At 35.1% G+C, this 63,125-nt stretch overlaps 3 protein-coding genes and 1 long non-coding RNA gene across 4 annotated transcripts; 2 read left to right on the top strand and 2 right to left on the bottom strand.

Annotated features, from left to right (window-relative positions):
- LOC108661774 lies at window positions 138-776 on the top strand. The gene is made up of 2 exons (XR_001927568.1): window positions 138-175; window positions 258-776. It is a non-coding gene; the product is annotated as an uncharacterized LOC108661774 (long non-coding RNA).
- Window positions 3,807-24,547, bottom strand: LOC18601215 (auxin response factor 8). Its single transcript, XM_018119588.1, has 14 exons — window positions 24,197-24,547; window positions 23,894-24,006; window positions 23,706-23,804; window positions 23,566-23,622; window positions 23,308-23,463; window positions 23,151-23,235; window positions 15,849-15,939; window positions 15,530-15,694; window positions 15,332-15,454; window positions 13,610-13,685; window positions 7,649-7,796; window positions 5,434-6,425; window positions 5,151-5,341; window positions 3,807-4,228 (listed from the first exon to the last, which is right to left on the bottom strand). The coding sequence occupies exons 1-14, from the start codon at window positions 24,237-24,239 to the stop codon at window positions 4,051-4,053; spliced, it is 2,517 nt and encodes an 838-aa protein (XP_017975077.1). The 5' UTR covers window positions 24,240-24,547; the 3' UTR covers window positions 3,807-4,050.
- On the bottom strand, window positions 26,265-29,764 carry LOC18601214 (protein DJ-1 homolog D). Its single transcript, XM_007032075.2, has 5 exons — window positions 29,612-29,764; window positions 29,404-29,520; window positions 28,671-29,111; window positions 27,400-27,762; window positions 26,265-26,679 (listed from the first exon to the last, which is right to left on the bottom strand). The coding sequence occupies exons 1-5, from the start codon at window positions 29,663-29,665 to the stop codon at window positions 26,491-26,493; spliced, it is 1,164 nt and encodes a 387-aa protein (XP_007032137.1). The 5' UTR covers window positions 29,666-29,764; the 3' UTR covers window positions 26,265-26,490.
- LOC18601211 (condensin complex subunit 3) lies at window positions 48,813-58,239 on the top strand. Its single transcript, XM_018119580.1, has 13 exons — window positions 48,813-49,226; window positions 49,313-49,516; window positions 49,652-49,797; window positions 49,896-50,170; window positions 51,110-51,207; window positions 52,962-53,109; window positions 53,191-53,603; window positions 54,423-54,937; window positions 55,046-55,106; window positions 55,226-55,504; window positions 56,847-57,108; window positions 57,434-57,779; window positions 57,907-58,239. Exons 1-12 carry the CDS (start codon window positions 48,855-48,857, stop codon window positions 57,766-57,768), a joined length of 3,108 nt encoding a protein of 1,035 aa, XP_017975069.1. The 5' UTR covers window positions 48,813-48,854; the 3' UTR covers window positions 57,769-57,779; window positions 57,907-58,239.

Genomic DNA, 63,125 nt, shown 5'->3' with positions numbered 1-63,125 from the left:
AATATTTTATTGAATATTTTTATTTTATTTAAATAGTTGCAATATCATTTTTAATAAATGTTTTAGACACCCAAATTTATTTTAAATCATGAAATATGTGTTTTCCACTCATCTACTACATCTTTAGTTAGGTTCAGAAAATTTTGAGGAAAAATGACGAAAACGCCCCTATGAGGTGAAAATTATTTTTTCACGGTTTTGAAAGGGAAAAAACTTAAAATTTTTTTAAAATGAGGTTTGGCGATGATTACTCACAGGTGAGATGAAAAAATGGTACTAAAGCCTTGCGGGGTTCCAGTTAGCACTCCGAATAACGAATGTCTACCGGGACGTCACGGCAGTTGTCACTAGCTCGATAGGAGTACTAGGTCGTGACACGATCTCATAGATTGAAGTATATGGGATACTTGAAGATAACATGTTGGTGTTTGTTAAAGAACAAGTTTACTGAACATGACCCACTATGAGAACTCCATTTGGTGTTTCATTCAAGTGCCAATAGAATATGTTCTCATGTGATAGTCGTGCAACTAGTACTCAGACTTGAGACACCAAGTCATTATGTATGAGGAATGACATACTTTAATTTCACCTCTATGGATCTAAAAGAGACCAAATGCCTAAACATGGTGTTTTTGGTGGATGAGTGCTTAGAAAAGGATTTATCACCTCAAGTGATATGAAAGGATGTATCTCTGTTGTTCTCAATTGTAGATTAACTTGTAAAGTCTCTGGCCAAAGTAAGATGAATTTGAGGAAAGTTAGTTTCTTAGTCATGAATTATGAGAATTAATATGGAATGTCATAAGTAGACACTAAGCCATGCTTAATGACATATCTAGCATATTTGATGAAATGATCATATTACACTAAGAGGCTTATCACTGAAAGACTTTGTCAAATTCTTTAATTTACTCTCTAATATTTTGGTGGTCATGATGTGTTGCTAGATACCATTCATGATCTATAAATATAAATCAATTATAAAATTGATATGTGTTATGATTTATACTTACTACCAATATGTTAGAAGCCTAATGGGTCACACACATTAAGTGACATGATTAAGATTAAATAAAGATAACCAATTAAGTTGGACTTAATTGAAATAAATCATTATAAAATTGAAAAATTAATTAAGTTCACAAGGACTTGATTGAATAAAGATACAAATGTTGGACCTAGGGTTACAACTTAGTTTGGCTATATAAATATGTTGTATTAACCAACTAAAACTCTAAGCCTTCAGCCATTTCTTAACCGTTTCATAAAAATAAGAAAAGAAAAATAGTTTTCTTTGTTTGATAGAAATAAGTCTTTTTGTTTAGAAATAAAACTTACTAGCACAAACAAAATCTTACCTTTAAGAAGGTCTTATTTAATCACTGTATGGATTACTATCAAAGGTCAAACACTTGGGTTGCTGAAGATTTGACAAATCATAAAGATGGAGAAGCAAAGATTTCATACTGTCTTATTCTCTTTTCAAGTTACTTGCTTCATCACAAGCATTTTTGGATTTAATTAGCTCTTGATTACGATATCTAAAGTAAGGTACATAATACTTAAACCTATGAGTGTTTATAATTTGTTTGAAAATTGCATGAAAAACACAAACATTAATCTTGAGGGTTTCAGTTGTTTCTTTGATTAAATACATTTTTTTTTCACTGCGTTATATTTTTAATTTCATGATTAATTTCATGTTTAAGCATAAGATTGAATCCCAGCAAAAGCAACCTCGAATAAGTGACAAGGTTCGCAGATTACTTTCATCTTGGGATGTTTTGGAGAGTTTGGCTTAGTGGTTCAGATATAGAGGTAGTTAAGAGGTATTCTCTTAACCTTTTCTTTAACTACAAATGTTTCTCCATCTTATATTCTTCTCTTATACCCATTCATGTACTCCCCTTGTCCCTTAAATTGTTCTTGCATAGTTTTTCCTGTATACCTCTTCCATTTAAACTTGACTCAAGAATAAATCTCATTATATTAGTAACGATCATAAAATTTATTATTTTAATAGTCAGATAATAGATTTCTAATCGTTACTCAACATTAAAAACTCAATAATAGTTATCCAATATTAAAGTCGCTATTCATTACGTGCATTAAAATCTATTCTTAAGTAACCGTCATTTCTAATACTATATATAAAGCCTTCACAATTCATTTGAGAGACTTTTTTCAAAACAACTTTATTTTCACTCAGAGCTTCTCTCTCCAACTTCTTTATCTAATTCTCTTAAATTTTTATATGATATCATCTATTAAAAAAAATTTTAATCTCATATATTTTATTTTCATTTTTTATTACAATCTAATATATTTTTTTTCATTTCTTATTATAATCTCAAAATATTATAATCTCATATATTTTATTTTATTTATTATAGCACAAATTTAGTTTAGATATGGCATAAGCAAAAAAGAAACATATAGAAATTTGACTATCAAACTTCATAAAATAAATTATTCCTATGAAATAGAGCCAACATTCTCCCAACCCATAACCAACCATCGGACAAGGCAAGTCCACATTAGTATTAACTAGAAAATAATTTTTTATTTGTTAGTAATTTTGAGAATTTTTAAATATATTATTATTATTATTATTATAAAATTCTTCTAAAAAATTAAAAATGGAAAGAATTCTTTTTTTGAAAAAAAAAAACTCAAAAGGAGATTTTTTGAAAAAAATTATTTTTATTTTTAAAAGTTTATTAAAATTTATAGAGGAAATCATTTTTATAATTTTAAAAATTATAAGCATAAAAAAGNAATGGAAAGAATTTTTTTTGAAAAAAAAAACTCAAAAGGAGATTTTTTGAAAAAAAATTATTTTTATTTTTAAAAGTTTATTAAAATTATAGAGGAAATCATTTTTATAATTTTAAAAATTATAAGCATAAAAAAGAGTATTTTCTATTTTTTCAAAAATTCTAAATATATTTTTTATTTAATGAATTTTCTAATCTTTTATAATTTCTTAAAAATAAAAATTATTTCCATATTTTATTGTTCTAGAATTTTTTAAACAATTAAAAATTATTTTTAAGTTTTTTAAAAAAATTAGAATTTCTAATAATGAAAAATCGTTTTTATATTTTTCAAATTTAATTTATAGATTTATTTTAAAAATTTAAAATTATTTCTTATTTTTTAAAATTTTTAAAGTGATAAAAATTAAGTTTTGGAATTTTTTGATTGATTTGTCTATTTTCCTATATGTATTGTAAATGTTATACTTGATTATATTTATTTTTACTATATGTAAATTTATAAAAAATTAGTATATTGATCCACTATATAAGATTTCATCTATCTATTTGACAATACCCGAAAATGTCAAATCAAGAAGTATAAGTTATGTTGAAAAAGATTTTCAATCAATTTTTTAAATGAAGAGTAAAAATATCAAATCAAATATGATAATTGTGCAAAGTAAATTATGATACGAAATTGCGTTGATTTTTCCAAATAAACGTCATTACAACACGAAATTGCATTAATTTTTCAAAATAAACACCACAATGTATCTCTATTAAACACATTGTAAGGAATGTGAGTGTACAATCCTTATCCTGAAAGCACATGGAAGTTTTATTACTTCGAGAATGTAGTATACGTGGGATTTTTCATTTTGCTTTAGGCCAGTACACGTTTTGGAACTTGCAATGATCCCTTTAAAACACTCATTGCACTCCTAGGAAGTACTGCTTAATTTTCATTGGTAATAGCAAGAAAGCAATGTAAGAAAAACAAGTTTTTTATTGAGAAATAAGAAAGGAAAGGAGAAGCCGTAATTGCACAATAACAGTACCATATATTGCTTAAAGTCTACGGACATGTATTGATTTGCAACAAATGTTGGAGATAAATTAATTCCCTAACCTAGGGTGTGAACTTAGTTACACGTATTCTAAAGCCAAGGGGATAACTAGTCTCGGCAAAACAAGTCTCATGTAGCACTCAGACTACTAAAGGGAGAAACACAATAGCAGAAAATTCATTGGAATTTGTTGCACCTTCATACATGCAGATGCAGGCTCAGTATTCGAGTGAACCAACAGATGATAGTCCAGAGACACGGTCTCGAGCACCAGTGCCACTGCTATTCATCCTTTGACCTGGGGTTGGGCTAAACGGCTCCACCCGTTGCTCCCCCATCTTCTGCACATCCTCTGGTGAAAGTATCTTTATGTACCAAACATTATTCACAAATGCGCTGCATGGTTCGTTATACAAACAAAAATTAACCACACTTCATAGGCTTAAATGCCAAAATGACTATCAATTAAATATCATCAAAATGCGAAATGCCAAAAACAATCAATGAAAGTACTAATATACGGTGACTTGGTTAAGAAAGAAAAGGAAATTATTGTAACTGCTTAAACCTAAAGCTATGTTTCCGAAATGCAAAATTCTCACAGTTTGATCTCGATCATGTGATTCAACCTCGTGATCCAGTAACCTCTCTTCATTCACGTCTGTCAGGTTTTTTCGTTTTTCTAAAAGATTTTATTTCTTTTTCAGAGGGTCTTAAAGAAGAAAGAAGCCCATTGCTTATTTCCATAGTGTAAAAAATATATATAATGAAATAGTAGCTTGAGGAGTCACAAAGAGACAATAGTATTTTTCCAATCCAATAAGTTTACACCAAGAATCAGCTTTGAGATTTGGAGTGTAGAGTTTCTACTTGATCAATCTAAAACAAAGCTTTGAAATGCAACTTCACTACAAGCAACAATGAGAATGGAAGATCAATTAGAAGTGTGAAAATATAAAAAGGCGTACCAAAAAGAGAGTAATCTAAATCTATGGGAAAACTGATAAAGATGTCACTCAAAAGATTCAAGCAGAATGAAGGGAAGTGCATTGAGAGTCTTGTATAACAGCTAAATCCTACAAACTCTTACAAGATGAAAATAAGACCAATATTGTTGTACTGGGCAGCAATGCTTCAAAATATGTCAAAAATGAGCATAAGTCAGAAAAGAATGCTGTGCTGGATGGGTGGGCATTCGAGGAGGAAATAAATAAAAATGAATGCACAGGGGAAAAGGAGGTCAAAACTCATTAAGGACAATATAAAAAACACGTTTTAAGGGGTTTGGACACAGAAGAGAAGACTCTAAAGTACTTACTCCCAAGGGTCGTCTCCAAGGAGAAGTATATCATTCTCCCTGTCGACAAATACAAGCTGCCAGCCTGATCTAAGAGGGTCTTCCAACTTCCCCTCAATTCCAAACATCTGCGCCAGCTCCTCTCGCAGCTCATGGTAGCTGCTGAACCGGGAGATGTCTAATGAGCGTCCTACCGACCCTGATTTATAAACCTACAAAAACAAAAATAGAATCAACATCACTTTAATCTTTAGCAAGCTATGATGAAAACAAAATTAACCTTTATAAACAGCAGCACATATACCTTGACAAATGTTCGAGTTGGAGTCGGTGGGTCAACTTGCCCTGTGCTCTGCAGCTCTGAAGAGTCTTGCATGCAACCAAACAGAGGATTCTGGAATGACGGATCCCCTAATGGGATTGAGGGCACATCAGCTTCACTTGATGATGTAGCAAAACCAGGCATAGTGGTGGGGAGTAGAAGGCCATATGAATCATTGTTACCACCAAAAAGAGCAGAATTCTGGGCATCAGAGCTACCAATTTCTGGCTCTATTATAGCATCTTTGCCATGAAACACTGGTGGAAGTGATGTTGAGCTAGCAAAGGCATTTACCTGTGAATGAGTACTCTTTGGTGCCCAGGATTGCTGCGGTAACTGCTCAGCTAGTATCGACTGACCAGTTCTGGAGAAGTTCAAAAGATTTGCACTGCTTTCACCACACAATGAACCCAGCATATTCTGGGCAGCCGGAACAGATCCTGAGAACTTTGCTGACTCGATAAAATCTGTTTTCAGAAATGATGAAGGCACATTAACCGGCTGCCTCTGCTGGAGCTGATCACTTTGATTCATGTTATGCTGTTGCTGAGCCTGTTCCTCCAGTTGATTGCCTACTTGTTCCTGTCCAAGAACTGAGGGCAAATTCTCAGATAGAATTTGGGATTGTGCCTGCAGCATGTTATGTGGAACTGACTGTGAAACAGCTCGCTGTTGCTGTTGCTGCTGCTGCTGCTGCAGATGCAACAGTAAATTATGGCTGCCTGGCTGTTGAACATACTGCAAAGATTGCTGCAACTGCTGTCTCAGGGGATCCCCACTTCCTAGGTTCTGCAACCCAGGAGCCAGCATGGCTTGGTACTGCAGAGTATGATCATTTCCTGGGAAACTAAGATCTAGCCTCTGCTGCATCCACGGAAATGAGCCGAAAGATTGAAAATTAAGAGAGTGTAGTCCTTGGTCTCCAGATCCCCCCCTTAGCCACATTAAGCCATTAGCTACATCATCTCGGTTATCTGCATGAAGACGATTATCATGGTAAGATATCCAAAGAATCAGATACAAAAAGCAATAGTGATAAACATATTAACCCATGCATCATGATCAAACTGTCTACGGTTAAGGTAAGCAGTGAAAACCATATATGCCACAGTGCAGATACTACTTTTCTTTCATTTTGTCAATCACTTGTGTTTCCAAATAATCCAGCCAAATGAATTGCAATACTGGCTGAGCGTCGGAAAAACTCTCTAAATCCATTAGCACATCACCTTTTCTCAAAGGACAAATACTTCCTGATATGAGTTTAATCAAGAATTAAAACCTTGAAAACGTGAGGGTGTGTGTAGGTGTGGGTTTGGGTGTTTGTTTTCTTACTCTATAATCAATGTGACAATTAGAATGCCCAACAAAAGTAACTAGGCCCAGGCCTCGACCAAAGTCACTCAAGTCAAGTTGGTTCCTGTCAGGATCAGGTTTGGTTCTCTTCCTAATCCATCAGATCTAAAAATTAAGTTGTCTTATCCTATATTATAAGAATTTAGCATTTGTTTTAGGCTTCATATTCAAGTTAGACCTCTCAAGCTATTGCCAATTTGTTTTAACCTTTTAGGTTGGAAGCTCAACTGGTATCAGATCCCCTAGAAAGTCTTGGTCTTGTTAGATGTTTGTTGTCCTGTTTCAACAGGACATGTCAAAGGCCCATTTGTTCCAATTGTTAGCATTGAATTTTACATGTCAGGCGCAGCATTAGGTGGTGTCATTTTATATTGGTTAATTCTAAGAAATAATGTGGTCTTACAAGTTCTGCCTCTCCGCTTATTGCCAAAAGGATGCTTAACAATAAGGGAAGGTGGGATCTGGTCTGAAGACAACCAACTAACTATTAGCAGCACTATTATTAAAGCTTTGAGTGGGTTACTACAATAAATGTCATGCAATATGCCAAGGCACCCCTAGCTAAGCATGGCATAGCACAATCCCAAAGTTTCCTTTCAGATATAGCTTTTAAACTTAAAATTCTCTATACACATTAGAGATTCCTACCTCAGCTTCTTATCAAGGCACCTGTAAAACAAGAATCATTAAACACTCTTGCCTCAGGCAACAACACAGTCTTAACTTCACAACCCCAAAAGAAGACAGGTTAACCAATCTCAAATCCATAGAAATAAAATAAAATGTCCAGCCAGATTTCTTTAGAAAGGGGCTTAAGACTGAACTTCAGAAAGAACAATACCATGCAAAGATGAGGAACCAGGATGCCAAGGGCGTTTCAGTCTGAGGGGAAACAAAGATGGATACATTGGAAATGTAGTTAAAGGCTCAATCTCCCACAATGATACCCTTGGCTGCCTCTCACCTGCTGTTGACTCATCCCAGCCAACCTGCACACAGAAGTGGGTAAAAAATTGAAGTCCAATCAATTAAAAGTTTAGGGTAGAGAAAAATTTTCAGCATGATGATAACTTGTGCAAATAAAAACAATTCACAGGGAGATGGAAGACACGTGGAAATTTCCATGCATGCTAATGGGACTACATAGTAACTCTACGGGTCAGTGAACCCGAAGTTTAGCATTTTGCATAGGTATTCTCTTTTGAAATTGACAGAATAGATACCTACAAAGAATTGTAAGCCGGGAAGACAATTTTGAGCATATAGTTGAAATTGTTAGAAACATCGTACAAACAGATATAACAGATGCAGAGGTAAAAGTACTTCTGTGTTATGCTATCGGAGCTATAGATGATAGAGAACATACAATATCAACATGCTAACAACAAAAACATAATGCAACATAATGCATTGGGACCCTAATTATAAGGCCAACACAAAAGAAAGTGCACCTCTCAAATTGTTCCTTATGAGATGCACCAGACATTAATAATGCAGAGCGATGCCTTTAGACCTAATTTTGAGACCACCACAGAAGAAAGTGCATACCATTTTATGCATTCAGCCAACATTTCAACACAATTAAGCACATGTAACTTACATACAATTAAGCTTAGTAAGTGTGTTAAATGTATTCAGGCAGCTAAAAATGATAAGGATCTTTTTCCTCATTTTTCTCCACTGAACTCAGTCCATTGCACATAGAAATGGGATCCCCTACCTACTTATTCTTCTCTCTTATTTCTTTCTAATTTCTTTCTGATTTCTCTCCCCTGTTCCTTCTTTTTATCCCTAACTTCCATCAATGGCATCAACAGAGTGCCACCTTGAATCATTGTCGATGGAAAAATGAATATACTGAAAATTTTTCATTTCTAATACAGGCGCATCAAGAATTCTATTTTATTTAGTATTTTCATTAGCTTAGGAGTTTATTCTTTATTTTTTTTAGTTTGGCATTCTTTTTTTATCTTTATTCGGATTTTAGTATAATAAGTTTATTTATTAAGAGAAGAATTTGTATTAGGAATAGAATTCTAATCCTTCTATTTGATTAAGATTTATCTTAATTACTATAAATAGGTGATCCTAGAGCAAACAATCCCACTATTTTAGTTAGGAAACTATGGTTGGCTGAGGTAAAGGGTGAATTAGAGGCAACCAGCCCCAACAAACTGAGTTGGCTGAGATACGGAGAATATTGATGACTTGACCCGGGCTATGCAAGTTGAAGCCCAAATGGAGAATCCGGAAGGTGACCACAACCCCCTTAAGATTCAAAATCTTGAGGATGATGATGAATTTCAGATTGAGAACCCCTTTCGTAAAGAGGGAGCCGCAAATCAAGCGACAAGAGTGGGATTGGAGGGCCGATTATTACACATTCTTGATTTAAATGGTGAAGGAATCAAGATCAAAGTAACTGATTTTCATGGAAAGTTTCATGCGGAGGATTATCTAAATTGAGAAGAGAGTTTGGAAAATTACTTTGAATGGAAACCCATGGCTGAAAATCGAAAAGTGTTATTTGTATAGCTGAAATTGAAAAGTACCGCACTTCAATTGTGGAAGCGAGTTGAAAAGCAACATGCATGACAAGGGACGCTTAAAGTCAACACTTGGGAGCACAAGAAAAACAAATTACGAGAGCAATTTTTACCTGCTGATTATATTATGGAATTATATGAAAAGTTTCTTTGTTTGAAGCAAAATAACGACTGTTGAGTATACATCAAAGTTCAATAACCTATCAATTCGGGTTGGATTACCAGAGAGTAACGAACAAATTACTTCTCATTATCTTCCTGGTTTGAATCATTCTATTAGAGATGAGATGGGAGTAGTTCATTTGTACAACATTGAAGATGCTCGTCAATATGCTTTAGCATTAGAAAAACAAGTTTTATGCTATGGTGCTAAAAAGCCCTTATATGGCACCCAGTGGCAAGAAATTCCGAAGCAAGACGAGGTTATCAAACATCCCAACAAAATTATCGAGGGGTTGCCACAACCAATAAAACTAATAGAGGTGCAACCCATGTTGAAAGAATGATAAAGGCAAGGGTATAATGCCTTATGGTGACAAAACAGTTATGGTTCTTATACAAAAAAAGGGGACAACAATTCCCAGATTCGATGTTTTGCTTGTGGGTAAAAGGGGCACATTTCTTTTGCTTGCCCACAATGAAGGGTGAACTTAGCGAAATTAGGGGAAGAGTTAGAGCCTGTTTATGATGAGCATGATGAGGAGATAGAAGAAATCGATGTTTATCTTGCACAAGATGAGTCATTAGTGGTATGAAGAGTGATGACAACAATAGTAAATGAGGAAGCAAATGATTGCAAGAGGCGAAGTATTTTTCACACGAGTTGTTTGTAAAAGTAAAGTGGAGGAAGCATAGAAAATATTATTTCAAAAGAGGCAGTAGACAAATTGAAGCTTCCTACAAGCAAACATCCTCATCTTTACAAGATTGAGTAGCTAAAGAAAGGACATGGGGTACCAATAACTATTCAATGTTTGGAGAAATTCACTACGGGAGGTAACTTGGATGATGAGGCCTTATGTGATGTGCCAATGGATGTTGGCCATATTCTTGTTGGTAGACCTTGATTATATGATCACGATATGGATCATAAGACGAAGCCAACTACTTATTCCTTCTACAATGAGAACAAGAGGTATACTTTATATCTTCTTAAAAAAGAGACTAAAAAATCAGCAACTTCAAGCCCTACAAACAGCAAAATCACTGGGTATTTGTCCGCTGAAAATTTTAAAGCTGAAAGTAGTGAGATGAGAATTATGTATGCTTTGGTAACTAAGCTTTTGAAGAGTTATTAGAGGGGTAAATCACCTCAATATCCAACCAAAATTCAGCAGCTATTGAAGGAGTTTAGAAAATTGGTTAATGAGGATTTGCCAAAAAGTCGACCACCTCTACGGAGCATCCAACATGCAATTGATATGGTACCGGGAGCATCATTACCAAATCTGCCAGCATATAGAATGCCACCTATGCAGCGAGCCGAGGTACAAAGACAGGTTGAGGAGTTGTCGGAGAAAGATCTAGTGAGTGATAGTAAAAGTCCTTGTGCTTGCCCAGCTTTGTTAGCTCCTAAGAAAGATGGTTTATAGAGGATCTGTGCGGACAGCCATGCCATAAATAAAATTACAGTCAAGTATTGTTTTCCTATTCCTCGATTGGATGAGATGCTTGGCGAATTAGTTGGCTCCGGAGTGTTTTCAAAGATCGATTTGAAGAACGGATATCATCAAATTTGAATGAGGAGTGGAGATGAATGGAAAACAGCTTTCAAAACTCCGGATGGATTATTTGAATGGTTGGTGATGCCATTTGGCCTTTCAAATGCACCAAGCACATTCATGAGTCATGACAAAGGTGCTCAAGCCCTTCTTGAATTCATTTGTGGTGGTTTACTTTGATGATATTTTGATCTATAGCCACACTAAGGAAAAGCACTTAAAACATTTACGACAAGTTTTAGAAGTTCTTCAAAAGGAGCAGCTTTATATAAACTTGAAAAAGTGCAGTTTTATGCAACCAGAAGTGGTATTTCTTGGTTTCATTGTGTCAGCAGGAGGTTTGAAACCAGATCCAGAGAAGATTCGTGCAATTTCAGAGTGGCCAGCACCTACATCTATCAAAGAAGTAAGGAGTTTTCATGGTTTGGCATCTTTTTATAGGAGATTCATTCGAAATTTTAGTTCTATTATGAGTCCTATAACTGAATCTTTGAAGAAAGATGGATTTGAGTGGTCAGTCTGCAAAAAAAGCCCTGGTTCTTGCACTACCAGATTTTGAGAAGTTATTTGTTGTTGAGTGTGATGCTTCACATGTAAGAATTAGAGCAGTTTTTAGTCAAGATGGAAAGCCTATAGAGTTTTTTAGTGAAAAGTTGACGGACTCTAGATGACATTATTCAACTTAAGACTAGAGTTTTATGCTTTGGTAAGGGCCATTCGTCATTGGCAGCACTACTTGGCTTATCGTGAGTTTGCTGTGTATTCTGACCATCATCATTCTGATCTAGACCAAGGAACCCGTATTAGACAATTTTTAGTGAAGTGGCTTGGTAAACTTGCTAATGAAAGCACTTGGATTGCTGAAAAGGAATTGAAACGAGTGGATCCAAACATCTATGAGAAGTATGTTAAGGCCCACTCATCAAAGCCGAGTCTTTTCTGACCCAAGGGGACTGATGCAGGCACATCAAGAATTCTATTTTATTTAGTATTTTCGTTAGCTTAGGATTTTATTTTCTTTATTTGATTTAGTTTGGGATTCTTTTTTTATCTTTATTAGGATTTTAGTATAATAAGTTTATTTATTAAGAGGAGAATTTGTATTAGGAGTAGAATTCTAATCCTTCTATTTGATTAGAATTTATCTTAATTATCATCATCTTTGTTTATTCTGAATTTTGATTCAAGAGGTTTCCTTAAAAACCAATTATCTTTCTATTGTTCCAAACACAATCAAACCCATTCAAGCTTAATTGTTGAGTTCTAATTACCGTAAACCTTCCGGCTACACCAATTTCTCTTTCCCCTCCCTTGTCCTACACCACCCACTCTCATTAAGAATCTTCAAATTCACACAAATCCAAATTAATATACAAATACACATACATATGAACCTTAGTAGTATTATCAATACCAGTAGAGCACATTGAATCTCCCCTCGAGAATTCAGCTTCAACAACTAACCATTTAGATAGCCCATTATAGAATCAACCACCTATTTTCTACATATTTCACTCGTTCTATGAACCCATCATCTATACTTGCACATCTTAAGTCTTGAATAGATTGCGGCTAAGATTGAGTTTATTGTTTGATTTTCTGGTTGTTACGGCAGTTCTTTGGCAATAAATATGGTGAGTTGGGTTATGCTTGGTTGTGGTGGATAGGGTTTTGTGGAGAATGTTCACCCCTCATGAAACCAACTTATATACTCACACATCTCACAAATTTTGAACGGATTGATTACAAAAATTGGGCTTATTGTTTGATTTCCTAGTACATGTGGCAGTTATTTGGAAATGGGTATTGTGGGTTTAGGGCCACACTGAGTTGTGGTGGATGCTTTCTGCAGTGGAATAGGCTTTAGAGTGGCCAAGAACAACCACCTTCACAAAGGGTGGTTATTGGCTGTTAAACTGGGTTATTTGTGTGTCACTTTTCATTTGTCCCTGCTAACATCTACATGTGTTTCTCCTTCTAGATGATGAAATGGCTAGTTTTGGTACTTAAGATATTTAATATGATGAAGTTGATAAAGCTGAAAATTCAAACAAAACAAGATATAAAATATTCCTTTTTTTTAATACCAAGAAGCATGCTCCCACAAGAAACTTCAAGAATCCTAGCAGCTATACAAGCACATTATGATTACAAATGATATAAAGGATTTAAACTATAAACTACTATTAGATAATCCTACTACCTCCGTAACTCAGTATTACAGGTCTCACAATCTCCCTAACCTCTTTTTTCCAAGATTCTAAGTTCACATAATTATGCAACTTGTGTTCTATCCCCCAATTAGAAACAATTCATAAATCAACAATTAATGGAAGATATAGACATGAAGATAATTTCTAGAGTAAATTTCATCCTTTAAATTTTATACAAAAAATAATGGACATCAAATACAGAAGAATTTTTCTTCACATGGATAATATAAAAGAATATGACATCATAACATCACAAACAATAAACAAAAGGTGCCATGCACCATCTATTACAAGATGCACGTAAAAGTATGTTAATAATTACCTTCACAGACCGCCAATGAGAATTTGGCCAGCGAACAGAATCCAAATCACTTATGCCAGTTATCGTACCCATATACCTGGAGAATGAAAAAAGGCATCCAGAAATAAACATATATATGGTGCAACATAGAAACAGTGGCTCTTTGGTGCCACACTATCAAGAGGTACACCTTTAGGACTGCAATTTCAACATATGCTGAAGACAAACACCAACTGGCAGACAATATCAAATAGTGTCCATCAAAAACAGTATTTTCAATAAATTAAGAGTAGAGTCTTATATTGATGGTTCTCTAATCAATGGCTGTCATGACTAGGGAATTTCTTAAAAAGGCCGCACCTGATGCTCTCTGCTCTAGTATACAGACACTGCTTCCACATCACAAACTTCTTTTCTAATAATACTAGCATTCACATTCGCACTTAGTTGCATAATATCTGTAATCATTTTTACTGTTTTCCCCCTTTTCTTCTTCACTCATTGTCCCTTTCTTAATTATTCATTGCCTTATTTTTCTCCCCATCATTTTTTGTTTCTTCCATTTCCTTTTCCTTTTTCTTAAAATCAACCTTTGGTTTCTTTTGCATCATATTCGCTCATTTTTCCTCTGAAGCCTCAACAATATCTGAAAAACGTTTAGTTACTTTTTTAGCATCTAATCAATCTGCAACAATAGAATATTCTATTAGATACTCTATGCACCCGTGATGTTATAATTTACGTTGCCTAACATTAACCTCATCCTTGTCACTCCCTTTGTATTTATCATGTAATTTAATCTCTTCTCTGACAATATTATCCTGAAATATATAGCTTAAGTACATATTTATATTTACTAATTTAATATGTAGTTATTTTATCTACAATTTAACTCATTCCTAAAAGTTCAACTACCTGCACAACAAAGTTTTTTTTAACAAAAAAAAGGTTCAGTTATCAAATTTTCATACCAAAGTATATCCTGCATTATAAACAAAGTTATTATAAGTTCTCTCCCTCTAGAAAAGAGTAAAAAAAGAAAAAAGAAAAAGTGAGATTAGCTCTTCTTATCCAATCTCTCTATTACCACACAGCCTTGAAACTATAATTCAGTATTATTTAAATCACAACTTATCCTAATGTACATATTAAGAACTTGTAGAGAACCCATATAAACCCCAAACTTATGATTGTCGAGATTTTTAGGTTTGGATACAATCAGTTATGTGTTAGGATTTAAATTGACACAAAATTACTTGTATACGATATATAAACAGAAAGTTTAAAACTTAATCAATTATACTCCATTTCTCATGATCCTGAAGTTCAAAAAAATAACAAAATTAAGTGGTGTGGAAGAGTAAAGCATGGTGCAATATCCCAACTTTTACCGACTGTTACTAGTTCTACTAAAACTTAAAAATCCAAATATTTTAAGGAAAAAAAATTATATAAAATTTTCAAAAAGTACTATTTCAATATCTAATGCAAGGACACTGCTTTCACACCATGAACATTTTACCTAATATTTGACATGAGCACCAGCATGAGTGACTTACATGGCAGTCTTATTTCAATGTATACACAAGTTACCGTCCACAATATCAGAAACTCACTGAAAGATTTAAAAAAACATTGTAGATGGCTTTCAAGAACACAAATCAAATAAACAGAAGCAATTCATGGAATCATATGAGATAACCACTCAAATAATACTAAGTGAACCATCAAGAACTATAATACCTACGAACACTTGATTCTTCTGTCTCGAAAAGCATCCGAAAACGCATCCCAACTGAGACACGTGTGTGGAAAACAGCCTTGACATATTTTGAAAGGGGTATCACAAACTCAGATGGACTAGCCCTGGACATAAGAAAAGAATAATGTTAACAGATAAGACATAAACAGCAATGAAAGAGGTTAAGAAAATATCACCACCTTGGATTATAAAATATTGTAAAGCAGCTATTAGTTGCAGCAGCATGAGCTGCAGCAGCAAGGAGTCCAATGTGCATGCTATCACTAGATAAAACAGATGATGGCATTACAGTTTGTGGGCGAGTGGCACGGCGAATTCCCAAAAGAAGCTGATTCTTTTCATTCCTAATAACAGAATTTGACAAGATATGGTCAACAACTAATATTTACATACTCTCGCCCTCCACTCCAACTATGTAACCCAACAAACCACATGGACGAAATTTTTTAAAAAAAAATACAGATTGAGCAGCATTGGCAGGAAAAAGAAAATGAATACCAAATAAAAAGAACAGAATCCCCTGCAACAAGTCTCTTGGCACTAACAAACACACTCCAGCCTGTAGTAAGAAGGTGACGTTTAGGCTGTCCTGCAAGTTGATTGACATTATGTCAAATTAAATAGAAATCAATGGTTATACAATTAGATAAATCATTTTAGTGTGCAACAAAACACAATCTAATTAATCATTAAAATGGTTGTAGTTCCAAGAAGATGGTACAACCATGGTTCCCCCAATTACAGGCTCAAAAGAACCAGTAGAGAAAAATTAATACCAAGCCAATGCACTGAAGTAGTACCTCAAAGTATGTAGAATATCTAAGTCAATCAACTGAGAAGAATTTAAGGGAATCTCATATATATATGAACTTCATTTTATAAGTTTTTGAGTTTTGAGATTTATTTAGCAATTGTTAGTCCCACACCCTGCCAAGTTAAACCACTTAGTGAAGGTCTTTTCATTACATACAGTGAAACCTCATAGCTAGTTCTAATTACATGATGACTAAGCACGGTGGCAGTAACTTCCATAACCCTTTAAAGTATGCATCAACGCTGGTTCTAGCACTGAAACCTTAATTTGAAGCATATTTGACGATTTGAGGTTGCCAGTATTTGGCAATTTATCTCAGATCTGGCTTCTAAGTTCCTCTACGTTTGAAAGTAGTAGGGAATCATCCTCTTTCGATAGCTTACAGATTCTAGCAGCAAAAATACTGACAAGTTCATGTTTTCACAATATGGGCACAGAAAGCAATGCATCAGTCTTTATTTCTGTCACTGATTACCAGGATTTTACACAAGATCCAAATATGGTTTGCATGCCAAAGCTTCTAAATTTAGAGCCCAGTTGAACTACAATAAAAGCACTGAACCTTTAGAAAATGGACAACTGTTATTAAAGAACATTTTACAAAATTTCTTGAAAACTCTATGCATGAGGCACTGTGACAAACTCCAATACAATGTAAGTTGCATAAAAGACTAAGAATTGACCTTGTCAACTCTCTTTCTTGAACTATCAAAGTACTACTTATAAAAGCCCAATCCATTCAACTAATAACCGAAATCCAAGAAAGTGTCACTCAACGTGAACACATGCAAGTGATAGGCCCCACTAGCCCCAATCATTAGTTTATAATTACAAAAACAAGGAAATGGTCTCTATAACTACTAGAGATAAGATGACACTCTCTCATATAAAGAGGGTCAAGTTTATTGCATGATGTTATGACTTCTGACAAGTTCAACTAATTGATTTGACAAAAAAATCATCAAAGCTAGAAACATATCCAACCAAGTGCTACCATGAATTTGTATCAAAGAGCCATAACTAGGTGCTGATCACACTGCAGCCCCAATCATGCATTCTCTTCTGTTAAATGCCTCATCAAAATAATATTTTAACAGTCAAACTGACACCTAAGTTCTTCATCTCAAGCTGTGAAAGTAATAAATCAATTCAAAATATCTTAGAAATTTTGACCTTCTTTAGATCAACCATATTTAGATGATCTCTATTGCCCAAACTCAAACATTTTTGATCATGTACCCACATCAAAATGACTTGACGCCAGTAAGGATAAGCGGGATATCGGTCAGATTCAACAGACAAGTCTTAGGAGGTAACACCAAGAATTGGGCTAAATCAGCATCACTCGGACAACATGGTGTCACAGACGAAGAACATGGACAGATTAGGTGTGATAAAGATATCCCCTGGGGTAGAGAGAATTCCAAGAATAGAAAAAGGAAGCTGGGTTGGAAATGTAGAAGAACATTGCAGCTGAATATGGTGTCTGCTAACTGGTCAATCACCATCCTAAATGCAATCATGGCCACTTGAGAATTGATTCCTTAAGGTAACAGTGGATAAAATGGGCATAGAATAGCCAATCATAGTAGTGGAGAAAACAATGACAAAACAAGATATTATACAGATATTTAATAAAAATTAAAAAGAAAACTTGACTCTACTATCAGGACCCTGATTAATTGTATAGAACTAAGAAAGAATTTAGGCTGGTTTGGGATTCTTCCACATCTATTCAAAGAAAATACTAGCATTTAGGCCTTCTTTTATTTGTCTCCTAGCCAGTAGGTTGGTTTGCTTTTATTTGGCTTTTGACACCTACACATAAAACTTTTATAAAGCCATTTCACCATAAAACTGCAGGCAGAGAGGGAAACAAGTCCCTGCACCCATATTCTGCCTTTAGATCCTTTGTTGCCCATCTGCATATCACAAATTTAGACCAACGGACAGGTCAGACACTTAAACACATACACACGTACCTAACACCTACACTGGACGCAAAGGAGCATAAGAAATTACTAATAATGCAAGAGGGTGACCTGTGCATTAAGTATACCTGTTACCACTTTACCATAGTTTTTCTTCAAGTGTAATGGATTCATGGTAACATCAAGAGCATAACTTTGTGTAAGATAATTTTGTTCAAGAAACATAATTGAAATGAGAGTCCAAATTCAGCTTAAGGTAAGAATTTTTGGTATCAATCAAGGAGTTTAAAATACTATAGACCCAAGATAGTTTAAATTGGACACAACTCAAGTAATCATTCAATTGATTTCTAGCAATTATGAACAGTACGCACAATCTGTATCTTAAAGAATTATGTATTAATTGAAAGAATGGGCATTTAAAGATTTTGATCTATCTTTAATCAAGAGGTGAAATGTCTCTTTCCCTGATGAAACTTACATATTGACTTCTTTGGACGTAGATGTCTCCCACATGCACTACATTTATTTCCATTTAAATCACAACTCCTGAGAATTCTTTGCATACTTATTATAGTTCATTATTATCAATTCACTAGTCATTTTTTGTTAGTCAATACTAGGAATACTTTGGTCTCATCAAACAAACAAGGCCCAACCTTTCTCAGATTCAGCTATAAGTTTTCCATTCCTTTAGCATTCAAAGTATTTAAATCAAGGGTAGTATTTTACATTTACTTTCTTTTAATGCATATTTTGATTTTCAAGCTCTGCACAGCCTACTTTGATTTTGCAGCTTAGTTTAGCATTGTAGTTTGGTTGCAAAAAAGCATTTAGTAAATGTCTTGACAAGAAAATAATTAAAAATTGAATTGGAATCCCAGTAAATGTGATATTCAATAAAAAGAATTTAATTGATGTAGTGACTACATTAAGTCCAAGGCTCCTATATTATGATTACCACCCAGCCAGATAAACCAGGAGAGTTGCATTGGATAGTCAACAACCATCATAAAACTTGGTCAAAATCTTTATTGATAAGGATTGTTATGAAACCACGATGATGCTATAGCTATAGCAGAGCACATACATATGTAAGAGCTTTAGTCAAAATCACTGGGATGTTGAAACCAATCCATTAAGTACGGATTTTTTTGTACTTTAGGAATCATTATTTCTCTAAATTACTATATATCCTTAACTTGCTTTCAACCCAATAGAAAATATCTCCTCTCTAATTTAGTGGATATACACATAATGTGTCAATTTAAGCGACTAAAAAATTCCTATGTTTGTATAAGAAGATGAATCAAGACATTTTTTTGAACTCAAAATTCAAAATACATTTCTGAAGTACGGTACAATTACGACAAGAATTGAAACCCTTTTTTATAAAACGTGTACTATCGAATATCCAGTCCATGTCGTTTACAGGGTAGCTGGGCCCTGCGCGAATTTCCAACATAAAAAAAAAATATCCAGTCCGTGTGATAAATCATTTAAACCCAAAATCCTAACGATTAATACGACGCAAATTACATAAATCTTTGGAAATTGTGACCTCTAAAAATCATTTTACATGTTCCTTTATTCATTCAATTGATAAGCATCTTTATACATGTGCAGGTAAAGAAGATAGCCAAAAACTGTAATGTGGGTTTTTGGACTTGGACTACTAAGTCATTAACACGTAATTGGGGAGGCCGTTGAGGCTATTTAGAAGAATTAAGTGAATCCAAGAGACTAAGAAAAGCCAAGGAACTTGACTCTGAGCTTCAACCTTATATTTAGGTAAGAAGAGAACAAAAACTAATATGTTATCATCATGGTCAAGACCTTGAAGGATGATGTTGGGAATTTCCAAAGGATTTGATACAGAATCAAAGGTATCAAATCAGTGGTGGAGCAAAGACCTTTAATAAGGTGATTGTATATGCACCTCATGAGAATTGGATAAGTTAGTTCTGAGAAGATTTAATTGGTATGATCCAAAGGTCCCATCAAGAAAAGAAAAATTCACTGGGGAGATTTGAATGGGCATGTGAAAAAAGAGACCAAGGAAATCAGAAATTATTCATGGAGACTATGGTTTCAGAAAAGACAGATGATGAAGGAAAGGCTATCACAAACTTTGTTATAACATATGACCTCATGATAGCTAAACTTGTTTTAGAAATAAGATTAGCATGTCATCACATATCACTTATAAAGATAAAATACCAAACAAAGGACACAGATTGTACGGATTGTAAAGTCTCCCCAGGAAAACCTTGAGCCACCAATATATGTTATCATACATGACGTAGACATCAAACTTAGGTGTAACCAGGAAAACCTTGACCCACCAATATATGTTATTATACATGACATACACGCTAAACTTAGGTGTAAACAAATCAAGCTACTCATGAGCTACCCAAGCTCGACTTGTATTCACAAGCTCGACTTGTTCACTATCTGGTTGAGCTCGAGGCAAGTTCAAGCTTTATATTGCTCAATTCTTATAGATTTGAATTTCTTAATTTTTTAATATTTTATACATATATAAATAACATAAAATATGTATCAACACATTTTCAATATTATTTGAGTTTTAAATTTGAGCCTCAAGTCAAAAGAAGCGAGTTTCAAGCTCCTTACGTAAGTTGATCACAATGGAGCCCAGTCAAGTTGAGGTCAAGTAACTCAATTATTTTTCAACCTAAGCTTAAGCACAAAAAATAAAAGCTCAAGCAAGCTCAAGCCTTAGCCAGCTTCGCTTCGCTCAATTAGCCCCCTATGTCTCACTATGGAAGGAAAGAAGTAAATGGAGATATTTGAAAGGAGGAAACTTATGACTTCTAAGAACAAGTTGCTTAAACAAGGTTGGTGAGCAAATGAGAAAGCAAATTCTAAGTGGGATGATATGTGTAATCACATCCAAAATGTGGCTCAAACAATTTTACAAGAATCAAAAGGTGTCCACCTATAATACCTCTTGGTCGAAAAAGTAAGAGAAAAGACCATGATTAGAAAAAAAAAATAGTTTTTGTTCTTAAGGAAGCTTACGATATGTGAGGGAAACCATTGCAAAGTACAAGATGACAAAGAAAATGGCTAAGAAGACTAAAAGAGAAGTAAACACTTTCTTGTACCTAGTTGAATACCAAAGTAAGCGAGAGACATACAAACTTGCCACAACAAAAGAAAGGAGGGCAAGGAATTTAAAGCGAAGAAAGTGTATAAGGATGGTAACAAGAAAATACTTGTTACAACTAGAGTGTAAACGAGTCAAACTACTCATGAGCTATTCAGGCTTAGCTCAATGCATACTCAAATTTGACTCATTCACTGTCAAGTCGAGCTCAAGCTACTCAAGTAACCAATTGAGATGAGTTCAAGCTTTGTAATACTCAGCTCAAGTGGCTCACAAGTCTTATTGAGCTTTGATTTTTTTTTAAATATTTTTAGTATTATAGACATTTCTAAATGAAATATAATGTTTATTTGCATATTTTAAAGTGTCAATTGAGTTCTAATTTCGAACTCTAGCTCGAGCTTAAGTCAAGTTTCAAGCTCCTTACATAAGTAAAAACCTAATTGAAACGAGCTCAATTAACTTGATTATTTTTCGAATTGAGCTCAAGCACAAAAAGTAAATCTCAACCAAACTCGAGCCTGGCACCATGTCGACCCAACTCAACACATTACAGCCCTGGATACAACAAAGGCTATTAAGTACATTTTAAGGTTTTGAAAAAACAAAAAGGGGGGCTTGTACACAAAATGAATCTTGGTGGTAGAAAAAATAACTACAAAATAAAGTTCAAGTTAAAAGAGCTTTTTATAAAGCATTGTAGAGAAAATCTAGCAACATGCAAAGCAACAAAGAAAGGTCAAAAAGGTAGTAAGTGAAGAAAAAGTTTTAGCTCATGCTGATTTTTAGTAGTGGCTAGATGCCAAAGAGATACAAACTTGCCAAAATGAGAGAACCGGAATAAAAATTTGAATCAAGTGTATTAAGGATGGTGGAGAATATATGTTTGTTCTTGAGAAGGCTATGAAGGATAAACAAAGAAGTAATTTTCAGGATTCATTTTTATGAACTCAAACACAATTGGGAAGAAAAGAGCAATTCTGGTTCTACCAAATAATTCAGCAAATAGAAAGGACACTCTTAAAATGTTGAAAAGTAAAAACCAGTGGGATGGGATGGTGTCCCCATCAAAGCATGGAAGTAGAAAAGGAAAAAAGAAAAAGGAATATCTTATCTCACAAACTTATTTGATAAGATCCTCATAACAAAAAAAAAATGCCAACCAAGTGGACAAAGAGCACTTAGTGCACTATACAAAAACAAAGACGACATAGAGAATCCTGCTAAGTAAAGAGATATTAAGCTGATGAGCCATATTATGAAAATATGACAATGGGTGATTAAGAAATGAAACAGGTATTTAAAAAGTATCAATTTGATTTCTTGCTCAGGAGGTAAACCGCGAGACTATTTATGTTTTCAAGAGTTTCATGAAGACATTTTTCCAGGACAAACGATAAAAAATTAAGCACACAGAAATGAATATTCAGACCAGGAATGTACGAGCCCTAACACAAATCATGGATGTTTTACTTCCACATATAAACAAGGGGAACCAATATGGACAACTGATCAAAGGAAATAGTAAGATACAAGACAAGAAAAAATTACTATTCGAGGCAAAAAAGACTAGTTTTAAGTAACTTATACAACACAATAATCAAACATGTTTCTCAAAATTCATTGATCTCAAGCAGCTATAAGCCCATAACATTGTTGTGCTATTAGCAACTTCCAAAGCAGCAAGAAAGGAAAATATCAGCAAGTCCACTATAACACTATGAATTTTGCCTATGGAAAAGAGCTTATTCTTCGCCAGTTGAAATTTCAGTTTGGAGATCAGAGTTTTAATTGTATTTAAACCAACAGAGCCTTAAAATTAAGATAGCACGGCAAGCTCTAACAACTTACAAATCCAATGAACCTAAAATTATTATAGCCTGTGAGAATGCTTGACAGGAACAGAAGTCGAAACTAACCTCTAAAGATATGTCTAAATTTCCACTCAGCATCATGGAGATCCCTTGCAATAAGTTCCTGAGCTGGTGGCTGCTGCGAGAAGTCCTGCAAGAGAAAGAAGGATAGCATCAGCACTCAGATACCAGTTTTGAACTAAAGATATAAGAGAGATAGTACCAGTGGAGGGAAGACTTTCTCAGCAGCACGACGAGGAACAGAAAACCCTCCATGGGTACTAGTATCACTTGCTGTCAGTGTCTTGCAGAAATAATTCGTTGGCTGCTTGCTTGGAATTCCCAACTCCATAGGAAGAAATGTATCCTTCTGCTCTTCCTGTATGAATGTATAGATGAAAAAAGTAACAAAAAAAAAACAAAAAGAAAACATCAATATAAAAACCAAAAAGTATTGAACTAAAAAAGAAAGCAATCATACTGGTGTCAAAGGCTGCAGTGTCATTTGGGCATATACTTCATCTGTCTCAACATCTGCCTGAAATAACGCGCATAAACTGTTTTAACTCTGAGACCTTTATTTGTGTATGGGTGAAAATGAATAAAAACGAAGGAACTGACATGCATGGTAACGTTGTGGAGCTGACATATCAACTGAGGAGGCAAGTTGGGGTAATTGGGAATGTGGGCGTCAACCTCCTTGTTAGTTGTGGCTGCTACCTGCAAGTTGATTTCATTGTAAGTAACGTCCAAAAAGAAAAAAGAAAGAGATTTGGTTAAGCAGAGAGAAGAAAGTTAAAAAGGAGAACCTGCTCGCTATGACCCTGAGGAAAGTAGACCACACGGCTCCCCACAGTGGGTAGGCACACCAGTGGCCCAGCGCACGCGTGCCACAGCTCTGAGTTCAAGCACTTGTTTTCCCCTAATCATCATTCATATTATTGTAGAAATAATAATTGTAAAGAAATGAAACCTAATTTACATGCAAATGTATCGGGATTTATGCCAAAATGAGCAAGAACAAGCTACAAGAATGATGACAATTTAGTTGCTTTATATACTCAAGATGAACTGAAAAGGATTAAAATAAAAATAATAAGACTGAAGAATACCTTCATGGCCATGCTGACCCAGGCCTGACGCTGAAAGCTTCATATCAACCTTAGTTTTTGCTCGAAGGAAGAGAAAAATTGAATTGAATTGAACCCAACTGTTATGTGTTTAAAAAAGTCCAACAGAAATCCCAACCCTCACCCATACTGCAATTATTATACAGGAAATGGAAACCCTAAGACTCTAAAAAAGGAAAGAAAAGAAACCCATTTTTAGATCTTCACTTGAAAACGAGGAGAAGAAGAAGATTAAAGTGTTTCCTCTTCTTCTTCCAGAACAACACCATGGGTATTGGGTATTGGTACCTGCAAAGGAAAGAGTGAGTGAGTGAGAGAGAGAGAGAGAGAGAAAGACTCAAAAGAAAAGAAAAAGAGAGAAGAGAAGAAGAGTGGTTTTATAGGAGACCCGACCAAGCTGGACATGAAGCAGTAGAGAGAGAACTTGGAGGAGAGAGAATCTCAGCCGTTAGCTCATCCGTACGGGAGCATCCTGAGCGTCCATTGGAGTTCTGATATGACAGCAGGGCATGTGCCACCATCCTTCAGTGGTCGTTGTCAGAAGTACGGATGGTGTCCATAATACTAGTAAAAGTTGTATTTTTTTATTTTTTATTTTATTTTTTTATTATTGAGTTGAGAGAAGAGAGTAAGATTGTGTCATACTACTGCAAATAAAGGGCCAAAGATTTACTGCCAAAGGCAACCGTACTTCCGACTCCAGCCACCACTCGCCTTCTATATTTACACTACACACACCACATCCCTGCACTAAAGTTTAATTCAGTTTGATTAAGATTTTTTATTTTTTATTTTTTAATTTATATACTTAAATTTTTTGAAAACATAAATCAATTTAATTCAAATCAAATAAGTATGTGGAATTAAAATCAAATTGAATACAACAATATAAACAATACATCTCAAAATCGATTAAAATAATATAATAATATAGAAAACTTTTTGATATAATATTTAAAAAATTTTAAATTATTTAAAAAATTTAATATAAATTTTTATTTTTTATTATATTTAAGTAAATTTATGTATTTTTATTTTCAATCAAAAACTTCTTGATAAATATTTATTAGTAAAATATCACTTATTATTTTATTTTAAGACAATATCATAAAAACTAAAATCATATTATCATAACAAATCATCATATCACATTATTATCTATTATTTTATATCAATATGTCATGTTAATATCATATAATATAAAATAAAATTATAAATAATATTTTTAATTATTTAATTTAAAATAAAAATATAAAAATTTAATTAAATAATTTTAAACCTTTTTTAAAAGTATCATGCGAAAAGCTTTCTTATTTCCCTCCACAATGATAGAGGAAACCCTCCCAAATGAAGAGGGTCCGAAAACCAAGGACGATACTATTTGATAACCAATCAAATGACAAAATATATATATTCATCCACAACCAAAATGACACAATCTAAAATTAGAAACATCCATAATCATGTCTTAGTGTTTGTTTAATCCAATTTTTTTCAACTTATTCATCTTTTAAAAGCAAAAATAAAGCCAAACAAAAATTTTAAAAAAATTTTAAAAAATTAAATAATTTTAAAAAAAAAATTAAAAAAAAACTTTAAAAAAAGCTCCAGAAGAACTTTCTCTCCTCTTTTTTTAAAAACACGCCTCTTTTTTAGGAAGAATTTTTTTTTTGTTTCCAAAAAATCCTTGTCTATAAAAAATAATTTCAACATTATCTGTTTTCATTTTTATGTGATTTATTATTAATTATAAATTTTATGTTATATAAAAATATTTTTTATACTTTTTATAAATAAAAAAATAAAATTAACTTTTTTTCATTACGAACAAAAAAATTTATAATTAAAAGAAAATTATTTATTAAATACCTTTTATAATAATTTTAATTAAAATTCGAACTTATATACATTATTTTGTCAAACAACTTATTTATAAAAAAAACACTTATAAAAATAAATTTACCAAACAAATTTAGTTTAATTTTAAAAATTATTATTTTTCATAAAAATGTCATAATAACTTTTAAATTAAAAAAAAGCTAGACCTTAGTACACAAAGGAAGCCTGTTAAAAACAACAAAGAGGGAAATGTTAGGACAACGGGGGAACAGGGAATACCAGTTCGTGGCTTTTTGCAACCTTATTAGCATTGTGACCATGTTAGGCCTTACTGGTTGCATAACCAGTTGCGTGAATGAAGTCACATATTCACATGAGTTTTACAACATTTGCACCATACACCTATATAGACTCACAAAGCTGATATCGAGGATCAGCTAGAAGGTAACTTTAATACCGAGCAAAGCCATTAATTGAGAAATGAACTCTGGGTGCCCTGGCCAAGCTGCACCAGTTACCAAATTTCCATCAGTGAAGCATCGATGTATAGGATCAGGTTCTAACCAGGTTGCTCCTGCCAAGACCACGTTAAGTTTCACAGCCGGGTATGCAGTACATTTCATCCCCTGAATCGGAAGCCAGGTTATAAATTATGACATGGACAGAACAATAAGTTGAAACTAAACAATATTGTTAACAAATATAATAAACAACATAATGTGACAGCCATTTTATCATAAAATTTGCATAGATTTTAAGCTTTGTATGTTTCTTACTTCCGCTGCTTGTTTTTTGCTTCTATACGAAAAAGCAAAAGAGTTTGTTTGAATACAAAAGCAAATTTATGTTTTTGAACAATTAAATATTGAAAATGTAATTTAAGTCAATAAAAATGCATGATATTATCTTTATGTGTAACAATGTATTAATGTATGCAGTGATGTGTAGACCCACATATGTATGTGACCTTGCTAAGAAAGATCCCTATAATATGTAGTACAGTGGGGAAAACGATAATACCATATAAATGTTATTTATCTAGCATCAATACCATGGTTCAAATGTTCCCATTAAGAATAATCATATGTGCATGACATCATTATTTTTTTCTACAACAAAGTAAGTATGGTGAAAAGAAAAATCAAATAAAACCTCAAAAGCAGAGCAATTGCTAGAACACTGTTTGAGTTATAAAAAACATGTTTGGAAGGACATCTGACAGGGCTCACATACATTACATGTTAATCAAGATTGTTCCAAGTAATTGAAATCAACAATGCATGTGTATGTATTGGAGTTTTAATAATATGAAGTTCCTTCTTAACAATCAACATCAGAAATGCTACCTTGAGAACTCCAGCAGCGGCTAAAATTTGCTGTCCATGGCAAATGGATGCAACTGGTTTCCTGGACTCCATAAATTTCTTCACTAAAGCAATCACTGTCTCATCTAATGCTAAATATGATGGTGCTCGACCCCCAGGGATGACAAGAGCATCATAACTTGAGGCATCTATGCCCTCAAAGTTAGCTGTCAGAGTGAAATCATAGCCTGGCTTCTCACTATAAGTTTGGTCACCTTCAAAATCATGGACGGCAGTTGGGCAGGTATCACCAGCCTTCTTCTTTGGACAAACTGCATCTACATGGCACCCCAGAGCTTGAAGTGACTGGAAAGGAACAGTTACTTCATAATCTTCCATATAATCCTACAGATTAAGCAAGAGAAGCAAAGGTGTTAAGATATTGTGAGCAGGCATGTCTCTTCATCAAGTTTAATTTGACATAGGTTCTTACTTTTCAGCAGAAAATTTGTATATAACTTGGAAATCTCTTCTTAAATCCATAAAAATTCAGTCATAGGATAAATATTGCAGAAAAACAGAAAGGAGAAATTGACAAAATATAAAAATATGATTCAATAACTCAGTAGCAAACATGAAAAAAAATGGAACCCACCTTTATGTACAGCAGAAGAAGGAAAGCAAGCAGAACAGGAAGCAACAAGCGAGTTAGAGATAAATGATAAAGAACAGTGAATTTCTGATTTCATATTCCAATGATAGAGAACAATAAAAGCTGGATATTACACCTTTATAATATACATTAAATTTCTGATTTCATATTCCAAGATAGAGAACAATGAACTGGACATTACACCTTTACAACATACAGTAAATTTCTGATTTCATTTCCAATGATAGAGAACAATGAAAGCTGGATATTACACCTTTATAATATACTAATGCCATCAAGTCTCATTTTGCATTTATTTAAACTTCAAAACAATTATGAACAAACTCACACACCTAATGCATGCTTCCATGTGTTGCAGAAATCAATCTACAGGTAAGCACTTCCAGACCACATACATAAAGGGTATCAACAGCTAAAATAGATCAACCTAGTATGTATTTCAAACAGCCAAAGGAGAACGTTAACCAAAATGAGTTTTTAGTGCAAAGGCTACTAAAACTAAGCCCATCTCTAACTACTATCATATTTTTTTAATCACCGTGTTTGACTATTATCCATTCACTCAAAGCCATTTGATAAACAAAAAGTGTTCTACTAATGAGCCAAATTTAACTTGAATTCATTGAATGAGAACTTTTACCCCACAAAGAAATAGGATCCTTTTTTTTGGTGTGGTTATGATGCCTCCTAGTGCTTTCACAAAGAGCCTGATGAACTCAGGATGTCCCTTATATGTACACCCAGTAATGATATTGCCATCAACGACACAAGCCGCCAAGGTTTCAGGTTCTACCCACAGTGCACCAGCAGCAATGAGAGCAGGTCTCACAGCACGGTAACCAGTGCATTTGCGACCATTAACTGATCCAGCAGCAGCCAGTATCAATGGACCATGACAAATCGAGGCAACTGGCTTTCCAGAATTGACAAAGTTGCGCACTAGGTCCACTACAGATTCATTCACAGCAAGATATTCAGGAGCTCGCCCTCCCGGTAAAATCAAACCATGATATTGGGTGTGGTCAATTTCATCAAATGATGCATTCAGTGTAAAATTGTGACCACGGGACTGGCTGTAGGTCTGTTACCGGTAAAAATCATAATACAGACTAGTCAGAAACAAGAAATGATTATAAAAAGAAAAGAAAAGAAAAAAAAGGGTCAGAAATGCAACACTACTAATATTTGAGATAACCATGATATGTGGGACACACAGTACATGAAAAATGAGAGATATATAACAAAGATTCAGAAAACCCAACTTTCCCAATGTTAGTTTGAGTTTATAAGATAAAGAAAGGTTGAATTGAATGGAAATACTATCTTATCTTATCATTCATTCATTCATTCATCAATATCAAAGGAAAGGTGACCTGATGGACCGAAGACTGATGAATAGCGGTGCGGCAAAAGTCGCCAGCCTTCTTTCCGGGGCAAACAGCATCCACAGACACGCCGTATGCTTGCAGGGCTTGGAAAGGGACCATCACCTGCGCCATATATATATACATATATATAATTCAGTAAACAAATATAAAAAAAAAAAAAGCAAAAAACAAAGGAGAAGAAACAAGAACGAACCTCGGAGTCCTCGGCATAGTCACCGCAGATCAGCAGAACCCTTCTTTCCGACATTGCATTCGCCGTTTCTCACTTATTTGACAACGCAAATGCCCAAAGATAAGCCTGCCTTGTATTTATCCTTCCTCACCTTCTATTCAGCAAAATTCCTCTACTGGTATATTGCTTTGCTTTTTTCAAACTGGCCCATCCAGTTGACCCAGGATGGGCAGTTCCGTCATTTACTATACTATTTTTTTTTATAAAAAATAAAGATTGAAATCCGACACCGCGCCGGTCATTACGTGGCAATACTTGTCAACATGTGTCCACTTTCGACAATGACAACGGAAGCCTCGTTGTCCAGGAAATCCTCCCGTTTTCCTTACTTTCCCAGCATAATTTATTTTTATTTTAGGCGACCAAGGTTTTTTTTTTTTATCCATACCGACCCTCTTTGATTATACAATAAAAAATAATATAATGGAGCTTTTTTCCATTAGACGTGTCAAAATTTACCTAGTAATTCGCTCTTGTTTTCTCATTTTTTTAATGTAATCAACTCTAAGTTCATTGTTATTCAAAAATGACAACAACTTTTAAATGTTTTTACAAATTAAATTTCTTTAAATTTTTGCGTATTTTTTAAATAAAAGATTTGCTTTAAAGATTTTATATATACATATATATTTAGAAAATAAAATTTTACAATCTAATTATTTGAGGGAGACAAACTCTTATCACATTGTCAAAAAAAGTACATCCTTCATATGTAGAAAAACTTTTGTTTGTCATAAAGTCAGCTAATACATTTCTTTTCCTGAAAACATGACAAATATGACAATGAAGTAGATTTTGAATTTCTTGAATTAGGTCCAAATTGAAACATGGATGAAGTAATGTCTTGCATCACAAGTTTACTTTCAACTTGAAAATCAATCTTTGGATGGCCCAAGTCCTAGGCTAGGCTTAATCCTAGATATATTCTCCAAAGTTCTACTCGATAATGTGGTGCACTTAAGACCTGATAATTCGTGTTTTTGTGTCTTAAACGTATCAGACACGAAATACGTTAAGATTAAATACGAATATTATTCATATTTTAAATATGAAACACATACACATATACGTTTAATAATCGTGTAATATGACACGACAGGACACGTTTATTAAACGTGTCAATATATGACATGACACGATTAATAACACGATTAACTAAAAATATTTATAATTAAATATAATTTTATTATTTAAATTTAAAATCAATGATTATAAAAACAATTATAACAAAACAAAATAATAAGAACATCAAATATAACAAAACAAAATTTAAAATTATGATTTGGGTATGACATAATTACACTATTATCTTTATAAAATTTAAAAATCTTATTAAAATAATTGTTTAAAATTATTTAAGTAAGGCTAAAACAGTCTTTGACTATTAATTTTTAACAAATTGATAAGCGTGTCATGTATACACGTTTAAACACGATAACACGATTAAACACGTGTATATATTTAAACACGATAATATGATTAACACGATTAATTAAACGTGTTTTAAACATGTTACTCATATTTGATATGTTACGACACGAAAATTTTCTTATCTTAAACGCGTCAGATACGATTAGACACAAAACACGTTAAGGTTAAACCCAAACATGTTTAACCCTGTGTCTTCCTATGTCGTGTTAATGTGTTGTATCTAAAATTGTCAAGTCCAGTGCAGTTCCCAAGCTAGAGTGCAAATCCACCTTGCCATTCAGTTGTAGAATATCAAAAAACTTCACCTATAGTTGTTAGTTCAATAAATAGATGATAAGCACCATCTGAGTTCAAAGAAAGGCATCCTAAAAGAGAAGCGGACCAACCAATAAGTATTTTCTCTCTTCGATCTGTATAGGAGTCCTCACCCTCAAAGTTATATAAACAAAAGTTATGAATAACCAAAGACAAGCTAGGAATCAAGTTAAGACAACCTTCCGTGTTAACAACCTTACCTTTAAAAATAAAGAAGTTTTGCCATTTCCCAAAGAACCAACATGTAACTCCAAACACAATAATCCACAGAATACCATTAACCTCTACTTTACGTCTACTAAAATTAAATGAAAGCTAATCAATGTAGTTGATAAATAAAAATGCTTATACTCCCCTTAAGGTAAAAGTCTTGTCTAAATAGCATTGGCAAAAGAACAATCTCTCAACACATGTAATATTGATTCATCCTCCAAATGACATAGCGGACAAGAAGAATCATTCAAAAGATAACAACAAACTCTTTCTTTGTTTTTTAATATCAAAGATTATATATATATATATATATATATATATATATATATATATATATATATATGTATATATATATGAGCTTAAATGCAAATCCAATTCATATTTTTTTAAAAAAATATTTTTCTTGATCTTAATACATCCATTTAGTCAATTCAATCAAGTTCAGAACATTAACAATTTAGTTTGTACAAAAAATTTTAGCAAACAATCAACCACAATTTCATTTATAAAAATTTCAAACTTCAACATTTTTGTGTGTATGTTTACGTAAAAATTAAGAAGTAAAAAAAAAGAGGAATTTTTAAAGGGAAAAACTTGTGGTGATACCTTACTAAAAGAAGAGGGAGAAAGAAAGAAGACAAGAAAGACAGAATGGGGAACGAGATTTTATAGAGAGTGGAGAGAAGAAAAGTTGGATAAAGAATGGAAAGAAAAAATGAATGAGAAGAAAAGATTTTATAGAGATTATAAATAGAAGTTGAACAAGGGATGGAAAGAAAAAAAAGGAAGGAGAATAAAAGATTTTGTAGAGACTAGAGAGAGGAGAAGCTAAATGCATAATGAAGAAAAAAAAAAGGAAGGAGAAGAAAAAATAGGGATTACTAGAAAAAAGAAAACAAGAAGAGTAAATGTGACATTTGGTATTTTGCTCAGAATATAATTATTGATAATGTGATTGCAGGGTATGTAATTGCTGGAAATGTGATTACTGGAAAGATAATTTTGTAACATTTAATATAACATGGGAAAGTGTTGATTGCATGAAATATGATTGCTAGGAAGATTATATTGTAATGTTTGGTTTAGAAGTATTTTACTAGGAGTGTATTATAAATTTACAAAATTACCTTTATATATGAAAATATAAAGTTGAATAAATTTACATTATTTTAATGTAAGATTTTAAATTTTCATTTTTATCCTTTAAAATGATAAATAATAGGGTAAAATACCCCCACTCTCTAAGTTTTGATCGAAATTACACGGAAGTCTATTAGTTTTCAAAATGAACACTCCATTTCAAAAAAATATCTTTCGCTAGACATATAAATCAAACCATTAGTCAACCGTTAATGTATCCATTAGTTTGACGACATGGCAATATTAAAAAGATAATTTTACCTTTTATTAATTTTAAAAATTACTATTATATAATTTTATTAATTTTTTTTTAAAAAAAACCCCATCGAGCTCCCTAGGGGAGCATTAAAGCTCCCTTAGGGAGCCTGATCCCCGACTTGGGGCTCTTAAAGGAGCAACAAATTTGGTGCTCGCTTAGAGAGCCCAATCAAGGCTTTGGTGCTCTCAAGGAACACCGATCTGGTGCACTCCATAGGTGGTCGACTAGTGCAAGGTGTCACATGGGGGTTCTGCAGATGCCCCAAACCATGCGACCTTGGGCTCGCCCTTAGCTTGGCCTCCAAACCCAAGTCAGCCTAATATGCCTAACAGTTGATTTCTCAAGGCCACAAGGACCAAGAGGCAACACAATAATGCAAGATGCTATGCAGACTTACCAACCCACCCACACAAGGCTTCCGGGCCCCAGTGCGCACCCCTCACCCGCACATAGCACAGGCAGCACGCACCCAGCACAGACAGCACGCCCCCCAGCACAGGGTAATCGGTTGGCAGACACACAGCACCCTCACCAGCACTTTGGATAGTGCACACTCACACCAACAAGCAGGAAATGGCCCCAGGCCAGCAAGCACACAAGCAGCAAAGAAAAGAGAGGAGAGTGGGAGAGAAAGTTAGAGAGATTGAGAGTGAAAAAGTGTGTATTAATTCCCAAATTTGTTATACAACAATTTACAAAGCCTATATATAGTGTGTTTCCCTTCAAAATTTCCCAAAATTCTCCTCAAAAGTCAAGGCAGCTGATGGGATGGCTTTTGGCGAGAAACTCTAAAATTTGGACACTGTTGGGCGGTTCAAGCAGGCTAATTGCTACAGTAGGCGGGTTTGAGTGTTGGGCCCCGCATGGGCAGGTTGCTTGGGCGTTGGGCAGGCAGGCTGGACTGGACCGCGCACAGATTGTCTGTTTGGGTTGTGCGGGCTGTCTGCTTGGGGCTGTGCGGGCTAGCTCGCCTAGGGGCCTGTGTTCTGCGCCCCTACCAGCTGCTTCATCCTAACTAGCACACCCTAGAGGGGTTCATCTCCCAACGATACTCCCTCATGTTTCATCACTTTGCCACACCTCCGAGCACCATCTACGGGTCTGAACTGCACCACGTGATACCCTCCCTCACCTAAGCTGGCAGCGCCCTCGCTGCCGTGAGGAATACGTCAATCCAGTCTCGAAACTGCCATCAATCTTCCACGAACCACTATCTTGTTTCACCCTCAGGCAGTTCCCTTTTCACCTCATGTGGGCTCTGACCGGTCCTTCTCGACATTGTTTGTGGGCTTAGCGCTGTCCTTCAGTGCGCCCCGCGTTGCCACTCTGCTGGCTCGGCCATTCGAGCTCCCTACACGCTGACTTTGCCCACTTGTGCGCCCAGGGGGTTTCTGTGCCTCTATGCCCCACTCTGCTCCTCCTGCGTGTCCCACTGCTTGGGCTTGACAACCACCTGTCGCCACACTCAAAACTGGGGCCTAGCGCTCCCTCCCAGTCACTGATGCGCTGCAGCCTGTAGTCATGCCCTGCTGCTGAGCCACATCTCTTCGGTGCCTCACCCTAGCAAACCCACCTCGGCTATGCTGGACCTCGTTATGCCCCTCAGCTCTATCTGCCTTCGTCGGGTGGAAGGTAGGCATATGCGGAAGGCCCTCCTACCTCACGCTCGACACCCTTTTTACCGGCGAAGTAGGCCGGTCTGGATCCTTGGTTGGCACCTTGCCATCAGACCCTTCGTTGATTCTCGGACCCTTTGTTGTCCTCAGCGTGTGCCTTGCCTTCGGGTGTTCTAGCTGCGCGCTCGTCCGCGTGGTGCCCCCTCGGCTCTCCTGGCCGTGCGCACACTCATCGCGGGAAACCCTACCTCGCGCTCAGGTGACTGTGTTTTGTCTCGCCGCACCATCCGACATTAGCTTCTGCCTCGCACGCCCTCGACGACTGCGTTTGCACGACTTGCCCTGCTACGTGCCAACACTGCCTGTCCTAGTCGTCTGCACGCCCCAGCGTGAACTAGCGACAGTAGATTTTCTGCGGGCCATGTTGCTCTCCCTCGAGCCAGCACGCCTAGTGAAAGGTGGGCGTGACACTGGTGTCCGATGTATCCCCGAATGTCCCGCCCCACAAATGCCGTGGCATTCCCTCAGCGACAGCTTCCTCAAGCCCCCATGCTGCGGCTCACGCGACCTGTTGACTTTGGCTCACCCCAATCTGTCACTCACTTGGATTCGCCTAGCCTCTCCTGACTTGGCATTCTCCCGGACTAGCTGCACTGTAGGGTCGTGTGCCTGGCCTTCCTTGATGTGCGGTAGCAGCTCTGCGCGCACCTTACTACTGGCTGATGGTGTGGCCTCCTTGCTCGACTCCCTAGTCACTGGATTGGCACCACCCAACTCATGCTCCGACACTTCCAACACCTCATCCAGGGCCTCAATTATGCTGTCTGGGGTGTCCTCTAGACTCAGTACAGCAGCACAGATTTGCTCACCCTTGGCAAGCTATATGGCAGACAGTGTTTTAGTTGGTTGAGCACGCCCCCATCGAACTGGCACTAGCACTACCCCTTTGGGCCTACGATGCATATGCAGTCATTGTATGGCACGAGAAGGGCCTGAATCTTGAATCTGCTCCAGGAAATAGAGCCTCATCACAACCTCATAGTCATCCATCTGGATCACTTCAATATCCTCTGTCTTGTGCCACTCTCCTAGTTGTACATCGATTACCTTGACAATGCCTTTCGTGAAGACCCATTTGGAGTTAACAGTCTTCACCCAACTTTCGGTGCTATCAACTTTTATGCCTAACTTGGCGGCAACTTGTTCCTCGTGTCCACCAAGGCCTCCACTTGCTGACCTGCCATCACCATGTCTGCATACATGAGCCCCTTGGCTCGCTTGCCACCTTTGCGTACTACTTCCAGCTGCATTGACCCCAATTGGACTGCCTCATCCCCTTACTGTTCTTCCTCCTTCAAGGCAATAGCCACTAGCTTTGCTCGCTGTGGGCAGTCTCTCACAAAGTGCGGGCCTTCACATAAGAAGCAACTCTTGGGTTTGTCTTCCTTGCTGCCAGAAGGCTTCCCCTTCCATGACGATTGTGGCTTGCTATTGTCACCGTCCTCACCTCGAGACTGTTTTCCCTTGTCCTCCCAACCCTTGCCTTTATCCTTTGGCTTGGCTGACTCGGTTCTGTCCTTGTCCAGGCGAGAGTAGTCGATCAAGCCCTCGGCCACTACCATAGCATGCGTGAGGTCCTATACACCCCTACGCTGCAGCTCCTGCTTAGCCCACAGCTTCAAGCCATCCATGAAGGTGAAGAAGGCCTCCCTCTCGCCCAAGTCAACTTGCAAGGCCAACTCACTAAACTCCCGAACATCACCCTTCTGGACCAACCGACGTAGCTTCCCCCTCGCCTCATCCATGGCATACTTGGGGTAGAATTGCTTGCGTAACTCGGTCTGAAAATCGACCCAAGTGCGTACCGGAGCTCCCCCGAGCCTATCGTCGCATCGGTGCCTCCACCACAACAACGCGGTGTCGCCTAAGTACATGGATGTCGCGGTCATCCGGTGGTCATCCGTGCTGATCCCGGTCACCTTGAAGTACTGCTCTAGCCCCCACAAGAAGTTATCGATCTCCTTGGCATCCCTCTTGCAGCGGAACTCCTTGGGCTTTGGCACCTCAAGCCTCACCTCCGAGCGGGCAGCAACCTCGTAGCCACCCTCAGCTCTTGCCACACGGACTTCTGCCCTCAAGTCCTCCAACTCGTGCTGCAAGATCTCCACCATACTCTCAAGTTGAGAATTCCGCTCAGCCACATTCTCAAGCATCTCCCGCACCATCTCCTGAACCTTGCCCTTGAGCTCCTCATCTAGGCCATTAAGCTCCTCTAGGTGCTCCTCCTGCACGTCCAAGCGATCCCTCATGTCGCCCACTGTCAATTTCACCCTTGATAACCTCGCGTCCAAGGAGGATATGAGGTCTCGGGAGCAAGACTTCCCCTTTCGACTAGCACGGGTTTCTCTACCTTCGGGCACCAGTTCTGGCAGATTAGACCCACTGGTCGTCATCCTCTCCACTTAGTTACCTTTGGTGCAGCTTGCAAACTGTTGGTACACTGCTCACAAACTGACCCCCAACAACACTACTCGGCTTGCAACAGACCCAACAACACTGCCTGTCTCTCCCACTGCCTGGCTCGCAGCTGATGGCCTAATACCACCTGTCACGTGGGGGTTCTGCAGACGCCCCAAACCGTGCGACCTTGGGCTCGCCCTTAGCTTGGCCTCCAAACCCAAGTCAGCCTAATATGCCTAACAGCTAATTTCTCAAGGCCACAAGGACCAAGAGGCAACACAATAATGCAAGATGCTATGCAGACTTACCAACCCACCCACACAAGGCTTTCGGCCCCCAGTGCGCACCCCTCACCCGCACATAGCATAGGCAGTACGCACCCAGCACAGGGTATTTGGTTGGCAGGCACACAGCACCTTCACCGGCACTTTGGATAGTGCACACTCACACCAACAAGCAGGAAATGGCCCCAGGCCAGCAAGCACACAAGCAGCAAAGAGAATAGAGGAGAGTGGGAGAGAGAGTTAGAGAGATTGAGAATGAAAGAGTGTGTATTAATTCCCAAATCTGCTATACAACAATTTACAAAGCTTATATATAGTGTGTTTCCTGCCAAAATTCCCCTTAAAAGTTAAGGCAGCTGATGCGATGGCTTTTGGCGAGAAACTCCAAAATTTGGGCACTGTTGGGCTGTTCAGGTGGGCTAATTGCTACAGTAGGCGGGCTGAAGTGTTGGGCCCCGCATGGGCAGGCTGCCTGGGCGTTGGGGGCACAGGCTGGATTGGGCCGCACATAGACTGTCTGTCTGGGTTGTGCGGGTTGTCTGCTTGGGGCTGTGAGGGCTGGCTCGCCTAGGGGCCTGTGTTCTGCGCCCCTGCCAGCTGCTTCCTCCTAACTAGCACACCCCATGGGGGTTCGTCTCCCAGCGATACTCCCACATGTTCCGTCACTCCGCCACACCTCCAGGCACCATCTACAGGTCTGAACCTCACCCCATGATAAAGGGACGTTGTAAGCAAGCTTTAGAGAAAGAAAACATTAGAAAAAAGGAAAAAATGTATTTTAGACATTCATATTTAACATTAATGTTGTTTAGACGTTTGGGATGAAGTATCCATTTTGAAAACTAATGAACCTCTATGTAATTTTGATTAAAACTTAAGGGAATTTGGGTATTTTACCCCAAAAAATAGCATGGAAAAATAACATAATATTAAATATTATTTATTAAAATATTAAAATATGTGAAATTATAAAATATTTATTTTTAATAAGTTAGTTAACTTTTAAACAATTAAATTAGTTAATTTAAATTTTTTTATAAATTAATTAGTTAATTAGTTAATTTAAATAATTAATTAATTAGTTAATCAATCAATTTAATTAATTAAAATAGTTAATCAATTAATATTAATTACATATTTATATAATCAATTATCATTTCTAATTAATTCATATGCTTTTCATTTTAAAATTTATATATGATTTATCAATTATACATTTAATATCTTTTATTCAACAACTAAAATTAATTTGTTTGACATGTAAAACTCCACGTTTCTTTTTCGTTTTCCTTCTGTTTTTCTTTTTTTCTCTCTTTCCTTCTTGTGCCCCTATCGTTAGATTCAATAGTACATTCCTTAGGTAGTGTAAAGTCTATCAATAACAAAACACCCAACACATAGCAATTCCCCAATCAAAACTCCATTAATAGTAAACCAAGACAAAAAAGAAAATAAAGACATAAAAACAGTATTCAATCAGTGATGAACAATTAGATCTAATAGACAATCTGAAAGATCTCAACTTCAATCAGTGACAAAAAATCAGATTTGATATCTGTAAGATCTGGGAATATGAACCACAGATTAACTAGCCATATTCCTCTTGAACCATAAACAGTAGCAAATCTAATACAAGTGAGCAGCTAGGGTAAGAAGAAGAAGAAAAAGAAAAAGAAGAGAAGGTCAGGCTATGGTAAGAGAATTTGGGGAAAAAATATGCAACTTTCCCTTTGAAAAAGAAAAGTTACTTTACATCCGTGATGGAAAGGAATCACATACGTTTTGCCCATTGTAATCACATTACAATGAGAAGACTTTACAATGTGTTTTAAACAAACAAACGCTCTAAAGTGTATACATTCCTTTAAAATATAAAGAATGTTCCCCACATGTAGCATACTAAGCACCCAAAGTGTGCCAATAAAGGATAAAGAAAATAGAGGAGTAAGGGGGTTTTAGGTTGTGGTAGGGTTAGAGAAAAGACAATATATATTTATTTAGTTAAGGAGGAGAACAAATAAATATAACTTCTTGTTATAGAATGTCAAAATTGGACTTGGTTAAATTGACATTAATGCTCTTGGTTGTTCAAAGGAATTGCCTAAGTTCATTCCCTTCAATCCCCTTGGAAACATACATATCTAAAACCCAATTTAGGAATCAAGTATCCATGGGATAATACTCGCACTCTACCTGAAATCGTGATAAGTAGTATAATTTCTACTCGAACCCATCTTATCCCAAACTTAAATATAAGATACTTGAATCATATGTAATTGGGTTTAATACCTACGAATACCCATATATGACTTACATATTGACATTCCTAAATCATTTGATCCATTTTATAAAATAGTATCTTTAATCAAGCCACTTTTATCAAGTCTTCTATTTTTTAAGGGTTGAGGTCACAAAATCACATTTTGCCATTATCTATTAAAATTAATTGGTACATTTGATAAAAATTAACTGTGATAGAAGAGAAATTAACAACCCTATTTTAATGCACCTAAAAAATCACTTTTTAGGATAATTTTAATATGTTCTAAACTCTACTTAAATTTTGACACACTCACTACATGGATGGAAGAGAAAAAAATGATGATTGGAAAATAAAATTGAAGTTGTGTTTTGAAATACAAAAAATGTTTTATGATAAAATATGGACAATATTTTTTTTTCAATTTTTTTAGGGAAAACAAAAAGACTTTTTATATTTTTTTATAAAAAATGTGAAAAACATATAATTTTATTTTGACACATTTTGGGGGCTTAAGTAGTTAGATTTTTGAGATTTTAGATTCTAATTATAGTATTTTAGATGTTTTTCCTAGTTAAATTTGATTACATGTTGATTAGTTTAATTTAAGTATTTTTGTTTAATTTTATGTTATTTTGTTTTAAAGTACTTTAAGAATAGTTATTGTTGATTTCTCTAATTGTCTTTGTAGGAAATTTGATGAAAAACTACACATGTATGGTGATGGCTTTATTCATATATACTACAGTAATTCAAGGATAACTTAAGCTACAAAAGTTCAATTGATGTGATTCTTGCTCCATTAGAAAGCTAAGAGACTGGGATACAATCATATTTACCATTTTACCCAATTCAGATCAGATCGAGGTGAAAATCATATTGAAAGAGGCTAGACTACTGTAGCTCGACACAAGGTAACACATCAAATGAAGGTCATGGCCTTGAGTTGCTCAAGGTTGCGGTGTTGAGGAGGCCAAGGCTGTGGCATTGAGGTGAGTGAGGTCGCGGTGTTAGTTGAATGTGCATCCCCATAGCGCCACCTGAGAGCAAAAGGGTGCAAAGTTGAGGAAGTAGCATTGTAGTGCTATAAAAGAGGTTACGACACCACAATGCCAAGGACAACAAAGCTGCGACGTCAGGAAATATTTCAAAAACAAATTCTTTTGTGGAATTTAGAAATTAGGGTTTTTGGAGCTTATTTAAGAGAATTTTTTCAAAGGGTTTTATAGGAGGACGACAAATAATTATTTTGGAGAAAAGAAGCCAAAAACAAAGTAAGAGTTTGAGAGAGAATCAAGATCATAAAGCTTCAACCATTAGGTGCTTTCTTTACTTTTGTGTTGCTTTTAATTTCTTTTACTTTGATTAATGGTTAATTTTCTTTGGATGATGTTTTTATTTGATATTATGAACTAATTTGCTTTTCTAAGACTATGGTGGATTTCAACATGTAATCTGAATATTTATTTCTCTTTTATTTATTATAAATGGGAAAGTTTTGTTTATTCAAATATGTTCTTAATACTTTTAGTTGTCTGGCCAACAATCAACTGATTTGTGAATCTAATTGAGGCTCAACAAAGTGATTTTAGATTGGACTAAGATTTAAATAGTGTATGTGCACATCACTACAGTGATCTGATTCGCAATTAAGGTAGACATACGCCTAAATGCCATACATAGCCAAATTAAAACACTAGCTTAATGAATCTTATTTAATTGATTACTATAGATAAATAATGACTCAATTAAGTTAGATATTTGTGCAAGCATCTCAACAGAGACTTGTACATAATTTTGGATTCTAGATTAACAAAACCATCCATGAAAGTAGATAATAAGAAAAGCTAGTGCTAGATGAAATGTTGAATGAACCCATAATCCTAAGTTAATCTACTACCTTTCTCAAGTGAATTTCTACTTTCTGTTAATTAGTTTAGGGTTTGATTTCATTTAGTTTTAATTAATTTTCTATAAAATGAGTTACGTGAATAAGATTGATTTGTCATAATTTTGGTACTTAGTGAACAAATAAGAGCAATTCTCTATGGGATACGATTTTGAACTTACTGTTTATATTACTTGTTCGATATGTATATTTGCTTGTACTAAATTGACAACAAGTTATTGGCATCGTTGCCAGAGAATTTGTTTTTCCTATTTAATTCACTAATATTAAAATTCAACAGATTAATCTTAATTTGAGTTTTTCTTCTTTTTTTTTTTTGTTTTTCAGGTTTAATTTGTTATTGTATGAGAAGAGCAAAAAGCTTGGAGATTGTATATTGTGACCTAGAGATCGAAAAAACATTCCGAAGACTTCGATGAGAAAATTAACAAGTTTGTGCTCAAATTGACACAATGGTTGATCAACAAGCTTAGTAGAAAAGTCTAAGAGCGAGTAATGGAAGAGAATTGTTATTTAAGAGATTATGTTGTTCCTTTAAGACAAGGGATTCCCTCAAGCATTAGAAACCCGACAATTCAAGCCAATAATTTTGAGATTAAGTTAACCATCATTACCATGATCCAAACTTCAATCCAGTTTGGTGATATACCGATTGATGATCCAAATGCCCACATTTCGAACTTCTTGGAAATATGTGACACCTTTAAACACATTGGAGTCATAAACGATGCAATTCATTTGTAGCTTTTCCTTTTTTCATTGAGGGACAAAGCTAAAGTGTGGTTAAATGTGCTCCCTACTAGATCCATCACAACATGGGATGATCTTGCTCAGAAGTTTCTTGCTAAGTTCTTTCTTTTGGTTAAGTCAACAAAAATGAGAAATGATATCACATCATTCAAGCAGCTAGATTCTAAATCATTGTACGAAACCTGGCAAAGATACAAGAATTTGGTTCGCCATTGCCCTCATCATGGTTTTCCGAAGTGGCTTCAAGTGCAAACATTCTACAATGGATTGAGTGGTCATATTCGAACCACCATTGATGTTGTTGTAGGAGGAGCTCTAATGGAAAAATCAATTGATAAGGCATATGACTTGTTAAAGGAGATGGCATTGAACAACTACCAGTGGCCAACAGAGCAATCAATGCATAGGAGAGTTGCTAGAGTTCATGATGTAGATGCCATTACAACATTATTAGCACATGTAGTAACTTAACTAAGAAACTTGATTCTATTGGTGCTAACTCAATTCAAAGTCTTTTCGTAGTTTGTGAGTATTGTGGAGATCAGCATGTGTGTAATCAGTGTCCAATCAATATAGAGATAATTCAATTTGTGGGGAACAGACAACAGTTCAACCCTTACACCAACACCTATAACTTTAGGTGGAGAAACCATTTAAACTTTTTTTGAGATAATAATCAGGGATCATCTTTAGCTTCAAGGCTGAATTTCCCTTATGGGTTCCTACAGTAAGCAAGAAAGCTTATCCTAGAAAAGAAACCATTTATGGAGGAATTGCTGATGCAGTTCATGGCAAAGAATGATTGTTGTCAATTTTGCACAAGTAAGTCTACGTATTGAACAAGTAATATAGACAGCAAGTCTAGATTATCGTTCTCATAAGGATTTGTTTCTAAAGTTTCACTAAGTACTAAAATTATAAAAAGTAATCCGAAAATTGAAGAAAAACTAATTAAAATAAACATTAAATTAATCAACAAAATTTTAATATATTGATAAAGTAATAGACTAAAGACTTCAGATTATTGATTCATTCAACACTTCATCTAATACTAGCTTCTCTTATTATTTACATTCATGGGTAGTTTTACTAACCTAAAATCGAAAGGTATGTACAAGGCTTCGTTGAGATATTTGTATAAATACCTAACTTAATTGAGTCATTATATGTATATAGGAATCAAATAAATAAGATTCATTAAGCTAGTATTCTAATTTGGCTATGTATGGCAATTGGTGTATGTCTACCTGAATCACGAATCAGATCATCTAAGTGAGTGAACATACACTATTCAAACCTTAGTCCAATCTAAAATCTCTTTATCGAGTCTCAATTAGATTCACAAATCAATTAATTGTTGGCTAGAAAATCAAAAACATTAAGAACATATTTGAATAAACAAAACTATACGCATTCATAGTAAATAAAAGAGAAGCAAATATTCAAATTACATGTTGAAATTCATCACAATTCTAGAAAGATAATTTAGCTCATAATAACTAATAAAAATAACATCCAAAGAAATTTAACCATGAATCCAAGTAAAAGAAAATAAAAGAAACACAAAAGTAGGAAAGAAACTAAGTATTGCAGTTTTGCAATCTCAATTCTATCTCAAATTCTCTTGTTTTCTTGCTTTGTTCTTGGCTCCAAATCTCCAAAATAGTTGATCATTGCCTCTTCCTTTAAACCTTTGAAAGATGTCCTTTAAATAGGCTCTAAGTAACTTAATTTCTAAAATTTTGTCAAATTTTTATTTTTGGAAACTCAAGATAACACTACGGCCATGATTTCTTGGCCCCAAAGAGCCAAGACAGACTTTGGCAGTGTTGCGACGCTACTTCTTCAATGTCTTGGCGCTATGCTTTCGGGTTTTTGTATAATATGTCCATCTAGCCTACTGCCATGGCCACAAATTTCCAGTGCTGCAGAAGTGGTTCCTTTAGTGCTACGACCATGCGTAGCTCAGTGTCGTGGCCTTAGTCGCCTTGCTGGCTTATGCAAAACTACATTTGTAGAGCATCGTCTTACGCAATTTTCACCTCAATATGATCTAAATTGGGTAAAGTGGTAAACATAAAAGTTTTAGCCCAATCTCTTAACTTTTTAATAGCTCAAGAATCATGTCAATTGGACTACTGGAGTGAAAGAAATAGACCGGAGCCTATTTCGCTAAAATGAACTTAGGTTGAGCTTAAGTAACATTTGAAAGAAATAAACTCAAATGGGTGACCAATCGCACCTTGGCAAAAGGATTAGTGGCGACTCCAAAATTTTTCATGTTGAGCAGTCAGGTTCTTAGATCTGCAACACATCACACACTATAGCAGTCTAACATAGTGTATCCCTTTATAAGATGCCTTAGAATATTTATTGAATTTTTTTCGTCTTTCTGTAAATGCAATAGAGACATGTGGATTTGCAGTAACAATAAAGCAATTTTAATGCATCAATGCACCTGTTAAAAATAAAGTAAATTAGTATCAAATGTATTATTAACCAAAACAAAATTAAAGTAGGTATTATTAAAAAAATATTATTAAACTATTTTGTGTTTTGGTAAAATATATTACTTATTTAAAATAAAAAGTAATTTTGTCTCATCATCTATTATTTGTGTTAGCTTTAAAATGATTATAGTTTTGATTATGAAAAAATGATCAAATTTTCTTAAACATTATTTGAATGATATTTGACAAATTCTTGAAATGATTTAGCTCCTATACATTTGTTCTTACATGATTACAAGCTTGATTGTTTTAGTTGTGTGAATACTTGAAACTATTGAATTATCACACACTTGTTCTACTAATGTCTACAAGCTTGAATGACTTAATTGTATGAGTGTTAAATTTGCTTGAATGATTTCTATTTATGATCCCTTTAACATTCATCTTTGAGATGTTAAAGTTGCAAGATAAGTTCACAAGTGTTGAAGCTTATATCAAAGCATTCAAAGATGGTTGATCTTCACAACACCAAGGTTGTTCTCAAGCCATGAAGTTCACTCTCAACTCAACATTTGATCACAAGGAAGAAGTAAAGAAGTAGCTAAAGTTAAGTACCAAAATGTCAAGGAATCCTGAAGAAACAAAGCTTCAATCGATCTTAGAGTAAGGTAAGCTGATCTTGTGGCGATAAATCATGCAAGTATGGCTAAGTGTGTCTCTCATATATGCTGCAATATTTCAAGCATAACTCTCACTAAAGAAGTCCAATTGACATGATTTTTAAACCATTGGAAAGCTAAGAGACAAGGAACAAAATTTCATGTTTATCATTTTACTCAGTTCAGATCAAATCAAGGACAAAATCATATCGAAAGACGTTGGATTGTTGTAGTTTCTGCACTAGGCAGCATGAAAACTTGAAAAGATAGCCATAGTCGACCCCATAAGGTCTCTAGCTAATCTTAAGGAAGTGAGCACATGAAATCCAAGCTTTAATGAAGCCATAGTCGGCTACACGAAGCCAGATTTCAAAAATTCAAGCTTTTTGGAAGAGGATCGACTAAAGAACTTCTATACTCGACTGCAAAGTGATTGTTAGACAAAAAATTCAAAATGAAAATAGCTAGTTTTTTGCTCTAATCACCTTTAATGGCTCCAAGACTCTTTCAACTATAGAAAGGACCATTAAGAAGCATTTCAAGTTGAGGTAGAAGAAAGATCATGGTCTTGAAAAGAAATAGAGAAACCAAGCAAAACTAAGCTTACTTAAACTAAACTTTCTTTATGCTTTCACTCTTATCTTTATATCCTATCTTTATACCCAATGTTAGGCATTTTTCCTCCATTGTACCCACTTAGCAAAATCTACCTATTAGAGGCACTCTTGCTATTCTTGTAAAGGTTATAACTTAGCTTTGAAAAGTTATTACTATTATTGTAAAGGTCTTAGCTTAGCTTTGAAAAGTTATTTTGTAAAAGTTATCACTTCTTGTAAAAAAGCAAAAATCTCTTTGTGAATTGTGTATGGGTTTGTGGTGATCTTGTTAAAACCATGGTTTTGTGGTGAATTCGTTAAAAACCATGGGTTTTGTAGTGAACCTGTTAAAACCATGGGTTTATGGTGAACTTGTTAAAGCCATGGGTTCGTGGTGAACTCGTGAAAAAGTCATTGTAAAGGTTATCATTTCTCATTAAAAAACAATAATTATTTTAGTGGATTGAAAATTCCTTGGTGAACTAAGGGAGTGGATGTAGGCATTTGACAAAACCGAACCACTATAAATCCTCATGTCTTCATTTTCATTTTTATCTTTGCTTTAAATTGTTGCACTTAACTTTGCAAAACTCATTTTACAAATTGCTTATGCCTTGATTTCATACTCATTACAAAATTGGTTTGTGTCTTTGTTAAAACCGTTTTTCAACCATCACAAATTGTACATTCCTTGTTGAAAAGATTTTTTGAAATGTTTTTCTCAAAGTTGCCTTTATTTGATTTACATTTGAAGAATGTTTAAGCATTTCAAAGTAACCATTTATCTATGATTGATTAAGTAGCTTTATTAAAACTTGCATATACATCAATGTTTTTGTTGAAATTCCTCTTATAAGTTTTCAAAATAAGTTTTCTAGTCTAGGATTAATTTTTAAGTCTTTATAATCAACCACAATATTGTTTGAAAGACACTGGAGTTGATTTGAGGAAAGAATTACAATCAAGAGAATTTTTATAGTTGATTACAGCTAATTGTTTTACACTTTTCAAATTTTTTAAAATCTAATTCACTCCATTTTGGATATTTTCATTGGGCTAACGTTTCTAACAATTTAGATTTTTTTTTTGTTTTTTACTTTAAAAAATCTAAAATTTTAATAGAGGATATTTTTGTCATTTATTACTTATTCTTAAAATTATTCCTATCAACCAAATAATGTAATAAGTCATAATAGCAATTCTTATCTTATTCTATTTTCATGAATCAATCTACATAATAGTTATTCTTCTCTTATTCTTTTCATATGGAATGGCAATTCTATTTTCATTATATTCCTTCTTACGAACCAAACATACCAAAAGGGGAAGGTAATAGATATTCCAACATTTTAAAAGATTTTGATGAATAGCCATTCTTTGGAATGACTATTCTTTCCTCCAAAAATAAAACCAAATTAATGGAGAAAATTTTTTAAAGAATAAAGGGGGAATGGCCAACTAAAACATGCAGTAAGTATTAGTTATTCCATGCTTAATGGAAGAGCATCTAAGAGTTGAAAGACTAATATGCCTTCACTCATTTGAGAGAATTACAATTAAATACTTATAAAAAGTTTCTTTCTTTCTCATTATTCTCTTTTTCTTTCTTTCTCTTCCTATTCGTACTTTCCCCTTTTTTCTCTAATTTCCTCCTTTCACCATCGAAGGGCGGTAGTGGCTTTAGGACTAGATCTGGAGCACTTCGACCAGATCCAATTAAGAAAACCTTGAATTTGGTGTTCACGACTAGATCTGGTTACGAGAAGCTCTAGATCTGGTGCTTTCCAACTAGATTTTCGTGGTTAAATTTGGTATTCCACGACCAAATCCAATTAAGTAAAGTGTTGATCTGGTGCCCTAGTGGCCAGATTTGGCCACAAGGAATGTAAAATTAGCGCATTGTTATGCCAGCCAAAGGCGAAGAAAAGAAAAGAAAATAAAAGAATTTAAAACAAAAAAAGTTTAAGTTTTTAATTATACGCTATAAAAAGTTAACATTTTAATTAAAAAAATGATTAAAATGATTAATATTTTAATCATAATAATGTTTAAATTATAAATAAAATAATAATATTTTAAAATGATACTAATTAAATTTATAAATAAAATATTAATATTTAAAATACGAATTATTAACATTTTAAATAAATTATAAACTATGAATATTTAAAAAATAAAATAAAAATAAATAATCACATATTATAATAAAATATATTTTTATCACTTATTATTTTATTATTTCAAAATTATTTTTACCAACTAAAGGTTACAATAAGTCATAATAACAATGTTTATCTTATTTGATTTTATTAACCAAACTATATAATAATTATTTTTATTTTATTCTATTCCGAAAGAATAGCTGTTTTGTTTTATTCTATTTCACGTGCTTAATATTTTCAATAAATTATAAATTATTAATATGTTATTTGTTTTTAAAAATAAAAAAATCATATTAAAGTTTTAATTAAACATTTGTTAATACTTTAATAAATTATAAAAAATTTAAATATTTTAAATTGAAATCATAAATTGTAATAAAAAATATTTTTATCTTTTTATCATTCATTCATTTATTGTTTCAAACTATTTTTACTAATAAAATATTGAAATAATATGATAATAAGTAAACCAAATTATGTGAATATAGAATAATTATTCTAATTCTCTTTATTTCAAGGAAAAAACATAATAACCTGCGCATTACCTTTCAGCTTTTCTATTCGCTGAAGAGTAATAATTAAAAAATGAGCCGCTCCTTTAATAAACTCCCGCTCGAATTCAAAACCAAAAATTCAAAAGGGCAGATGCAGAGTGCAGAGGAGAGATGAATGGATAGACAGAAAGACAAGGAAACCGAAAATGAGAGAGCAAGAAATGGCTGAGACACAACTGATCGGCAAAATTGCCAAAATCTTCGACGAGGCCAAAAACTCCAACGCCACCCATCACCGCAAGCTGAAAGAGCTCTCAGCCGTCCGATCAAAATCCCCCTCCCTTCATCAATTCTCTGCCGCCTTCGCCAGAACCTTAAACCCTCTCTTTCAAATCCAAAAGCGAACGGCCTCCGTGGAACGCGTCGTACGCTTCGTTTCAGCCTTTGCCAGCGCCCGAGACCCCAATGACGCTGTCGCTAGCGATGAGTTCTTGGAGGGCTTTTTAAAGTTTCTCTTGGTTGGCGCTGCGGCCGCTAATAAAACCGCCCGATTCAGGGCTTGCCAGATTATTTCCGAGGTCAGCTTGTTCAAATTCGACTTTTTTAGGATTTTGTGTGTGTGTGTTGCTTAATGATATCAATGGATAATTTATATTTTAAACAGATCATACTGCGGCTGCCTGATGACTCAGAAGTGAGCAATGAACTATGGGATGAGGTGATAGAGTTAATGAAATCTCGGGCGGTGGACAAGGTTCCTCTGATCCGCACACTTGCTGTTAGGGCGCTTTCACGATTTGCGAATGATGCTGAAAACAGCGATATTCTTGATTTATTTCTCGAGGTCCTTCCATTGGAACAGAATCCGGTCAGTCTCTGAACTTATTTTGTTTGCTTTTTCGATGGATTTCCTGATTTGGCATGAAAATCTTAACTTCTGTAAAGGTTTTTAAAGCAAAATAATGAAAATTTCTTAAGAATTCTCGGGAGCTACTGTTTACAGGAGGTTCGTAAGACCATTGTGTTATCCTTGCCTGCTTCCAATACAACTTCCCAATTAATCATAGATTGTACAATGGATGTCAGTGAGTCAGTACGCAAAGCAGCATACTGTGTTATAGCTAACAAATTTCCTCTTCATAGCCTCAGGTACTGCTGCATCTTTATCCCATACTTGTGCTGTATCCTATGTCTTTCATTTAATAAGTTCTTACATCTTGTTTTGTTTAATTTGCTTGGTCTGTTAGCATCAAGCAAAGGACAATAATTCTTCAGAGAGGACTTGCTGATCGTTCTTTGGCTGTTTCGAAGGAGTGTTTGAAGTTAATGACAGATCAGTGGCTTGCTAAGTGCTGCAATGGAGATCCTGTAGAACTTCTCAAGTATCTTGATGTTGAAACCTATGAATCAGTTGGGGAGTCTGTAATGGAGTCTCTTCTTAGAGCTGGCTTAGTAAACCTGGATGATGGGCAAAGTATGCGGCAATATGTATTACCAGCATCAACCAATGAAAGAATTGAAGGTTTGTGGAGATTTTGGATATGCTTGCTAAATGAGTAATGATCATCTTTTTTTTCACTTTTACAATTCCACAATCTATGTAAAAACTATAATAATAACCCTGGAAACATGTTTGTGGTGGTTGAAGTTGCCCTGCAAAAGACTTGGATGTAAACACTTTCTATTGCTTAATATGATCCTTTTGGATGTGTTAAGTCTAGTATAAGGTAGCCTTGGGTTACATCCCTGGCAGTTTTTATAAAATAATTTCATTTATGAAAGACTTTTAACAAACGTCTCCGTATTGTTTTGTGGAAAATGGAGAACGATTTAGCATTGTGCGGACTTAGGTGGTTCAATTCCTCCCACATGACTGGAATGTGTTCTTCAACTGGGGGGTTGGGTAAGATGCAGATGTTTTGGCTTTGGATTGCAGCCTTCTGTGCTACTCGTAGTACATTTTGCTTGTGCAAAATTTGAAAGGATTGAGTACAGAGCAGGTTTTTGAATTATGTAACCAAAAGAATTATATAAAAGTATAAATTGGGCATGATATTATTTTCCCTGTGTTTTTTTTTTCTTTTATTTGTAACAAGTTGGTTATTTAATTTCCAATTTTTTGTTGTTCCAAAATTTAAAGAAAAGTCCTGCTTTTTTATTTCCATAATAAATGCATGAAATCCAATATGTTTGGCATTTTCTGAGTTTTTCCAATACAATGATTAATAACGAAGAATTATGTTTGTACTTCCTTTGAGTAGCAGTATGTTATTCTTAAATTTGTACCTCTTCAGCTGGTTATTAGTTTACTTCAATGATTGTTTCTTGGATTTCGTGTTAGGAATGTCAAACCAATTTGCCATACTTATATTGCTTAGATTAACAGGGAAAGCATATCTTGTAACACTTCAGTTTATACAAGCAAAAAATTCTATCTTGATTTTTTCTGATACTATTCTAGGAGATTTAGCAGATTTTTCTGCAAGCATCCAACTAATGGAACCTGAGGTCTCTCTTTATTGGAGGACAGTATGCAAACATTTGCAGATGGAAGCACAAGTAAGCTTGTTATTCATCTATATCTTTGACTGTTTATTTATTCTTTTCCAAAATTATAGGACATATATTTAATGAGTACTTTCTTTTATTTCTTCTGGCCTATGTAATCACTTTTAGAGTTCCCTTGTCGTGAGGGTTTGAAATTGGATGACACAGGTTACTGCTTTGATAAAACTTAGGACTTTTATTTGATCACAATAGGGGCGTTTTATGATATTCCTGGATAAACTTCTGGTTTTGGGATTAATACAAGGTGTTTTTAATAATAGTATATTAATATTCTCCTTTTTGAACTTATATAGCATTTTTAATACTTAAGCAACTGGTTTTGAAACAACTCTTTGACAAGTGGGAGTGTTAATGTATAACAAATACTTTCCAAAGAATATGCTTTGACTTAAACTCTTTACATCAAGAAAAATGGCAATAATTTTTAAACCATGTCTTTGTTTACATTGGTTGTTGAAGACCAAATACTTTTATCATTTCATTCAAAGTACTCTATAATGTTAAACTTGCTAGCAAGAGAGTACTTGGTCTGGCTCTGAACAAGCATTTCTTCTTGTTCCTTATATGTACAATGTTTCATCTAAGGACAATATATAATTTTGTTATTGTCTTTGACCATTCAATGATTTTTAACCATAGGCATGTTCTTTCATCTGTTCAAGTTATTTTTTTTTAAATAGTTCTCTCTACTCCCAAATTTAATATTAAGAAACAGTGGTAGTGAAACAATGTTGTGACAGGTAACAACTAAGATGGTCATTTTATCGTATTTGAAAGTTATTTTTTTTTAATGTTTACAGCTTGAATTGTTAGAAAATCATTCTACAGAAATGTCTTGCTGAGTGCATTACATGACTGTCCTTGTATTAATATTAAATCAGCTTTTGATGATTAAGAATCTTTTCGGGAAAAGGATGATTTCGATGAAGATGTTAGTGGGAATCATATGCCAGGATTCACAAATATTTTTATAATTTAGAATTTTCATTTTACTTGGAAAACACTACTTACAAAAACATAGAAAATGCGCTGAGAGTGCTATAAGGCATCTACTCAGATTTGCTATTGAATTGTAAGTTTTGCAAAGAGAAATAAAAGAAGAATTGGGGTGTGAAATGGTACAAAATTCAAAGTTTTTAAAAGAATTTCTAAAGGGGCCAGCTTTTATTAATCATAGCATGAATAGAGTCTAATGTAATATTTTGACAATCTTTTTCAGGAGAAAACCTAAAGCTTGGTAACTTTCTAGCATCTGATATGCCTGTTCAATCTTTGTAATTAGCTTAATTTGTCAACATAAGTACAAAAAAGGACCTGAAAAGATGTAGTTTTATTATTTGAGATCTCCTTGAGTTGAAATGAGAAACATGTCATTAAGTTATGACTATAAATCACGTTTTGTGCTGTCAACTGGATCCCCAAACAACCTTTACCATATTTTCTTTTGTTGTCACTTAAAACAGGTTGATGTTTTATACCTGAGTCTCAACTTAGCCATGATAGCTCTTGCATATTGAACTTGCTTTTGCAAATTTATTTGTATTTTATTTATTTTTTTTTATAAAATTCGCAACATAAGAAGATTTTATTTAGTTTTATATCAATATAAGAATGAAGGATGGCATGCGATTTTCTTCACAGTTTTTAGACCTTTGATGCTGATGTTTTGTTAACAATTATTCTTAGAGTTAATAACATTGCATAAACTTTCACGATAATATAGAACATAACACATTTTTCAACAGGCTAAAGGTTCTGATGCTGCTGCTACAACAGGAACTGAAGCAGCTGTATATGCTGCAGAAGCTTCAGACAACAACGATCTCTTAGATAAAAGTCTTCCTGAAACTGTCTTTGATTACATAGATTTGGTCAAGGCTCATATTGATGCTGGTGGGTTAGGTTCTTTTGATCAACAAATGTGTAAAGTATTTGTTCAACTTTATATATTCTAATTTGACCACATAATTTCAGGGGCAAATTATCACTTTGCATCTCGACAGCTACTATTGCTCGGCGAAATGCTTGATTTTTCAGATGCTACAATCAGGAAGGTTGCTAGCTCCTTTGTGCAGGACTTACTGCATAGGCCTCTTGAACATGAAGTGGATGATGAAGGCAACAAAGTTGTGATTGGAGATGGCATAAATCTTGGTGGCGGCCGAGATTGGGCTATTGCAGTGGCGAGGTTGGCAAGGAGGGTTCACTCTGCCACTGGTGAATTTGAAGAAGTTATTCTTGGGGTTGTAGAAGAGCTTGCACGTCCTTGCCGGGAGAGAACTGCTGACTTTATGCAATGGATGCACAGCCTTGCTGTTACTGGTCTTCTCTTGGAAAATGCAAAATCATTTCATTTTGAACTGCTTCATTCTTTGTTGCTTCCTGGGGTATGGATGTGGTTGAATCTTTCTGTTCTATTTTGATTCCACTTTATTCATAATGAAATGCTAAAGTCCTACGTTAAATAGCCTCATGTCTTCAATGATGCTTTTCTATTCTTACCTCTTAATATAATATGCATGTGCTTCAAGTTTCTATATTACCTGTACTTGGGGGTGAGTGTCGGATAAAGGTACGTGTCCAACACGGGTATGGCCAAATTTTTCTAAGTTTTCCCATATATTTGGAGGGTAAGACATCCATACCAATGTCTGTTGGATATGTGTTGGATACGGGGTACTTCAAGGAAAATGAAGAGTTGGAGTAACATAGTCAATTTTTGTTGCTTCCTGGGGTTTGGACTTGGCTGATTCTTTCTGTTTTATTTGGATTCCACCTTGTTATTCATAATAAAATCCACAAGGCCTACATGAAATAGCCTTAGCTCTTCACTGAGTATGGTTTTTTATTCTTACCTCCTAATTATATGCATGACAAGATGCATAGTTTGGTTTTTTCCTTAAATTCTCTAGGGCATATTTTATATTTTATATTAATTTGTTCATATTGTCATGTGCATTTATTTTCATTTGTGAAGTATCTATTTGAGGAAGGGTAAGAATATAAAGAGCAGAACTTATAGCAAATGAAAGTCAGCTTCTCTGCATTAACCTTGATGCAAATGTGCTTAATATATATTCCATGTACATGCAATTGTTATGAGTTTGCCTAGCTTTTAGATGTTTTAAATTGCCTAAGTAAAAATAATTGTCTAAAAATTTATTTTTTGGAAGGATTTAACAATTGATATGGACTATAAAATGCAGGCAAAACATGTTCACTTGGATGTGCAGAGGATAGCTGTCCGGTGCCTAGGTTTGTTTGGGTTGTTAGAGTATAAACCAAGTGAAGAACTACTAAAGCAGTTGAGGATCTCCTATGTTAAGGGCCCTTCTCCAATTAGCACAGTTGCTTGTAAGGCATTATTTGATCTTGGGATGTGGCATGGTCCTCAGGAAGTTGATAGGGCCATGGGACTTAACTTTTCTACACAGCTCCAAGAAGATAACATGCCTGCTAGTCCTGTAAACTTTTCTGACACAGATGGAGATTTGAATATTCAATTACTTGATCTCTTATATGCTGGATTTATGACAAATAATTGGGGCACAGCTCAAGAAAATGATGAAAGTGAATCAGTCCAAGCTGTTCTTGGAGAGGGATTTGCAAAGATCCTTCTTCTAAGTGAGAAGTATCCAAGTATACCAGCCTCTTTTCATCCTTTGCTCTTATCCAAGCTGATTATCTTGTATTTCAGTGACAAATCGAAGGACCTACAGAGGTTGGTGGATCTGAGCCTCTCTCCTCTCTCTTTTACTTTATAAAATTATTCTCATCTTCTTTACAATGATGGCCATTACAACACGTTTTTCTTTTAACTGTTGACTAGATTGAAACAGTGTTTATCTGTTTTCTTCGAGCATTACGCTTCCCTTTCAGCAAATCACAAGGTAGGCAATACTAAATTCTGGATATTATGTGTTTTTTGTCAACACAGACACAGAAGTTATATGTCCAAAGTGTCAAGACTTGTTTGTTGATGATGATAATTTTAATTTTGCAATCACAGAAGTGTTTGTCCAAGGCTTTCATTCCAGTCATTCGTTCTATGTGGCCTGGTATAAATGACCATTCTGGAGGTTCTTCTTACATGGTGTCCAACATGCGTAAGCGTGCAGTACAAGCTTCAAGATTCATGCTGCAGATGATGCAGACTCCCCTATATGTGAAAGAGACTGAAGTGGAGGATGATAATGGTTGTAAGACATCACAACAAGTCATAGATGGTTCTGAACAGCCTTCAGTAGAATGTGGGGAAGAGGGACTTGCAATACGCATAGCCACAGAGGTAATTGTTCGCAACTGTAAATTTATTTTGTGGTTTATGATTGCCCTTAAAATGCTAAAGGATGAATACTCAAATTATTATGTCTTTGCTTGATAAGCAATGTCTATAAGTTATGATTGTTACATTGTAATAGCCTTATAGGTAGTCTTTTCTTTTTCTTTTTGCTTTCCCCTTGGGATTCTACAAACGATATGCTACCTTGTCCCATTAAAGTTTTCACATAAAAAAAAACTAAAATCTTTAATTAATTAATTAACTGGACAATTAAGAAAGAACTTGTGTTCATATTACTAACATTGTTAAAGTTTAGTAGTTAACAACTGGAAGTGAAATTTAACATTTCCCAATATAATGATTTATAAAAATTTGTCATTTTGTATCCATGACAATTTCAACTGGCTGGAGGGAATTTTATTTTTAGTGGTTGAATTCATATCAGTCCTCTAAACCAGATTATTATTAAAATCCTGTTTTCTTTTACGCCTTGAATAGACATTTTAACAAAACTTGCAAGAATGTTCTCCATCAATCTTACTTTGGGTTGTGGTGCTGGTCTTTCCACCTATTTTTCTGAATATCCAGTATCCTTGATTGCAGAGAGAACTAACAACTGTTATTAACCCCTATTTCTTGAAGTCCTATACATCTAGTCATGTGCTGTTGGTGAAAATTACATCATTAGTACTCTAAAACCAAGTAAATTCCTCTGGAATGGTTTTAGTGCTCTGTCGAAGAGATTAATATCTAACTAGTAGGTTCTCAAATGATTATTCACCTGCTACAGCTTGTTTTCTATGGCCATACCCTCATCAAAATCAATCCTTTGATAAGATCTCTGACCAAACCAAAAGTTGTTACAACCAAATAGCAACTTAGTGCCAAGCAGACTTCTATTTAATGACTTTAAAAGGGCGATATTATTTCTTCAGTCTGGATTTTCTTCAGTGCAGTTTTAAAGTATATGCGATTATCACATCGCTTTAGCCTTCCCTTCAAAGGGCTGAAGGGTGGTGAGAATAAAGTAGACATCAAAGCTTTTGACATTTTCATTGTGTACATATATTATAGGACAATATTGGAAATCAAGATACTTAATTTCGGATGGAGTACATTTACTGTGCTTATATTCAGAAGATTCACTTCAAAGCAATTCCTATGTGCTGATGATTTCTGCTTCTCCATGGATGCAAAAAAATTTTGTTATTTTGTTGCATTGAAAACCATGGATGTGTTGCATGGAAGATGGGTATGCCGGTTGGCATAAATCTTTGAGGAAGACTACCTCATTTTTGAACAAACTAATTTGATACCTACTAATTTGTTACTCTTATGCCTTCCCAAGGTGGTGAGGTTCCAAGCGAAGAAGACACCAGCGGAGAGGTCATATGTTGCAGCTCTATGTAAAATACTTGCCTCTCTCCATTTCCGCTTATCAGAACAAGGGCCAGTAAAGATAATGCGGAGGCTTTTGAGTCGTGCGTGTGAATGTGTGCTGGGAGAGAAAGATGTTGTAAAGGAGTTGAAGCAGATGGCTGAACGTCTTAAGGAACTAGATAGACATCCTGATCAGGATTTGTCTGAAGACGAAGCTAAGTTGATTTTTGGTGAGTTTCTTGCACTCACAGGAAAGATATTAATTTGAGGATGTCGTGCTCTGCATGTCAAATGGGAACTTTCTGTTCGAAATATTATACAAAATCTGTCTGACAACATAGATGGCATAGTCTTGTGTTGAAGAATACTTTTCTGGAAACAAACTAGTAAAATTGTCCAGAGCAAACATGAATTGTGTCCAATTTTGGCCTGCTTTTTGTTCTTTTCTTTTTTGGGATAAGTGCCTGCTACTTGTTTTCTTTCTGTTATTGTTGGGTGGGCATGTGTCGGTCTTTTAACACCAAACTAAATGTGTGCCCTCTCAATGTTTTGTAGGAAGGTTAGACCTTGAATTCGACTTAGATATGGATGGTTCCACTTCAGTTCCACAAAGCCCAGCCCCACGCTCAACTCGGCCAATTCGTGTAAGGAGACGGGTGAGACGTGAAGAAGTTAGTTCTGATGAAGAAAAATCACCTGCCTCTTTCCAATCTGTGGTTCCCACCGTTCCTGGCACTATAGGCACTCGCTCACAAAGGGCAAGCAAGACTGCAGCACTGGCCAAGATGACTGCGAGTAAAGCTGCAAGGACAGAAGAAGATGGTGATGAAAATGAAGACTCAGATGTCACATCTGAGGATTCTCAAGAATCAGATGAGCTCACTGACTGAAACCAGAGCCGGTTAATACTCCTTACCTTATAACCCCTTGTCATTTATCTGTTGCTGCTATGATCTTGTTCTGAATATTGCAATTAGGCTCCAGATTTTTGTATTGATTATATGTGGTGCGAGTGTTTCCAATTCCAGGTTCGGGTTGGGGCATGCAACTCGTGGAATTAGCATACAAGTGCATTTGCTCCTCTGATGCCTCTCATGCAAGTTCATGAGCTATGTTTACTTCCAGGTATTTCTGTTTCTTCAGGTTCTATTGGCTATATGTTCTTGGCATTAAGCCTTGCTGGTTTAGCGGGAGAAGAGCTACATGTTATTGGTTTCTTGGGTTAAGCCTTGGGTGGTTTTTCCTCAAATGTCCATTAAGCCCAAAAGTATTTTAGTTTCGAAATGTCCATATTACCCCCCCTACGTTCATGAAATTAACACCACTCAAATATGAATCTCATTGCTAAAACTTTCCATAAAGATTTGGCTTTTGTGTGTCATGTTTTGCCCTTCACTCGAATTTGTATGCAGGTTCGTGATAGCCATTAAACAAAACCCATAATATAATAAATATACAAGTGTATTTTTTTACAGTAATTAAAAAAATATTAATGGTATTATTGAAGGGTAAACAAAGAAAGGAGACAATGATTAAGTACTTGTACAGAGAAAGAGTAGCCTATGTTTTGTGTATAGCTGTTTCTCGGTAAACAAGTTATTAATCATAGTATGAGTGCAGAATGAGGTAGAGTTAGAGATGGAAAATAACGAGTCAGATTGTTGGGCAGTGAGTAATAGGTAACTATTCCAAAAGCATATAGCCATTCCCACACAGATTTATGTCCTTATGCGGGAGACATCTTGTGTCAACATGTTCGCCACATGCCACGTGATCAACATTGCACCATGGCAAATTATCATCCATATTGGAATCAAAAAAGAAGAAAAGAAAACATACATTAATTTCAGAAGTCAAAGTCTGTCTCTTCACGTGTCAAATCAGTTGAAACATTTATGTTAGATTCTGCTTAATTTATCTGGTAAATTATTGTAATTGTTATATTTGAATGTTTGATTTATTAATTAATGTATAATTTTTTTATTTAAAGAGTAAGATTTAAATTTTTTTAATTATAAAAAAAATCACTTTCTCCAAATTGGAATAATTTGCTGGATAATAAAATGATATTACACCTAAGCATGACACAACTCACAATAATTAGACCAGTGGAGCTTCCAATAGCAAGCGCAATAAAAATGGAATCCACCGTTGGTACGACTTGCTAAAGCCTCGGAAAGCCTCAACGGATATCAACGCTCTTCCTTCTTGAATTTCAGCTCAACCTGATGACTACTTCTTCCAGGAAAAAGTAGTCATATCAATAAGAAATCAGGCCCAAACTCGCATGGCCTAAAACACAAATTACAGCACACATCAATTGAAAATCAGAACATAAAACTCATTGTAGAAGGAGGTGAAAGAGTCCTAAGACACTGACCCCTCACTTCATAATACTAAAATAAGATTCACATTAAGTTTACCACATCAATTCATTGACACATCCACCGAACACACATGTAGACACAACAATTTTGCAGTTCTAGAAAAGATATTTTATGCATTTTTCTTCGACTACATTGCAGATATAAAAGAATAGTTGGTTTCCAATTGAAATAAAAAAGATTTAAAATTCTTCATGCACAGACCCCATAGAACAATTCTGTATCTTGTTTTGTCCATTTTGCTCTGGGTTCTCTGTCCATGTAGGACTGGTAATTTAAGCAGAAGGAACTCGATTGAGCCCCGCCGCTCATTTGATCGTCTGCGAATCCCTGGTCTTGTTCTGAAGCAATAGAGCTTTCTTCATTATGAGCATTTTCCTCAGGAAAAGTGTTTTTGGTAGCTAAGCATAAACCAAAGACAGTAAAAACAAAATAACATATCAAAATAACTAATTTAAATAAGTTCTAGAATGCTCCTGCAGCCCTCTGTTTGGTATTTGTTGTCAACAAAAGAAATATCATATGGTCAATGGCTACCCAAAGCATGGTTAGGTATTGACAGCATAATTTTAACATACTCTTAACAACACTTCCACTGAAACTAGCATTAGTATATGAGAAGAAACCTACTGGGTGGGAGGAAGAGAGAGAGAATTGCGCTGTTACGATGCCAAAAAATAAGTTGGCAATTAAAAATGCAACGTATTGATTGAATTGAGAAGCATTACATGAAAAGTATTGAAAATGGAAGAAATAAACTCAAAGTTTTATCAGGATGCAACTATAGTTAAAAGATTCTCATATCTTTGATTGGTCAACGGTATAATAAAGCAGGAAGAGTAAAATAAAAATAAACCAGAGAAACAATAGGAAATTGAAAGATGTGAAAACGTGAAGAATAAAAATAGACTTTGTTAAGACAAAGAGCTTTTACAATACTAAAAACTGGATAAAGATTAGAGGATAAGATAAAAGATTAGGACTCCACTAATTAGAATTTGACTCAATCTTCAACAATTCTCCCACTTGAAGACACGATTGCATCATTTGAACAACGAATTGCTTCAAGACCCAGAGAACTCTTAAATCTGTTAAACTTCTCTCTTGTCACAGACTTGGTCCACATGTTTGCAGGATTCAAGTCTGTGTGAAGTTTCTTCAAGATAATCTTGCCATCTTCAACCACATCTTTAACGAAATGATATCGAATATCAATGTGCTTTGTACGTGAGTGGAAAGCTGGGCTTCTAGCCAAATGAAGAGCACTTTGGCTATCACTGTTAACACAAATAACCTCCTGTTGTTTCGTCATCAATTCCTTAAGAAGCCTTTGCAGCCATATAGCTTCTTTGCAAGCATGTGTTGCTGCCATGTATTCTGCCTCCGTTGTTGATAAAGCAACAACTGATTGTAGTTTTGATTCCCAGTTGATTTCTCCTCCTGACATGGTAAAAACATAGTCGGTAGTAGACCTCCTTCTATCTTTATCGCCAGCAAAATCTGCATTAACAAAACCAATGCACTACAGTTTCATGTGTCCAAAACACAATGAGACATTTTGAGTGCCTTTAAGATATCTGAGGATCCGCTTGACAACCGCCCAATGATCACGACCTGGATTTGCCATATACCTGCTAACAACTCCCACTGCTTGTGCGAGGTCTAGTCTTGTACATACCATGCAAACATAAGGCACCCTACTGTTGATGAATATGGTATTCAAGACATCACTGCCTTTTCCGCTTTAGTGGTAAGAGATAATTTTGAAGACAATTTAATATGAACAGGAAATGGGGTACTTACTGGTTTTGCATTATGTATATTGAAGCGCAACAGAATTCTTTCTATATAACCCTTTTGAGATAACTAGATTTTTCGGTCTTTTTTTTTCTCTAAGTACCTTCATCCCAAGAATATGATTCACAGCTCCCAAATCCTTCATTTCGAACTCCTCAGCCAATTGAGCTTTTAGTGTAGACATTTTTTTTAAAACTATTGCCTGCAATAATCATATTGTCTACATATAATAACAAGATACAAAAACACCCATTACCTTCATTATAAATGTAAGCACAATGGTCAGCCTCACATCTTTTAAAACCCAAGCTCACAATGAAGGAATCAAATCGCTTATACCAATACCTAGGTGCCTGCTTGAGACCGTAAAGCGATTTGTTCAGTCGACAAACCAAATTTCTCTTATTTTCTTCAACAAAACCTTCAGGTTGCATCATGTAAATTTCTTCATTCCAGTCACCATGCAAGAAAGCGATTTTTACATCTAGTTGTTCTAATTCAAAATCATAAACAGCAGCAAGAGCTAAAACAACTCTGATAGTAGTCAAATGAACAATTGGAGAAAATACCTCATCAAAGTCAATACTAGGTTTTTGAGCATACCCTTTTACCACAAGCCTAGCCTTATATCTTTCCACATTCCCATCTGAATCCTTTTTCAGTTTGTAATTCCATCGACGACCAATAGGTTTTTGATCTTTAGGTAACTGAACAAGGTCCCAAGTCTTGTTCTTATGCAAGGACTCCATCTCCTCCTCCATGGCACATCTCCATTTGCTTAAATAAATGGAGTCATAAGCCTCTTTATAGGATGTAGGCCCATGTTCTTCCTCCAATGCAACATAAGCATTAACAAAATTAGTCTGAGGCTTTAAAGAAGTGATATAGTCATCGTACATGGCTGGAGGCTTAATTGTCCTTTGAGAACGTGCTGGCATTTCATGAGAATATACAAGAAAAGGCTCTTCATTAGACAATTCTGACTCAGATTCGTCCTAAGACATTTTCTCTTGAACAGTGTCATCGAAACTTGGCTCTTGCTCAATTATAATCTTCTTTGGTTCTTGCTTTTCAATTGTGCCTTGAAAAGCATTTTCATTGAAAATAACATCTCGGCTAATAATGATCTTGCGAGCAGTAGGATCCCACAATCTGCACCCCTTTCTACTTGTCTCATAGCTAAGAAAAATACATCTTTTCGAATTCTTGTAAACTTTAGTTCTTTGTTCCTTGGGAACCCAAACATAAGCATCACTTTTAAACACATGCAAGAAAGAATAATTTGTAGGTTTCCCTATCCAAACTTCTTCTAGAGTTTTTGAATTAAGGGACATTATAGGAGAACGATTAATTAAATAACAAGCAATACTTATAGTTTCTGCCCAAAATTTCTTTCCTAGCTTTGCAGTGCTCATCATACATTTAGCAAATTATAGAAGAGTGCGATTCATCCTTTCTGCAACACCATTTTGCTGTGGTGTTTTTCGCACTATTTGGTGTCTTTTAATTCCATGTTCACTACAATAGTCATCAAACTCATTGGAGCAAAATGCTCCTCCATTATCAATTCGGAGACATGTAAGTTTCAAAACCTTTTGATTCTCAACCAGTGCTTTGAATATCTTAAAATTCTCAAAAACATTTGATTTTCGTTTAAGTATAAAGATCCATGCCTTGTGCGAGAAATCATCAATAAAAGTCATAAAATAAGAACATCCACCAATGGAAACATCAGGTACTTCACAAGTGTCAGTATGGATTAAATCAAGACAATTTTGACTTCTTCTTGTAGACAAAGAGAAAGCCAATCTATGTTGCTTTCGATACAGACAATCCTCACAAAAAGTTTAGAGACAGATTTAAAACTAGGAAAAAGCTTTTGATTTGAGAGTACTTGCAGTCCACGATCACTCATGTGCCCTAACAGCCTATGCCAAATCATAGAGAGATCTGACTCGACAACAACAACTTCTCTAACTAAGGTTTCACCAATCAATTTGTACAGATTATCCTTCAATTCTCCTTTGGCTACCACCATGATGCCTTTGATCACCTTCAAGTGACGA

This window comes from Theobroma cacao, chromosome 4 (genome assembly GCF_000208745.1).
Source record: "Theobroma cacao cultivar B97-61/B2 chromosome 4, Criollo_cocoa_genome_V2, whole genome shotgun sequence".
NCBI classification, from domain to species: Eukaryota; Viridiplantae; Streptophyta; class Magnoliopsida; order Malvales; family Malvaceae; genus Theobroma; species Theobroma cacao.
This window is presented reverse-complemented; position numbering and strand designations above follow the sequence as displayed.

Bases quoted from the DNA above. Each gene is read 5' to 3' on its own strand.
- LOC18601215 (XM_018119588.1), bottom strand. From the start codon at position 24,239: ATGAAGCTTTCAGCGTCAGGCCTGGGTCAGCATGGCCATGAAG. The intron at 23,623-23,705 runs GTCAGTTCCTTC...GCGTTATTTCAG, and splicing joins TCCACAACGTTACCATGCAT to GCAGATGTTGAGACAGATGA. The intron at 7,797-13,609 runs GTAATTATTAAC...TTCTGTGTGCAG, and splicing joins CTCATTGGCGGTCTGTGAAG to GTTGGCTGGGATGAGTCAAC.
- LOC18601214 (XM_007032075.2), bottom strand. From the start codon at position 29,665: ATGTCGGAAAGAAGGGTTCTGCTGATCTGCGGTGACTATGCCGAGGAC. The intron at 29,521-29,611 runs GTTCGTTCTTGT...TATATGGCGCAG, and splicing joins ACTATGCCGAGGACTCCGAG to GTGATGGTCCCTTTCCAAGC. The intron at 26,680-27,399 runs GTAGCATTTCTG...CTTCCGATTCAG, and splicing joins CCGCTGCTGGAGTTCTCAAG to GGGATGAAATGTACTGCATA.
- LOC18601211 (XM_018119580.1), top strand. From the start codon at position 48,855: ATGAGAGAGCAAGAAATGGCTGAGACACAACTGATCGGCAAAATTGCC. The intron at 51,208-52,961 runs GTAAGCTTGTTA...ATTTTTCAACAG, and splicing joins ATTTGCAGATGGAAGCACAA to GCTAAAGGTTCTGATGCTGC. The intron at 57,109-57,433 runs GTGAGTTTCTTG...AATGTTTTGTAG, and splicing joins CGAAGCTAAGTTGATTTTTG to GAAGGTTAGACCTTGAATTC.